The 72,089-nt window shown below is 32.9% G+C and overlaps 4 protein-coding genes across 5 annotated transcripts; 3 read left to right on the forward strand and 1 right to left on the reverse strand.

The window, feature by feature from the left end:
* Nucleotides 1–1,331: 1,331 nt before the first annotated feature.
* Nucleotides 1,332–5,425, forward strand: LOC115994364. Of its 2 annotated transcripts, none has more exons than XM_031118485.1 (2): nucleotides 1,332–4,534; nucleotides 4,635–5,425. In XM_031118485.1, the coding sequence occupies exons 1-2, from the start codon at nucleotides 1,987–1,989 to the stop codon at nucleotides 4,805–4,807; spliced, it is 2,721 nt and encodes a 906-aa protein (XP_030974345.1). In that variant the 5' UTR covers nucleotides 1,332–1,986; the 3' UTR covers nucleotides 4,808–5,425. The 2 variants fall into 2 exon arrangements, with proteins under 2 accessions (XP_030974345.1, XP_030974344.1); XM_031118484.1 differs by having other exon boundaries at nucleotides 1,333–4,971; nucleotides 5,100–5,425.
* A 1,105-nt stretch (nucleotides 5,426–6,530) lies between these two features.
* LOC115950954 (protease 2) lies at nucleotides 6,531–12,886 on the reverse strand. The gene is made up of 11 exons (XM_031068242.1): nucleotides 12,477–12,886; nucleotides 11,384–11,562; nucleotides 10,969–11,191; nucleotides 10,711–10,852; nucleotides 10,422–10,622; nucleotides 10,042–10,173; nucleotides 9,787–9,915; nucleotides 8,651–9,069; nucleotides 8,298–8,514; nucleotides 7,510–7,700; nucleotides 6,531–7,067 (listed from the first exon to the last, which is right to left on the reverse strand). Exons 1-11 carry the CDS (start codon nucleotides 12,809–12,811, stop codon nucleotides 6,890–6,892), a joined length of 2,346 nt encoding a protein of 781 aa, XP_030924102.1. The 5' UTR covers nucleotides 12,812–12,886; the 3' UTR covers nucleotides 6,531–6,889.
* Nucleotides 12,887–15,249: 2,363 nt separating this feature from the next.
* Nucleotides 15,250–19,213, forward strand: LOC115994411. Its single transcript, XM_031118550.1, has one exon. It carries the CDS (start codon nucleotides 15,878–15,880, stop codon nucleotides 18,707–18,709), a length of 2,832 nt encoding a protein of 943 aa, XP_030974410.1. The 5' UTR covers nucleotides 15,250–15,877; the 3' UTR covers nucleotides 18,710–19,213.
* A 13,217-nt stretch (nucleotides 19,214–32,430) lies between these two features.
* Nucleotides 32,431–39,021, forward strand: LOC115994073 (B3 domain-containing transcription factor VRN1-like). The gene is made up of 9 exons (XM_031118094.1): nucleotides 32,431–32,688; nucleotides 34,272–34,710; nucleotides 34,816–35,000; nucleotides 35,225–35,507; nucleotides 35,595–35,831; nucleotides 35,937–36,142; nucleotides 36,247–36,526; nucleotides 36,694–36,858; nucleotides 38,532–39,021. Exons 1-8 carry the CDS (start codon nucleotides 32,626–32,628, stop codon nucleotides 36,780–36,782), a joined length of 1,782 nt encoding a protein of 593 aa, XP_030973954.1. The 5' UTR covers nucleotides 32,431–32,625; the 3' UTR covers nucleotides 36,783–36,858; nucleotides 38,532–39,021.
* Nucleotides 39,022–72,089: the final 33,068 nt, after the last annotated feature.

The raw sequence follows: 72,089 nt of genomic DNA on the forward strand, positions 1-72,089 counted from the left end.
TAATATTGATCATTAATTAAATTAACTAGATTAAAATATGAAAATAAAAAATAATTTCAATCAGACAAGGTTTAGCCGTAAAATTGGTTATAGTTTAAGATTATAACCTTGCTTAATATCTTTTTATTAAAAGTGAATTTTGACAAATTTACTATTGGATTATATTTTCTACTTATATCATTTATACTTGCAAATTTTCTAGAAAATTAAAGATCAATAGTTATGTTATCAATAAATTATTTAAATTGCAAGTTTTTGTAATTTAAAATTAATCATAAAATATAAACTAATAGATCATATGATAAATAATATCCGATTTGACACAAAATTTGACATGTGTATTAAGAGTATAAAGAACATACAATTCAATGGTTAGATTTTCAAAATATGTAGTAATATTTATTCTATTGAGTAACGTTATTCCTTAAAGTTACAATCAATTTTGTATCTAAATTTTGTCCATTTCAATGTATCATCTTTTATCCCTTCTCAAATGTAAAAACTAATTATCAATTTTGTTACCAAACCAAGGTAACAACTTCATGGTACTTTTGGTTTCGCACTTTATCTCAAAAATTCAATTACTTTAGCTTTTATTTCGGCAACAATATCATATGGACCCTTAGTTTAATGAAATCAAGCAATAATAAAAAGGGGAAAAAAATGCAATAATGGATTAATGATCATAATGAAAAAATATATAAGTCATGTGATGGAATAAGCTCATATGAAATTTAAAAATTAAAACACTAAAAATACTAGTAAATTTACTACAAAGAACTTATAAAAATGTAAAAGTAAATGTGTGGGTGACACATTAATAACATAAAAAATAAAATTTTGAATTACATATATATATTTTTTATTTTGCTTATTTGACATAAAAATTCTTAATTTATCTTAAATGGCAATATTTGCATCAACTATAACATCATACGTCTCCAAAAAAAGAAAAAAAAACTATAACATCTATAAGAACTATGAAATCAAACTAAATTTTAATTAGTTTAATTAGTAAAATCTCTTATATCGAAAATTAATAATTAAAATAATTTTATAATATAAGTAATTATCATAGAACCGACGGTAGAAAAGTGAAAAACTATGCAATCAAGGATAGAGGAGCTCCTTCAAGAACTAGTATGTATGGTCGCCTAGTTGGACAGAAATCAGCTTTTATACAAAGCTAGCTGATTATTTGACTTTTAGGAACTACAGTGGGGCCCATCAGAGCTGCTAATATCAGCAATTTTAAAAAACAAAAAAACAAACAAAAGAAAAAAAGAAATTAAATATCAATTAGAAATGTGGTTGGTGGAAGTCAATGTCCTTTCTCACAGTTTGTTAAGGAAGGTTAGTCTGTAAGATTGGAGAGAGAGAGAGAGAGAGAGCGAGGGTCAAAGTGATAGACAGAGTGGGGTTATCATATCATATATTATCAATACCGGTATGTTTTGGATTTACTACTAACAAAGTAATTGTGCCTTTGATGCTGAGAGTTGTTTCTGCTTTGTTTGCTTTTAATTATATCTTTAACAAACAGTGTCACCGAGAGAGAGAGAGAGAGAGAGAGAGGGTTAGGTCTTTTGAGTTTGAGTTCTTTCATGTTTCCTGGGAGTATTTTGACTCTGCTTTCTCTCTATTCTGTGTTGATTTTTTGAGAAAGCCCTTTTCTTTAACATTGTTTTTTTTTCAGTGTCTTGTGGGGTTGTGAGCTTCCTAATGAAAGTTTGAGGATCTGGGTTCTAGGATTTGATCCCTTTTACTCTCGATCTTTTTTGGGTTTTCTTCAAATTTGTTGTTTTTGCTGTCTATATGTGTGATTTTCCCTGTTCCCAAACTAATTGAATAGCATTTTTGTTGTGGGGCTTTCACTAAAAAGGTCTTAATTTTGGGTTTGGATTCTAGTTTTTCATCATCACATTTACTTGGTGTCCAAAAATAGATCTGTGAATTTTTGGGTTTTCTTTGATCTGAATTGCTTTCATGCATATGTCCATATGGAAACCCATTTCCCACTGCGCTGCTCTGCTATTGGACAAGAAGAGCAGAAAAAAATATGGGTCTGATTCTGCTTCCGAAACCAAGAAGAACTCATCGGTTCTCAGGAAATTACAAGAGAACAAGCTCAGGGAAGCTCTTGAAGAAGCTTCTGAAGATGGGTCTCTCTTCAAATCCAAAGACATGGAGTCTGAGGCTAACCAAGAAGAGAGCTTGGGGAGGTCTCGTTCGCTTGCCAGGCTCCACGCCCAGCGTGAATTCCTCAGAGCCACTGCACTCGCCGCAGAGCGTACTTTTGAGTCTGAAGATGCCATTCCTGATCTCAATGAGTCTTTCTCAAAGTTTCTCACTATGTATCCCAAGTACAAGTCCTCAGAGAAGATTGATCTGCTGAGGTCAGAGGAGTACTCTCACTTGTCCCCAAAGGTATGCCTTGATTACTGTGGGTTTGGCTTGTTTTCTTATGTTCAAACTCTTCATTATTGGGAGTCTTCTACGTTTAGCTTGTCTGAAATTACTGCAAATTTGAGTAATCATGCGCTATATGGCGGTGCGGAGAGAGGGACTGTTGAGCATGATATAAAGACTAGGATTATGGATTATTTGAACATCCCTGAGCATGAGTATGGCCTTGTTTTTACTGTGAGTAGAGGGTCTGCTTATAAATTGTTGGCCGAGTCATACCCTTTTCATACGAACAAAAAATTGTTGACAATGTTTGATTACGAGAGTCAGTCTGTGAATTGGATGGCTCAGAGTGCTAGAGAAAAAGGAGCTAAAGTGTATAGTGCATGGTACAAATGGCCAACCTTGAAATTGTGCTCCACTGATTTGAGGAAGCAAATTTCTAGTAAGAAGAGGAGGAAGAAGGATTCTGCTGTGGGTCTTTTTGTGTTTCCTGTTCAGTCTAGAGTTACTGGGGCTAAGTATTCATACCAATGGATGGCACTAGCACAACAGAATAATTGGCATGTCTTACTTGATGCTGGGTCATTGGGTCCCAAAGACATGGATTCACTTGGGTTGTCCCTATTCCGACCGGATTTCATTATCACATCATTTTACAGGGTATTTGGATATGATCCAACTGGTTTTGGATGCCTTCTGATCAAGAAATCAGTGATGGCAAGCCTTCAAAGTCAATCTGGATGTACTGGGGCTGGAATGGTGAAGATTACCCCGGAATATCCTTTGTATCTGAGTGATTCTATGGACGGTTTGGAAAGATTGGCTGGAATAGAAGATGATGAAGTTGCTGGGAATGGTGAGAAAACATCTGAAACTCGCCAGGGAACACAGCTGCCTGCCTTTTCTGGTGCATATACATCTGCCCAGGTGAGGGATGTGTTTGAGACTGAGATGGATCATGATAACAGCTCTGACAGGGATGGGACAAGCACAATATTTGAAGAAACTGAGAGTATTTCAGTTGGGGAGGTGATGAAGAGCCCAGTTTTCAGTGAAGACGAGTCATCAGACAACTCGTACTGGATTGATTTGGGTCAGAGTCCATTGGGGTCTGACAATTCAAGCCAACTAAACAAACAGAAGGTGGCCTCTCCCTTACCACCTTTTTGGTTTACTGGCAGAAAGAACCACAAGCAGCTATCCCCAAAACTCTCCTCCAAGGTATATGGTAGCCCATTATATGACGACAAGGAGGTTAGCCTTGGGCCTCATGATGACCACCATGTGCTATCATTTGATGCTGCTGTCATGTCAGTTTCCCAGGAACTGGACCGTGTCAAGGAGATCCCTGAAGAACTATTTGCAGAGACAAACCCCACTGCTGGAAATTGTGGAAAGTGTTTTGATCGTGTTCATGTTCAGGAGATCCAAGAAGAACTTGCAAGTAGCAAACCCCTTTCTACTGGGTCTAAGTCCAAGTCTCTGGTGAATGGGGTGAATGGATCCCATGTCAACATATCAACTTCTGCCTGTCAGCATTGCAGCCAAGAGAATGGATCAACCTCTGAAATTTTCCCAGAGGTGAAAGAGAGTGCTATAAGAAGAGAAACTGAAGGTGAATTTAGGTTGTTGGGGAGAAGGGAAGGGAATAGGTATGCTGGTGGTAGATTTTTTGGTGTGGAAGAGAATGAACCATCAAGCAGGGAAAGGAGGGTATCCTTCAGCTTGGAAGACAATCGTAAAGAGCACCTCCAGACATTGGAGCCAGTAGAAATATCTGTAACCAGCCTGGATGATGAGGAGCAAAGCAGTGATGGTGAGTATGCTGAGGGTCAAGACTGGGACAGGAGGGAACCTGAGATAGTACCTCGACATCTTGATCACATTAATATGTTGGGTCTCAATAAAACCACCCTCAGACTGCGGTTTTTGATCAATTGGCTTGTGACCTCATTACTGCAACTAAGATTACCTGGTTCCAATGGGGATGACGGTCCAAATCTCGTCCACATCTATGGCCCAAAAATAAAATATGAAAGAGGTGCAGCTGTGGCTTTCAATTTGAGAGACAGAAACCGGGGGCCAATCAGTCCAGAAGTTGTTCAGAAGCTTGCTGAAAGAGAAGGTATCTCTCTTGGCATTGGCTTCCTCAGTCACATAAAGATTTTAGATAGCCCAAGACAACAACGTGGTGCTTTGAATTTTGAAGATACTACCCTGTGCAGGCCAAAGGAAAATGGCAGACATGATGGAGGAAAAAGCGGATTCATACGAGTTGAGGTTGTTACTGCTTCCCTTGGCTTTCTTACTAACTTTGAGGATGTTTACAAGTTGTGGGCTTTTGTGGCAAAGTTTCTTAATCCGGCATTCTTCAAAGAGGGTGGGCTTCCAACAGTAGAAGAAGGTTCTGAGACATGAGACAAAACATGACAATCTTGCTGTTCAAGTATGAGTTATAGTTGTGCTTTTGGCTTTGAAAATTCTTCAGAGGAATCTCCCTCAGTCACAGTGGAAAATTGAGAAGCTTCAGAAAGGAGGAAAATACCTCTGCAAGGATGGAAGGTATTTATTTCTGAATGGCCAGATACCTGAGCCCTTTGCTCTTTCTCAGGACACAATGCATCTGGGTGAATTTGTTAATTCATGTTTGTTATAGCTCCAAGTTTTCTTTTTCTTTTTTTCATGTTCAGGTTCTTGGCTTTAGAAATTGATATCTTCTCAGGAAGTCTTGGTGAGCTCAAAGCTGAAATTTCTGGACAGAATTTCACCATGACACTACATTCTGGTTCTGCTCTATACAAAATTAGATTTATTGCTTCTGTAAAGAATTAGCTTAGTGCCTACTGTGGACTGTGGTTTGTACTAGTACTCAATGGCATGTTTATTGTTGCCTCAGGAAAAAAAAGGGTTTAGGATCCCCCACAATGCATCACAGAAAGATGGTACAAAATTGAGTTCACATGAAATCATCACTTACAACACTTTTATTGTATTCCAATTACCTCTTTTTACCTTAGCAGTTACGAAAAAATTGAGAAAATTGTTGTTTATCTAATTAACATTGACAAAAATTTCTATTAGGATCAGTTGCTTGTCTAAATTGGATTTCATGTCAAAGGCATGATTAGTAAAGTGGGTATCCTTTTCTTGACATGAAAATAAGAAATTATGTTTCTAGCGAAAAAAACAAGAAAATGACAAAGTTTATCATATTACTGACGAAGTCCAATTCGACTTTTGTTTTGTTTTGTTTTGTTTTTATTTTTATTTGTCTTTTTTGAAGAAAAAAAAATATCAAAAAGAGAAGAAGGGAACAATTGGAATTGGATTAGATTTAGAGCAGGCCTACTCGACCACCGAGAAAGAGTAGTGATTTGATGTTAACAGGAAATAGATATTCTTTGCATAATGCGAAGAGCATTATCAAAATGGAAAAAGTAAAAGTAACCAAAGATTGGACTAATTTAAATGTATGGGATCTCTTTTGTCTTCGTAATTATCATAATTGGGCCATACCCATTGAGTTTTGTTCCCATGGAAATATTATGGCGAAAGTAGAATCATTCGATTTCTATTTTCTTTTGACCTGTGGATTCTGAGTTCTAGGGAAGCTTGAGAGGGTCCTTTCTCGTGAAGTTGGTGGGGTATGATAATCCAAAACCTGTTTTTTCCTATAAAAGAAATGGAAACAAGCAACCTAGTTGAACAAGCTTCAGTTTCAATATATTTTTCATCAGGGAAATCTTTTATACCATCTAAAAGATTGCATTAATGTAGGAGAAAAAAAAGGGGTGTTTGACAAAATCGTTCTCAGAGAGCATTTGTGGGGAAGTTATCTTCTAAAGTAGATTATAGTTATATACATGCTAGTTGGTGACAGTGATCCGTTGACAAACTCGAGATGAAATAAGATACAGTTGGCTACTAAACCAATGGATTTCAATTGTCAGCATTAATATCAGAAAACAAATACAATAATGGAAACATAAAAAATGGGATCAAGAAGTTTCTGTAATTTATAATGTCATTATCATAACATTAAAAGATAAGGACACCTTCAACTTCAAGATAAATTCTTTTGTATTATGTATAACCCAATAAGACACACGGAAACATACAGATAACAAACTTGTGATCTCAATTAAAAATTGTATAATCAAAAGTCTACATCATGCACCTATATTGAAAGCCCTTCCTGTCTTGATACAGTTTGTTCCTTTCTCTAAAATGAACCACCAAGTTAGGCCAGATCATCCACACCCCAAAATGGTGGGCTTCTAGACCATATGACATATAGAAACCAAGTGTGAATTGAATGTTGAATAAAGAATCCATACTCTTAGGTCCTGATTGGATCCCGGTTGCAACTCATGGACTTTCGATTTTAAAATTTTGATCCATGAAAAGATGCCTCTCCCCTATTGCTATCATTTGTCCGGGTGACATCAACAGATTTGGTGGAAGCAAATCCAAAGCAAATCTAAGATTCCATCGCCTTTATAAGAAATGCAGCCTCTAATGCCGATTCCTTGCACTGCAGATACCTGTTTTCCTCCACTATGTCTGTTGTTAAATTAAGCAATATTGGACGTCTTGAATCATAAATTGTACGTTCACGAACTCGTGCAACCCATTTTGCAGCTTCCCACACCCCAAATCTGAAACATGTAAAAAAAAAAAAAAGAAGTCAAAAGGCTCATTCTATCTGTTCTGTAGATCAGCTCAGCATGAAAAAAAATCTGGGACTTAAACAAGCACATTTGACTGATGAAAAATACATGCTAGTAGATCTCTTTCCTTTTTTTGTTTTTTGTTTTTTTTACCCTGGTGGAACAAGTATACGAATATCTGTCTATTCACACCCAGGAAAGAGTTATAATAGGAGCCAAAGAAGCCATAATATAGAGACTACTACTAAATATCCGGACTAAATACCCTGGTTGATATAGCTTACTTCACTGTTAACCATCATACTTCCCTCATCCATCAGCTGGCATATGGATATGGTTATCTACTAACTTTGGTTCTGAGCTTACTACACTTTCACAGGTTAATAAATATTGCAGAGGAAAACCTAAAACAAGATTTAAAAAATGTTACCGTGTATTGAAAGATGAGGTAACTAATACAGCTGGATAAAGAACATCCTTCTGAATATTATCGTAAGGAGAATACTTCTGTATAGCATGAAACTCATCAACATCCCCTGGGTACCCAAACTCTTCATAGTCAGCAGCCATAAGTGGTAAAATGGGGTAGAGAAGAGTGTTGCTTGGATCCAGAAATGGAACCTGAAACAGATACAGAAGTTGATAGTGACTTACAAAGAGGAATATAACAGATGAGTCAGCTCTACCATAAGTTTTATATACTCAATATAAAGAGGGTTAGGTTTGAGTTAAGTATAATGTAACTTTTTTTTTTTCAATGTTACACCACTTCATAATGTGTTTTTGACAATTCTACCATTGGATTACATAATCTCGTTATTCCTTACATGCTTACAAAATATCAAGATGATTAGAGATTATAGCTTTTTAAAAAAAAAAGGGTTTAATTTCAAGTTTTTTGTATTTAAAATATATACAAAACATTAGTTTAGGGATTATATAGTAAAATAACATCCAAAAATCACAAGTTTTTGGCATGCGTGTTGAGAACAAAAAGATTGTGTAATCCAACAACGGGATTTTCAATATATTAATCCAACGAAGATGTCTGTTGGACTTGGACTTTGGTTTTCGTGTAGTGAAAACATAACAAGTATTTATCACATAAGACTGTTCTATGCGAGAACAATGAACTCCATTTAATCCAAGCATGCAGACTAAAAGCTATGAAATAAGAACAAATGAGATTCAAAAGCAGGCAGACAGATCCATGCATACCTTCAAAATTGCAGCACGAAATAAATCTGGACAACAATTGATGGCTGAAGCGACCAAAAGTCCTCCAGCACTATGACCCCAACCAGCAAGCTTGTTTTCCTGCACAATCCCTTTCTCAATAAGGAATTTGGCACAGCAAAGATAATCCTTTATGGAATTATGCTTCTTAGCACGCCTGCCATCATGATGCCACTTTTTACCCCCACCACCACCACCCCTGGAATGAATCATCCAGACCATCATAGTTAAGCAATAGGCAGTGAAACAGCACTTTGTGAAAAGTATAAGTTTTTCCATGCAGCTCAGTTCACAGAATAGCCATAGAGAACTTTAGTTATTAATATGAAACAAACCTAACATCAGCATAAGCAACAACCCAACCACGATCAAGAAGGCTTTTCAACTCACTACGCCATCGTTTGTCAAGTAATTCACCGTAAGCTCCATGCCCATGAAGTAGCCCAGGGTTTTGATTCTCTTTCTTGTGTTTGCGTGAATAAACAATAGTCAAAGGAACCACAACCCCATCGCAAGAAGAGACATCATAGTGTTCACAAGCATAGAACTCAGAGAGGTCATTCCATGAGGTATCATCTTCAGCATTGATTTCATTCATGGAATTGGAATTTATGATATTTGAGCTTTTTTCAGCAATGCTTGCAGAAGAAGCTGTTCCATACAATATTCGTGTTCTTTCATGAAGAAGATTTTGCTGTTGAATGATATTCCACTTGCCACTTGAGAGGTCATAATCAACCACAGCATCAGGCATCTGTGAAAAATTCAAGAGCATGGGTTTAATTGGATTGGGGATGCACACAATCTCATAAAAACGTGAAAAATATTTTTAAAAAATGACACCTCGTCGTCGTTATCTTTTGATAGTAGGAACACTAAGCTAAAATGTGTACCAAATGATATGAATTCAGTAATTCAAATTGCAGAAGCATACATGCTATGCCTAAAGAACCTAACCTCACGGCCTCAGCTACTAAAAACTAAAAATTGAAATCAACCAGGGGAATTTTAAGCACCAGAAAATTAAATATAAAAATAAAGCACGTGAAACTGCAGCCAAAAAAGTTCAAAATCTCCACTCAATCATTTATAAAAACATTGATCTCCAACGCCTACCTTGAAAGCCAAAGGCCTAAGATAGAGTCTGGAGAGTAAAATCACTTTGTCTGGTATAAGAGATGTAATACATTAAGAAACAAATCTGTGACTCTGATATGCAAAACAGATGCACACAAAGACACATACATAAATACCCAAACACATCAGTCTCCTAATGACAACTGATGACAAGTAAATTGAACCTGAAAACACCATTTTCCTATTCACATCTTCTAAGTTCTAACTATGTTTACATTAGGGTTAAATAGAGAATTCTGGGCCATTGCCACCAAATACATTTGATATCACAATAATTCATAAAGTGGCATCCTCAATCAATCATCTGAAGAAAAGGACATATTTACTCACATACCACAGGTGATGAAATTGTAAAGCGCATGGTTGATGAATAGAAGTCATAATTTGGCCCAGGTGAAATTTGAGAAACATGACTTGGAAGAGGGAGGAAATATGGGTTAAGCTCTTTTGGATGAACTGCTCCCTGCCACAACAGTGAAAAATATTAGAATAAGAATTGTCAAGAGCATGAGATAAATATGGTCATGGTGAAAAGGTTGTTGTCAACACATGATGTGCACAAATGCCAGATTTATTTTCATGTGCCTACCTTCCCAACAGGCAATGGGAGAGTAACTGAACAAATTCTGAATTTTCTACCTTCCCTAGTAATAAGTACCAAGTGTTTATCACTGAAATCAACATCCTCAACAATCAAATCTTCGTCATCAATAAATACACTCTGCAGTAAAAAAAAAAACAGTGATTACTAAAAGAATAAGTTCGATCTTATCATTTATGAAAACCAGCTAAACAATATAGTACATTACTGAAAGAGTACTAACTGAGAGTAACAATCAAGACAGACAAAGAAAAATCATATGGACGTAAGGACATAACAATTGAATGCTAATGATCATACTTTAAAAAATCATCACAAGGAACAAGGGAGGCTTATAGAGCATTTAAAGGCATAGTTGACCCACTAACCTCCCATATTCTTGGACTGGAAGAAGCATCAACAGGACTACGAAGAAGATAATGATAATCAACTGATTGGCCCTCTTTGGTTGCATCTGTAAATAAATAAAGGTATCCTTGATGATGCTCAACTATACAGTGGGCTAGACCTTGACACTCCCAAACTAATGTCATGCCAGACAATGGATCAGCTGCATTTATCAGAAATACCTAAAACATGGTCACTATCATTATATCATCTCAATAAATTAATTTTAAAAGATCCTTAGTGTATAACAATGTGTTTTCCATAGATCACCTTTGAAGATGTAGTCGAGAATGTATTCACAGTCACAAATCGGAAATCCTTAGTATGTCTAATGTTAACATAAACATTTTCATCTGATTCTTCCAGAAGCAACACATCTTCATCAGTTGATCCGATCATGCTACAGTATATCCTGATGACAAGAGAAAAAAAAAATGCCAACTCCATTTTTTATAATTCCAACAGACAACAAACAAATTATAACAAAATGACATAAAAGAGAATTTCTATAATCCAACAGTCACACACCGGTATGGCCTCTTATTATTATCTGTAACAACATAGATCAATGCTTGCCCATCCTTGGCCCATGCCAAATTTGAAACACGTTCCGCCTGAGGTTTACTACATAACGAACCAGAATTCAAATTCCTTACAGACAACCTGAAGTAGTCATTATCCTTATCATACATAGTATACGCAAGAAACCGGTGATCTGGAGATACTTCTGATAACTCTTCATAAGCATAACCTGTAAATAATTGAGACTAAAATAAAATTAAAACTGTGTAATAAGTTCTTCATTTGGTTGGAACTTGGAAACTATTATAGGAAATGGAATTTAAAAATGCCATTCTATGCTAAAAAAGCATGTGCTAGTGAACTGAAAACTAGGCAAAGTGTCTTATAATGTTTTAGTTCCTTAACAAAAATGATTTTGCACCTCCAAATCTCTCGGCTTCCTGATTGTAATCAAGCAGCTTCTGCTCAATTCTCTTCCCGGACGTAAAATCAAATCCAGCTGAAGGATATTTATGAGAAATGAACTCCTCATTCAAGTTTGCTAATCTCCTACATAGTACTGCATACTGTTTTCCTTCTTCCACTCGTCGATAGTACAACCTGTGGCAACCAAAATCCACTTCAAAATAGTAAAAATAACAAAAAACAACACTAACATACTGTTGGCGTTATTTTCATTTTGGTCCTTTAAGTTTCAAGATTTTCATTTTGACACTTCATATATATATATTTTTGGAGAGAGTTTCAAATTATGACGTTTGTTCTTTATGATAACTCTTTATCATCAAACTAAGACACCAATCAGTTTTTAGTGTAGACGGAGATTGAATCTTAGATCTCTTATTTAACCATCAGAGACTTTACCAGTTGAGTTAACTGAAACCCACCACTTCATATTTGATTCTACAATTATATTGACTTTACAATCCATTTCTATTAGTAACCTCGTCCATTAAGTGAAGTCATCCACATAAGTTCATTTATGTTGCTATGTTCATTAAGGGTCCATTTGAGAACAACTTGTTTAGCTAAAATTGAAAACTTTTTATTGAAAGTACAGTAAATAAAGTTAACTGAATAATAAAATAAGTTGTCCAATATAAGCTATCCCAAGTATAAGTCAATACCTAAGACACATATAAGTCAATTTTGTTAGGGTCCATTTGTGATCGGCTTTTTTTGATAAAAATACTGTAGATAAAGATATAAATGAGTTGAAATAGTAATAGTAATAAAAAGTGCAAATAGCATAATAATTTGGCAAAAATAATTGAGCAAAAATAATCTTTGCCAAATGATACTAATAATATGACGGTTAAGTGCCACATAATTCCGTCTATTAAGACACATCATCCTTATAACACGAGGTGTCACCAGAATACTAACGGAAATGAAGACATATCAGCCAAGCAGAATTAAACATGAACGGTAAAAATGAAAATTTTGAAACGTAAATGGTAAAAATGAAAACTAACCCCAAAAGAAAGTAAAGAAACAGAAAAGACATGACATACCAAGGGCCCCAGCGGAGGGGAGGGGTGGAGAGGTCGAAGGCGAAGCGAGAGGCCATTTCGGATTGGAGTTTGGCTTGGAGGCGCTCTGTATCGGACATGACGGCCTCCGTGTACTTCTCTTCTTGCTCCATGTACACGTCCATGTGCCGCATCGCTACTTTGTCGCTCAGGTTCGACATCCAGCTGTACGGGTCTTCCCATGTCGAGTCGTGGAACGTGAAGCTCTGTGGTTTCCGTGGTGGCTTCGGGGGCGTCGGAGGGGCTGGTGGGGCTTGCGGCTTTTGGGGCTTGTAGTGAGCCCACCGGCGGAGGAGGCGGTGGCCGTGGTGCCGCATAGAGTTGGGTTGGGTGGAGTGAGTGGAGCTGAGGAGAGGGGTTTGGGAAAATGGCTTAAGGGTTTAACAGTCCATGAGAATCGACCAAAATATGGCCCATATAATTGCGAACTAGGGCCTGGCCCAGGCCCACCTCGTTTTTAATTTTTTTGTTTGTGTTGTTCTCTTGTAGGTAGACTGTCATAACATTTTATTTATTTTTTTTTTTTGGTGAGAGTAAAAACTAAAAACTGTCATACTCAATTGGTTAACACATTTTCCTAAATAGGAGGAAGGGACTAAGACTGAGATTGAGACTCACATGAGTATCTTGCTGGCTAGTTGTTGCATACACCTACTATGTAATACGCTTTAATTTTTTTTCATTTATATAGAGACATTTAAGTGGGTTTCAGTTAATTTAATTGATAAAGTTTCTGATGGTTAAATAAGAGATTCAGGGTTCAATTTCTGTCTACATTACCAATTGATGTCTTTGTTTGATAATAAAGAACTATGATTAAGAGCAAACACCATAAGTTGAAATTCTAAAAAATAAAAAATACAAAGACATTCAAGATTTAAATCTTTATATTTAATTATTAAATTATAAAAAACAGAATAGTGCTCATTAAATATTGATAATATGACAAAATTCAATCTTTTTATTACAAAATAAATAAATAGGATTTTAGAAACTTTAGTCTAACCGACCGTTACAAACATAACAAACTTGAGCTTGTTTAATGAGAAAATAAACTAAAATTTAATATGTATAATATTATTTAGTAATGAGTTCGAACTCGATTTGTGTTTGAATTAAAATTAAATGAACAAGCTTGACTTATAATACTAGGTTGGCTTCATTTATCACCCTAAATTTTCACTTGGCCAAAAGAGTAAAAGGCTATTTTTGTTGAAAGTGAGAGATCTACTAAAATTGTTATCCTACAATCAAGCCTTAAATGGGCATAGGGTCAAACTTGTTTCTTATCAACCCTATGTTGTTCATGAATAAATTTTATTTATTTGGGCGCGAAAGGCTTATCAAACCAGCCTGGAAACAAGGTTTTTAGCTCTAGTTTGTGGTCACCTTTTTTTTTTTTTTTTTTTTGAGAAGGTAGTTTGTGGTCACTTGTGATTGTGGGGTTTTTTTTCCCCGCACACTCGGCTCATTGTCCTCTTTGGGGAGCCAACTCGGCCACACATGTGTGACGAGTGGTACACCATTCCTTGCTCCAAGGGCTTATAAGGCATGCGTGGAGCGCTTTTCTAACCGATGTGGGACTAAGGGTGTTAAGCCTCAAAGAGATGAAAATCCCAAAGACCACACTCGGGGACGAGGACAAATCCTTGCGGACTTGGCTCCCCAAAGAGGACAATGAGCCGAGTGTGCGGGGAAAAAAACCCCCACAGTGATCTATAAATGTATGTTGAGGGAGGGATGTGGGACTTAGGACAAAGTATACTACTACGTATAATTTTTATATTTATTATAGAAAGTTGAGGAAATTTTTATCCTTTGGTTTTGTATAATTTCATTTTAAAAAATACTCCCAGTATCTTTTACTTTTTACATTCAAATCCATTCCTTTTTTAGCGGAAAACTAGTCCCTCAAAGAAGTGCATGATTTCCCATAAATCCTCCTCCTTCCAAAAGCTCTGCAATTTATCACTTATTTTAATGAGTCAAATAAAGTTGTTTAGCGAATCAAGCAACCATTTCAAAAGGAATTACGAAAAAAAGATCTGCTAATCCAACAAGAAGAAATTGCAATAATACAATAAAGGAAACATATTTAAATCAAACTTGTAGGATTAAAAAGAGAAAGCAATGAAAGATTCATGGAGGGGCTTTGGTTGGACCATCAACTAATATTATGCGGGTGTCTAGTTGGACAGAAAACAGCTTTTACACAAAAGCCAGCCAGCTGATTATTTGACTTTGAGCAGCTCCACTGGTCCCACCACATCACACCATAACAAGCAATTTCTAAATTTATTTGAAAAAAAACAAAAACAAAAACAAAGACAAAAGAAAAATTAAATAAAAATTAAGGGGCGTTTAGATAGTGTTTATTTTGTTAAAATTGAAAAATTATTGTTAAAAGTATTATACATAAAAATAAAAGTTAGTTGAAATAGTATAGTAAAACTTATAAATAGTGTCAAAAAGTACAGTAAAGCCTATAAATAGTAGTAAAAAATAAACTAAATGGTGAAATGATTTTAATTTTTTATTTCAATTCTCATGCACACTAAGTTTTAAATAATATATTTTTAATTTTTAAATAACATTACACATATTTTTACGTACTTATTTACCTATATATATTTTTTTAAATGAAAAGAAAAGAAAAGGAGAAAAAATTACTAAAACAAAGTAACCAAACGTACTAGAATCAATTACATACAAATTGGGTTTTTGTAGAAGTCAAATGTCCTTTCTCCCCATTTTTAAGCGAGCTTAATGTATAGGATTGGAGAGAAGGAGAGACTGAGAGAGAGTCAAAGTAAAGTAATATCCAGAGGCAGAGGCAGAGTGGGGTTGTCAGTAGCACTGGTATCTCTTGGATTTACTTCTAACTAATAAGAAAGTAATAAATGTGCATTTGATGTGGAAAGTTCGCTACTTTGTTTGCTTTTTAATTGCTCCTATATGTTTCAAGGGTTAGGTCTTTGAGCTCCTTCATTTCAGCTGCTTCGTTGGGAGTATTTTACACACACACAGAGGAAGGTTTCGTTTTCTGAGGAAACCCTTTTCCTTTTTAACATTGTTTTATTCAGTGGCTGTCTTGTGGGGTTGTGAGCTTCTAGTGAAATTTTTGGGATCTGGGTTCCAGGATTTGAGCCCTTTTAGTCTATCGATCTTTCTTGGGTTTTCTTCCAATTTGTTGTCTTTGTTGTCTATATGTGCGAATGTGACCCTTCTCTCATTGCATTTCTGTTGTGGGTTTTCACTTCTCAGCCCAAAATTGTCCACTGAGGTCCTAATTTGTGTTTGGACTCTCAAAATTTTCAAATTTACTTTTTGTCCAAAATTGGATCTTTGAGTTGTTTGGGGTTTCTTTGATCTGAATTGCTTTCATGCATCTGTCTGTATGGAAACCCATTACACACTGCGCCGCTCTTATTTTAGACAAGAAGAGCGGAAGAAGAAAAGATGGGTCTGAACATTCAGGTGTTGAAACCAAGAAGAAATCATCGATTCTCAGGAAATTGCAAGAGAACAAGCTTAGGGAAGCTCTTGAAGAAGCTTCTGAAGATGGGTCTCTCTTCAAATCCAAAGACATGGAGTCTGAGACCAACCAAGAGGAGAGCTTGGGGAGGTCTCGTTCGCTTGCCAGGCTCCACGCCCAGCGTGAATTCCTCAGAGCCACTGCACTCGCTGCAGAGCGTACTTTTGAGTCTGAAGAATCTATTCCTGACCTCAGTGAGTCTTTCTCAAAGTTCCTCACTATGTATCCCAAGTACCTGTCCTCGGAGAAGATCGATCAGCTAAGGTCAGAGGAGTACTCTCACTTGTCCCCAAAGGTATGCCTTGATTACTGTGGGTTTGGCTTGTTTTCTTATCTTCAATCTCTGCATTATTGGGAGTCTTCTACGTTTAGTTTATCTGAAATTACTGCAAATTTGAGCAATCATGCATTATATGGTGGTGCGGAGAGAGGGACTGTTGAGCATGATATAAAGGCTAGGATTATGGATTATTTGAACATTCCTGAGCATGAGTATGGCCTTGTTTTTACTGTGAGTAGAGGGTCTGCTTATAAATTGTTGGCTGAGTCATACCCTTTTCATACGAACAAAAAATTGTTGACAATGTTTGATTATGAGAGTCAGTCTGTGAATTGGATGGGTCAGAGTGCTAGAGAGAAAGGGGCTAAAGTGCATAGTGCATGGTTCAAATGGCCAACCTTGAAATTGTGCTCCACTGATTTGAGGAAGCAAATTTCTAGTAAGAAGAGGAGAAAGAAGGATTCTGCGGTGGGTCTTTTTGTGTTTCCAGTTCAGTCTAGAGTTACTGGGGCAAAGTATTCGTATCAATGGATGGCACTAGCACAACAGAATAATTGGCATGTCTTACTAGATGCTGGGTCATTGGGTCCCAAAGATATGGATTCACTTGGATTGTCCCTATTCCGACCGGATTTTATTATCACATCATTTTACAGGGTTTTTGGGTTTGACCCGACTGGTTTTGGATGCCTTCTGATCAAGAAATCAGTAATGGCAAGCCTTCAAAGTCAATCTGGGTGTACTGGGGTTGGAATGGTGAAGATTACCCCTGAATTTCCTCTGTATCTGAGTGATTCTATGGATGCTTTGGAAAGACTGGCTGGAATAGAAGATGATGAAGTTGTAGAGAATGGTGAGAAGACGTCTGAAACTCGCCAGGGAACACAGCTGCCTGCCTTTTCTGGTGCATATACATCTGCCCAGGTGAGGGATGTGTTTGAGGCTGAGATGGATCATGATAACAGCTCTGACAGAGATGGGACAAGCACAATATTTGAAGAAACCGAGAGTATTTCAGTTGGGGAGGTGATGAAGAGCCCAGTTTTCAGTGAAGATGAGTCATCAGACAACTCATACTGGATTGATTTGGGTCAGAGTCCCCTGAAGTCTGACAATGCAAGCCAACTAAACAAACAGAAAGTGGCCTCTCCCTTACCGCCTTTTTGGTTTAGAGGCTGGAAGAACCACAAGAGACAATCGCCAAAGCTTTCTTCCAAGATATATGGCAGCCCATTATATGATGACAAGGAGGTCAACCTTGGGCCTCATGATGATGGCCATATGCTATCATTTGATGCTGCTGTCATGTCAGTTTCCCAGGAACTAGACCATGTCAAGGAGATCCCTGAAGAAGAACAATTTGCAGAGACATACTCCACTTCACAAAATGGTGGAGAATGTTTTGATCGTGTTCATGTTCACGAGATCCAAGAAGAGCCTGCAACTAGCAAACCTGTTCCTACTGGGTCTATGTCCAAGTCTGTGGTGAATGGATCCCATGTCAACAGATCAACTTCTGCCTGTCTGCATCACAGCCAAGAGAATGGATCAGCCTCTGAAATTTGCCGGGAGGTGAAAGAGAGTGCCATAAGAAGGGAAACTGAAGGTGAATATAGATTGTTGGGGAGAAGGGAAGGGAATAGATATGCTGGTGATAGATTTTTGGGCTTGGAAGAGAGTGAACCGTCAAGCCGGGAAAGGAGGGTATCCTTCAGCATGGAAGACGATCATAAAGAGCGATTGGAGCCTAGAGAAATATCTATAAATAGTCTGGATGATGAAGAGCAAAGCAGTGATGGCGAGTATGCTGATGGCCAAGACTGGGACAGGAGGGAAACTGAGATAATATGCCGGCATCTTGATCACATTAATATGTTGGGTCTCAATAAAACCACTCTTAGGCTGCGGTTTTTGATCAATTGGCTTGTGACCTCATTACTGCAACTAAGATTTCCTAGTACAGAAGGGGATGATGCCACAAATCTCGTTCACATCTATGGCCCAAAAATTAAATATGAAAGAGGTGCAGCTGTGGCTTTTAATGTGAGAGACAGAAACCGGGGGCTAATCAGTCCAGAAGTTGTTCAGAAGCTGGCTGAAAGAGATGGTATCTCCCTTGGCATTGGCTTCCTTAGTCACATAAGGATTTTAGATAGCCCAAGACAACATCGTGGTGCTTTGAATTTTGAAGATACGACCCTGTCCAGGCCAATGGAAAATGGCCGACATGATGGTGGAAAAAGTGGGTTCATACGAGTTGAGGTTGTTACTGCTTCTCTCAGCTTTCTTACAAACTTTGAGGATGTTTACAAGCTGTGGGCTTTTGTGGCAAAGTTTCTTAATCCAGCATTCATTCGAGAGGGTGGGCTTCCAACAGTAGAAGAAGGTTCTGAGACATAGGTCATACTTGACAATCACTCTCTTCAAGTATGGATTTAGTTGCATGCTTTTGGTATTGAAAGTTCTTCAGAGGAATCTCCCTCAGTCACTGAAAGATTGTGAAGCCTAAGAAAGGTTGGAGAACCTCAGCAAGGATAGGAAGGAAGGTATTTATTTCTGAGTGGCCAGATACCTGAGCCTTTTGCTCTTTCTTAGCACACAATGCATGTGGGTGAATTTGTTTATTCATGTTTGTTATTGCTCGGAGTTATCTTCTTTCAAGTTCAGGTTCTTGTAGAGTTGGCTCTAGAAATTTACATCTTCTCAGGAAGTCTTGGTGAGCTCAGCTGAAATTTCTGGACACAGTTTCACCATCGTATAACTTTTTGCTTGTGCTCTATACAAAATTAGATTTCTTGCTTCTGTAAAGAATTAGCTTATTCTGCCTACTGCAGTTTATAATACTATCAATGTCATGCTTATTTTAGACTTCAAGAACTCCTACATGTAATCAGAGTGAAAGTTGCTACCATCCTCCATTTTGTAGTCCTTAACTACCAACCAGCCACAGAGCAAGGACCTTCATTCCTCACAGAACCTCTTTTTTTTTTTTTTTCCAAATTGACTTTGTTGAAAATTTCTGTCTGGATCAGTTGCTTGTCTTAATTGATTTCAGGTCAAAGGCATTATTAGTAAAGTAAATGTCGTTTTCTTGACTTGGAGTATGAAATTTTATGTTACTGATGAAGTTCAATTCGACTTGGATTAATCTTTTTCCTTTGTTGGAGCGTGTATATATATATATATATATATATTAAAAAAGAAAAAGAAAAAGGGTACAATTTGCTTTGACCAGGCATAGTCTACGGCTCTACCACCAAGAAAGATATATTTGATATAAACAGGAAGTAGATATTCTTTGCATAATTTGAAGGGCATGATCAAACTAGAAAAAGTAAAAGTAACCAAAAGAAAAGGAAAAAGAAAAAAAAGAAAAGAAAAAGAAAGTAAAAGTAACGAAAGATCGGCTAATTTAAATGTATGGGATCTCTTTTCTCGTTGTAATTATCATAATTGGGCCATACCCATTGAGGTTTTGTTCCCATGGAAATATAATGGTGAAGGTAGAATCATTCCGTTTCTCTTTCCTTTTGATATGTGGAATCAGTGTTCTAGGAAGCTTGAGAATCTCTTTTTTGTGTAGTTGGTAGGTGAAAGTTCAAATATGTGTATAAACACCCTTGAACGTTTAGACTCTCAAATTACAACTTAATCAATTCAAGCATTATGTCAAACAACTAGTGTGCGGAAAATTATCATAAGCTATAATATGAAATTGGAAAAACTATCTAAACCAAATTAAAATCACAATCTACAGTAGATAATAAAAGACAAAGATAAAAGGGAAGGAAGATGCAAACACAAAGACAACATGCGATGTGTTATCGAAGAGGAAACCGAAACTATCAGCGTAAAACCTCTCCGCCGTCCTCTAAGCGGTAAACAATCCACTAGAAAATATAGTTGGGATACATGGACAACAATAGACCCTCCAAGCCTAATCTACCTAGTGCACCTAAGCCCTCCAAGCTTCTTGCTCCAACGATGTTGCGCCGAACCTTTTTTTTTTTCTAACTTCTCGGATTCCGCTACTAGACCGTAGCATCAACCAATGAAGATTGGTTCCTTCCTAACTACTTCCCAGAAATCCAAACAGCCCTCTCACAGTGATGAATATGGTGAGAACAAGGTTTGGTAAAATGTCTCTCAAGGATTTGACAATGGAGAGGAAGAGAGTTGAGGAATTTGAAGAGACTCTAATGTATAGATTGTGGGTGAATCAATCTTATTTTTCTTTAGGGTTTCTCTCTCAAAATTCTCTTTGGAAGCTCTCTTACATTTGTGGGTAAAAGGGGTATTTATACTAGAGTGAGAGAGGAATGTGAAATGTCAGGTTTTACAAAACAGGGGTGGCTCGCGGCTTGACCTCGTGACTTGACTAAGTCGCGAGATCCAGTCGCGAGATAACCGTATGGCCAGTTGTCCTGTTTTGTCCTGTAGTGCTCCAGCTAGCATGACTGTTCACCTTCCGGCATGCTTGGCACGTGTGCTGCGTCTGGCGGCTTGCAACCGCGAGTCACCCGCGAGGCCAAGCTGCAAGTCTCTGTTTTCTTGCACACTCTTGAGCAAACTTCACTCTATCTCACTCACTACCCATACAACAAACCCACCTAAATACAGGGTTACTAAATGCTGAAATACAAGCAAATTTGGCACGGAATAAAACCAATAAAATGGTTGATTAAATTCAACCTTACAGTAGGGTATGGTCATTGCATTGCTTCATTACTAATTCTAGAACTTGTGAGAAATGACCATACAAACCCTGTTTTTCCTAAAAATCAAGCATAACAGGCCATCTCATACCTGTAACATGACCTAATTAGAGCATCTCCAATGGTATAGCTAAACCCAAAATTCTCTCTATGATAGAGAATGAAACCATAATTCATTACTCCTACAGTCTCTCTATATCTCAAAAAAATTTTTGCTCATGAATAGTAACTCATCAAGTTTGATGAGTTACTGTAGATTAGGAAAAGAATTTATCACAATAAAAAATTCCAAAGCTAACTTTTTTGTGCCAGCATGAATAAAGGAAGAATTAAAAAAATATTAAAGAAATAATGAAGAAATAATATTTTAATGGAATAGAGAAAATATAAAGAATATATTAGAAAGTGTATTTTATAAAGTGGGTAGATAAAAAGTAAAAGTCATTGTTCACTCACCAAATAGTACAAAAATTTGATGAAGTTGCTGGAGATGCTCTTAGAGATGGATGAGACAGGCTTGAGGGTCTCCATATAGAACATTATTCTTGGGGTGATAGATTTCAACAAAAATTTCAAGACAGAATCAAGACTATTATAAGATTAAGATATATACAATAATGGAAATATAATGGGATCAACATGCTTATGGAAGTCAATAGGTCATTATCATAAGATAAGATTAAAAGATAAGGACACTTCCCACTTCAAGATAGATTGTTTTGAATTTTCATTTATTACCTATATAGGCACTAGGAAACTTTACAGATAGCAAACTATGACCTCAAATTATTAATACCTCCGTTTCAGTTTGTTTGTCATCTATTTCATTTTGGGATGTCCCAAAATATTGTCCTATTTCTAAAAATAAAAATTATTAGTTTACTAATGTTCCTATTATACCCCTACTTTATTTTCAAAACTATTTGAAAAGAAAACTAACTAATATTTTAAAAAAATCAATTTAATTGGGACACCTTTTTAGTTGCCTCATTAAGAATAACTCTTTTTAAAAAAGCTGATAAATTTATTTAAGGGTAGTTTTGTAAACTTATATATTTTTATAAGGCAAATAAGATAATAAATGATGTTCTTTTAAAAAGTTTGACTTTTCAAACAGGATAAACAAATTGGGACGGAGGGAGTATTAATTTTTTTTTAAATCATCATTAAAGTCTACTTCGTGCACATACTATAGAAACTAGAAAGCCATTCATGTCTTTGATATCGTTGCTTGCTTTGTCCAAAACTAGCCACAACTTCACAACCCCACTCAATGATACCTGAGAACTACAAATATTTTTTATCTTTTTATTTCTCCAAATATTTCATCATGTTGTGGGTTTCAGTTAACTCAACTAATAAAATCTCTGATAGTTGAATAAAAGATTTGGGGTTCAATCCCCGCCTATACTAAAAACTGATTGATGTCTTGGTTGATGATAAAAAACATAATTATTAAAAGCGGATGTCATAGGTTGAAACTTTATCAAAAAAAAAAAAAAATCATTATATTATTTTTGGTTCAGTTTGCCTTTTGTTTGGATATAATGGTTGGATTTCTTTTTACATAATCTTGGAAATAAAGTGACTCGCTCTAACTAGCTTTTGTTTCCTAATTATTGCAAGATCTTGGAAGCTACATTTGGTGGCTACATGCTACAAAAGGTTAGGCTACTCAATTAGAGTAAGCTGTGTTTTTTGGGTGGAAAAGAGAGTAGGGTGGAAAACTTGCACCATAGATGGCAAAAGCATGATAGCTCTATTGGGGTCGAAATTTCAAGTACAAGACTTAGTACACATGAGTTAGACTCATGCAAAAGATTCAAAAGAAATCGACTCTTACCCTCCAAACCACACTTCCTCAAAAGAACTCTTGTGCTTTTGCTGTCTATGGCCCACAAGGAGTTGGGCTTAATTGAATCGGGAATGTAGAAACTGTGTCATGAAACGACCATAAACAATGGGGAATTTAAAAAAAAAGAAAACAAAAGACACCAAAACACATATAAAAAAACCTAAATTAGAGTTATAAGAAAGAACTAAAATCCACTGAGAGAGAGAGAGAGAGAGCTCATATTTCTTGTGTGAAAAAATATGGATTGAATAGGAGAAATGATATTGAATAAATTCAAAACAAGATGGGGAGAAGAAGAGTCCAAAATCCAAATATAAACAAGAGGAAATTTAGGATAAAAAAATTGAAACAGTAAAGTAGAGAAGGAGGAAGGGGAAAGGTTGGAGGAAATACAATAGTAGGAATGAACTAATATGGAGAATAAATTTTTATTTTACTTTTTATGATGGAAAGAAAATGATGATATGACTACTTATGTAGCTTAACAGAAACGTAATAACAATAAATATTATAATGTTTTAAAAATGATGAAACAAAAATGATGATTTGGTTGTTGATATGACTCAACAAAAATATATCAACAATTAATGTTATGTTTCAACTTTTAAATATTACAGAGATGAACCAAGTTAGGCCAGATTATCCACACCCCCAATAAAGTGGGCTGCTAGACCATATGAACATGAATAAAGAATACAGAATCCATTACTCTTGGGTAATGATTCTTGGTTAATTGCAATTGATAGATAGTTTCTATTTTAAAATTTGATTTATGAAAAGATACATATTCCCTATTGCTACTATTGTTTGGGATCAACAAATTTTGGTGGAAGGAAATCCAGGATTTCATCTCCATTATAAGAAATGCAACCTATAATGTCGAATCATTGCATTACAAATACCATTTTTCTTCCACCACATTAGTTGTTGTAGGAGTTGGCTCATAGTTTGTTATTGGGCCACTAAATTGGAGGCCTTATTAGCATAGTAGAGTGGAGTAGAGTGTAACGAGCGAAATGGAATGGAGTGAAACCTATTTGAGAAATTTGTATTGGGTATGATTATTATATATAAACACTGTTGTAATCCTATCTTCTCATATATTGGATTATTTAGCTGCTTGCTATTGTGGATGTATATACATTGCCGAACTACATAAATTATTTGTGTTGATTTTTCTTATGCATCTCTTCTTTATTCTTTGTGTTAACAGATTATTTCACACCAATTGTTAAATTAAGCAATATTGGACTTTTTCGTTTAGATCATAAATTGTATTTCACGAACTTATGCAACCCATTTTGCAGCTTCCCCACACCCCAAATCTGAAATATGTCAAAAAAACATATGTTGAATGCCCCATTCTATCTTCTCAATAGATAGGCACAAAGTTCCAACAATGTTACAATTGGGTAGAGACTAGAGAGGGAGAAGTTTAGAGGAAAATTTGTATTAGAGTATACATATAACTTTAGTATTGATTATTTTGTCTATCTTATAAGGACTCATCTCTTTGAAGTCCAACTAGGAGTCGATTTGAATTGAGGAGACCCACACATGGAATCATGCAGTTTCTTGAACAGAGGTGCGTGATCCTTGCCCCACCAACCCACAATTTCCAATTTTGGGCATAAATCCTGAAATTCTAGCATTCCATCAATGTCATTATGTCCATTACGCTATGCCTCCAATAAATGGAGGAAAACAACGAAAGGTGGCTAGAAATCACCTCTATATAAACATTACTACGCACAATTTAAGGTATGAAAGATAAACCTTGAAAGTTGAAATACTATTTTACTTAATAAAAATTGGGTTTTAGTGAGTTTTGATTTAAACATCTGAAAAACTTAATCAGGCACCACATCGGTGCCCTTTGATACAATGATCTTCTTTTGTAGGTCTTCCAAGCATCTATTTGAATGAGTGACCCACTAAAATTTTTGCATTATCGTACATTCATACCTAATTCTTCATCGATACTTTGAAATTTTTGCATCATCATGTCTAATTCTTCATGTATATTCTCACAAATAAGAGTGTAAGGACTCAATTTGTAATGAATCCAAACTGATATTAGGTTCGTAAATTAAAGGCCCAAACAATAAAATTTGTAGAGAGTGGGCTGAAAGGCTAGGTCTCGGTCACTGGACGGTGGTTAGTCATAGTGTTCATAATGGACGCACAGAGGTGAACTAAGTTTTTCCATGGACCTTGTCCATTGAGCTTGATGTTCTTATTATTCCTCTCTTCTTTTTGGGTACCATTCCTCCAGCCCCCTTTTGGCGCATAAGCACTTACATTATATAGCCCTTCTCAGTTGATCCTGACCTTCCATCTGTTGATCAGGCAGGTGACTACTCGAGTACCCGTCCCATCAGCCGCCTCCCTCCACTTTCTGTTAGTTGCAATAACCGAAACCACACTGTTCAGGAGTCTTTTCCATCAATGTGGCTTAGGCGTTTGATGGCGCATTCAATGCGGAGGTGACGTATTTTCCTTAAACCATTCCTACACCGCACCCCCGTGTAAGTCCCATTCCACTCGCCTTTCCTTCTAGGAGCACTTTGGAGGCTGCCTTTGATGACGTGCTGTTATTCCCTTTTAGTCCTCGAGATGCCGAGGATAGGGTCATCCTCGGCTGCATCTCTAGGCCATTTGGACTTTCGCTATTTGTCCTCGGCAACTACTCTTTTCGGCGCGGGCCTTGGACCCTAATAGTAAGTGGGCCGGTCCACAAAATCTCTGGCCCCACAATAGCCCCTCAAAATCCTGTTGTCCGGATCCTCAGACGGAGAGGAGGGTTTTGATGACATCAAGCCTCTGTCATAGCTTGTCAATCCTTGTCATCTATTAGTTCCAGAGACTCTTCGTCTGTCCGAGACACGTTTTTGGGGCCTTGGAAGGTGAAACGTGCCTTCATTAAATGCAGGCGGCGCTGTGCTTCCCACATTCAACGGCGCGATGGTGATCTAACGGTGGAGATTCCTTTACCTTAATGGGCGGGAAAATTCGTGCAGTTACTTTCGATGGGAGGTATAAATAATTTTTGGAACTGATTTGTCTCTTCACTTTTGCACTTAAGAGTTCTAGTGCATATATCCTGGGTTCAGTCAAACTTTCATCCAAATTCAAGTCTATCTCCAGCACAAAAAACCTGTCCGAGGAACCTTTCCTCTTTTCTGTAAGTTCTCTGCCTTCAATAACTCGTACTTTTTCTTTTCTGGGTTTATTTTTCTCTTGTTCCTCTCCTTTTCCCGTCACCCCCTAAGTTTGTTTAGTAGTTCCTAGAGATGGTTAAATTGAAAAAGTTGGTTGAGATCAAAGAGGCAATGGAAAATTTCATCGCGGACTATAGGATTCCCCCCAACGTAAGCTTGAGGCACTGCAAGGAGGGGGAGTGGCATTTTGAGAGAAGGACGGGCGAGGTGGTAATTTCCCTTCTCACCTTCGTAGAGGGGGGGTATGAGAATCCCCATGGGGCCGGTAATGAGGAGTTACCTTAGGCATTTCCGATTAGCTCCCACCCAGTGCGCTGCCAATATGTTTAGGATTTTGGGCTGTGTGGATGCCTTAAACGAAAAAATGGGGCTAAGACTAACCCATCATGACGTAAATTGGTGCTACAATCTCCAAAATTTGAGGGGCAAATCCTACTACATGAAGACGAGAGACGATAGGGTTCGGCTAATCCAATGCCTCCCCGAATCCAACAAAGGGTTGAACAAGGATTATCTTATTGTATCTGGGGAATAGCACGATAGCCTTCCTTGCCCAATGGTGGAGGGAGAACCAAGTGGGGCGTAGAGAGTAGGAAGGTGCCAATCCTTTGCGTCGTCTTAATTTAGTGTGGTTCGGTTGCTAACCATATACATGCTCCTTTTTTTTTTGCAGATACACACGCCTTTCACCGACATTTTCATCTGGTCAACCGGGTGGATTTGGAGACTGTTTTTCAAGCGGCTATTTTTGTAAATGACGAGGCTGGTCAAGTCAGAGCCGCTCACAAAATCTTAGGGTATGATTCCATCCAGAAGTCATTTGTCGACCCAAAGCACATGATTAGCGCTAACCATCCTCGGCTTCCGAAAATCACTGTAGTCGAGCACGGGTTTTTGATATCCGAAGGATCTCCTGTCCCGGAGGGCATCCCGTTGGTGGGCTCTTCCTCATCTCACCAAGCAGCGGAGGACGAAGGTGATTTAGGTTTGTCCGAAAAGGGATTTGGAGTATTTGATTAAGCTGACCCATCCGAGGATCCTTCTGGTGATTTGGGTGACCCTGACTTGTCCGAAGAGGAGCTGTTGTCAGCTGGAACATCCTCTCGAGCCGAGATAGGTCTTAAGAGAAAACCCCCGACCAGCTTATTCGACCTCATTGAGGGTCAGCCGGGGAAGGGTGCACAGGGAAAGTCGCAATCCAGTGTTCCAACTCCCCCACCCCAGCCTCAGCTTGTGCAGACTAGGTCTTCCTCTTCCAAGTCGCAGCCACAATATCCCCGCCAGAAACTTCCTGCTCCTCCTCAATTAGCTCTGCTTCCTGGGCCTGAGCCCACTGACCCAAAGAGAAAGAGGAGTCCCAAGGGTAAGGAACTAATGGATATCGGGAAATCCCAATCCTCTCAGGAAGGGGACGAAGCCCCGCGAGCTCGAAAACAGTTAAAGATCGGGCATCAAAGCCAGGGGAAAGGGATCGATGCCCAATTCGCGCCGAGTGCTTGGCTTCTCGCCCCAATGCTCCACAGGGAGCCATTGTTGGAAGACGCATCCATGAGGAACCTTGGAGATGGCGAAGGCGGTTATGTGGTCGACGCGTTAGGGAGGACCCTACTGCTTCCTACTGATATGGAAGAGTTGAAGAATATGAAGATGCAGGAGGTTTTCCTTAGTGCGAAGAGGTACTTGGGTATGGTAAGGCTCCTAAGACTTATAACTCTGTCGATTCTTACTCCTAGATTCTCGTTCATAATATTTTTGTTTCAATTGGCAGGCTATTCAGGCTACCTATAGGATGGAGGAAGAAGTTAAGGGGCAGAGTAAGACCGCCGAGCTTGAGCGCAATAAACGTATAGATGCTGCGCGGACCCTCAAAACTTTCGAGACTGACCTCACGAAGGCCAGGGAGGACTTAATAGAGGCTGCCAGAGCCAGGGATAGTGCCAAGGCAGGTTTGTCTGGTGCCCAAAAACAGGCCGTGGAACAGACGAAGCGTCTACTTGCTGTCGAGGAGCAATTGCAGATTGTTAAGGAGCAGATCAGTGATTTAAAGAAGAAACTGATCGAGGCAGACAATACTAAGGGCGTGGCGGAATTTGCCAGGGATGAAGCCGTGAGGGCCAAGGTGGAGGCTGAGTTTGCCAGGACTGAGGCCGAAACCGCTAGGGACAAGGCCGAGGAGGAGGGCTACGAGGCGGGGGTGGCTGAAACCCAAGCCCACCTTAAAACTCAAATCCTTGGTGTATGCAGGCTATACTGCTCCCAGGTTTGGAACGAGGCCCTCAAACGAGTTGGGGTGGAGGCTTCGTCCGATTTGTGGAAGACGGAGAGCATATTTTATCCTTTCGCCATTCGTGAGACCGCCTCCGCTAGCTCCGAGGCTGTGAGCGTTCCAAAGGAGGCTGAGGCTGCTCAGTCAGAAGCTGCTCAGATCGTCGTCATTCCTGGCGAGTCGACTGAGGGAGGAGAGCCTTATGATGCGACAGAAGCACCTGGAGGTCTGAATCTTGAGATGCCTCAAGAGGCTGCCGAGTCTACGGTCAGCGCTCAGATCTCTGGTGTCGAGGAGCCAACCATCTTTGTTCAGCCCCTTCAGGCCATTCCCTTTACTGATGTCCCCAAGAGCACCGAGACTGATCCTGCTTAGCCTTCCCAAGAAGGGGATGTCTCCTAGGGCCCCGAGGCTAATCCCTCTCGGCCTTCCCAGGATGTGGCCAAAACGAAATCGAAGAAGTAGAAACCCTGGCCAACTTTTGTATTTGTTTCTAGTTTAATTGTTAACTAGTTTCCCTTTTGTTTTGGGGACTTTAGAGTTTGCTTGCAGTTGAACTCTTTGACCACTTATATGAAATTCTTTTCTTCATTTTTCCTTTAAATTACATGTTAGTTTTCCTTGCCGATATTTACTATTGTTGCGAATCTCATGGTTTTTGATCTAGTTATCTTAACATGTATGGATAGTTGTGCACATGATATACTTGGGATCATATCTCAGAGTTTGAATTTGTACCTAAACATACTTCTGAGGGACTAAAGGCATCATCCAAGGTGCCGTGCATATTTTTGGGCCGTGTTTGGTACTTAGATTTTCTTGGAGTATCTAGTTTCCCCATAGGCTTGAGTCCGAGGACCATGCAAGACCTTGGTTCTATTCGAACTTAGATTCTCTTTAAGTAGTTGGTTTCCCCATAGGTTTGAGTCCGAGAACCATGCAATACCTTGGTTCTGTCCAAAACTTAGATTCTCTTTAAGTAGTTGGTTTCTCCATAAGTTTGAGTCCAAGAACCATGCAATACCTTGATTCTGTCCAAAACTTAGATTCTCTTTAAGTAGTTGGTTTCCCCATAGGCTTGAGTTTGAGGACCATGCAATACCTTGGTTCTGTCCAAAACTTAGATTCTCTTTAAGTAATTGGTTTCCCTATAGGCTTGAGTTCGAGGACCATGCAATACCTTGATTCTGTCCAAAACTTAGATTCTCTTTAAGTAGTTGGTTTCCCCATAGGTTTGAGTCCGAGGACCATGCAATACCTTGGTTTTGTCCAAAACTTAGATTCTCTTTAAGTAGTTGGTTTCCCTATAGGCTTGAATCCGAGAACCATGCAATACCTTGGTTCTGTCCAAAACTTAGATTCTCTTTAAGTAGTTGGTTTCCTCATAAGTTTGAGTCCGAAGACCATTAAATACCTTGGTTCTGTCCAAAACTTAGATTCTCTTTAAGTAGTTTCGAGGATTAGTCCCTCGACCAAAGGGTGGGGCGTTGACATGACGTTGGAAGCCCCAAGAATTGCCCGTGCCACTAGTGCTTCGAAACGTAGCCCCTAGTGGAACTTTATATTAGGACAACAATAACATGTTGCTGGAATTGACGGAGGGGCTTTCTCAGGCCCTTGTTTGACAGGAGCTCGATCCACCGCCTGTGCCAATGCACAAGCCTTTCCCACAAACGGCACCAATTGTAAGGACTCAATTTGTAACGAATCCAAACTGATATTGGGTTCGTACATTAAAGGCCCAAACAATAAAATTTGTAGAGAGTGGGCTGAAAGGCTAGGCCTCGGTCACCGGACGGTGGTTAGTCATGGTGTTCATAATGGACGCACAGAGGTGAACTAAGTTTTTCCATGGACCTTGTCCATTGAGCTTGATGTTCTTATTATTCCTCTTTTCTTTTTAGGTACCATTCCTCCGACCCCCTTTTGGCACATAAGCCCTTACATTATATAGCCCTTCTCAGTTGATCCTGACCTTCCATCTGTTGATCAGGCAGGTGACTACTCGAGTACCCGTCCCATCAGTCGCCTCCCTCCACTTTCTGTTAGTTGCAATAACCGAAACCACATTGTTCAGGAATCTTTTCCCATCAATGTGGCTTGGGCGTTTGATGGCGCATTCAATGCGGAGGTGACGTCTTTTCCTTGAATCATTCCCACACCGCATCCCCATGCGAGTCCCATTCCACTCGCCTTTCCTTTTGGGAGCACTTTGGAGGCTGCTTTTGATGACGTGCCATTATTCCCTTTTAGTTCTCGGGATGCCGAGGACAGGGTCATCCTCGGCTGCATCTCTAGGCCATTTGGACTTTCGCTACTTGTCCTCGGCAACTACTCTCCTCGGTACGAGCCTTGGGTCCTAATAGTAAGTGGGCCGGTCCACAAATTCTCTGGCCCCACAAAGAGGATTGACATATTTGGTTTAAAAATTTTAAAAACCTAATAGCGTAATTGCATTTAGGAAAAAAAAAAAAAAAAAAAAAAGGTATGCTTCAAAAAGATGCATATAACTTATTTGAAAAATGAATTCTTTTTTTAACGAATGCAGGCAATGGTTAAGATGCACTTAACGCTTTATTAAATAATATTTTTATATATTTTTCATAAAATAAACTGTACACATATATCCAAAAAAAAACATACATAAGTATAATGAATTTATGTATGTAAGTTAATGAATCATTATCATATGTATTTTAAAAGTGCATACTATAGCTCATAATTGAATATTTATTAATTTTTAACTAAAGGAACTCGCTCATAATTGAGTATTTATTAATTTTTAACTAAGGAAACTCGCTCATTAGTGGGACTTCTAAAAATAAGCCAACTTATAAACTTGAAAATTCGGGGTCCTAATAACAATATTCGGATGAACTTAGGCTTGAAGAGAAATCTTTTGCTTCAATTCAGTTCGGAACTTTTAGGGGCAGTTTTACTTTATTTTCGAATATGCATGTCATTGTCAGCATACCATGAAAGGAAAATGGGAAAGTGAAGAGGTGCCAATTTGGTAGATGAGAGTGATGATTGAGAGGGGAGTACAACTTCTAGTAGCTTAAGAACTACTTTGTCATGGCTTTCTCTGGTTGATGATATGTGTGTGTTATCCTTGATGTGTTCTGCTAATCTGATCATTGTATGTATCTTATGTTCAGCCTCACCTTTTACTTTTATAGAGATCCCTATGGACCTTGGACCCCTCTTTTTTACCCTTTAGTTTCTCTTTTGCTCCAGCAACCAAGCTCAGTGTGAATAAAGAAGAACCGCCTCTCCTTTTTCTTGCTCCTGTTTTCCCCGCTCTTCTTTCTTAAACTGTGCAAGCTTATCCTCTGGTTCCCTCGGTATTGGAGTCACTTTTGAGTCTTTTGACCTTCCTCTTCTGTCTCGTTTTGAAAGGAAGCAACCAATCTTGCTGCTGGAGTTTAGGTTTAAACAGAAGTAGATACTATATTGGGTTCCTTTCTTTTCTTTTGGGTAGACATGTGAGAGCACCAAGTGCGGTTGATTATGCTTAGCTATTATAGCTAGACTATCAAAGGGATTGGGCTGCTCTAATCATATTTTTATTGGATTAAATATGTTGGGCTCAGTTAACTGTCTTAGGCCCAGCCCAATTTGTCCTTTATTTATTGGACCTCAAATGTAACAAATGATAGTAGGAATAAGGTTTGGTCGATTAAATGCCTGTTAAAGGCACCGACACCATTTGGATAAAATATCTTATTTATTTTTATTGCAGCTAGGCATAACATTTTTGGTTCTGGTTATTTTTTTGTACTTTCTCTGTGGTTGAGTAAATCATTATATATCGATATTAATTCATCCAAACAAAGAAGTTGGGGTTGGTTGAAGTTTGCTACGCTGCTTTAAAACCAGAACCAGAGCAATAAAAATGCCTTCTGAAAAGTATCCAGCACATCCATTTGGACTGGTAAGTGGTATCTACCGTGGTTCAAGTCATATGAAATCCATGCGTGTACTTGAGGAAATAATCATATACTTAAAGGTCTGTATAGCTTGTTATAAATAAAAAAAGAAAAAAAGAAAAATGGTAGCTCATTCATTACAGTACTTGCGGTTCACCATCTGAATCAACAATCAGAGAGAACTATGAATGTATGATAAATTGCATATTTATAGAGCACAACCACCACCCAACCTCAACACAAGCAACTACTCGTATTTACTAAAGACTATACGTGACTTTCTGAAGTTCTCGTGGCTCAAGCGGTAGTGACACTGACAGTTCAGCAGTTATGTCAAATGCTCCACACTTCTTCAAGATAATTCTCAACCATTCTCTGCTAGATGGGAAGCTTGTAAGCATATCCATCTCTGTAACTCTGTGTTTGTGATTTAATAACTTGATGCTTTTATATATACTTTGTAAAATTAATCGGGTCAAACACAAGCCAAATGGATTATTTATTTTTTTTTTTGGTTTTGTATCGGGTCATTCCGGCCATACAAGGAAATGCATGGGATTTAGGCCAAAAAATTCATACCGGACCCAAAAAAAAATTTTATTGGGTTTCAGATCTAATAATCTCTCAATAACATACTAACTTGCTCTTGCTCGGGTTGCTGCTGTCGTCAACACAGTGCCGTTGTCGCCACCATTTTCGCCGATCTCCTCCTCAGCTTCTGCTGCTTCTTCTCAAACTCCACCACTTTTATTTTTTTTAATATAACTAATTAATGCTTCATTTTTTTGTTCACCCAGAGTGCGAAAGTGCTATTTTAGCACTCAACTGCATCAATGATGGTTAAAGTCAAATTTTTTAATATAAATTATAAAGTGCGAAGAACTTTAGACTATTTAGATTAAATTTAACTTTTAACACTTTATAATATATTATACATCAAATTTTCTATTTTTACATACAATCTATTAAAATAAAAATAATATAAACAACTCAACTATTTTTACATACAACCCATTAAAATAAAAATAATATAAACAACCCAACGCATTAATAAAAATCATTTAAAAAAAAAAGAGTGAGAGGTTGGGAGGAAGGAGACAATAAAAATCATTTTAAAAAAAGAGTTGTTACTTATAGCTAAAAATTATTTTAGATATAACATTTTTGATATAGCACGATTTTTATGATTTGAGGTGCTAAAATAGCTTTTCAGTGGTTTTACCACCTCTATTGTGATTGCTGCTAGAGCCTAGATGATAAACACAAAAAATATTATTTAAATAAAAGTTAAAGAGAGGAGGATTTTTTTTTTTGAGAAAAAAAGAGAGAGGGACTTGAGTGGTAAGAGAAAGAATAAAGGAATAAAGATATGTTGAAAATAAAATATACATTTGAACACCCTGATGCCAATTTTGAACTTCAAAATAGGATAACAGTGGCTGCCTATTTCCTTCTCCTAACTCCTAAGAACAAAATTAGTGCACCTTTTTGGAGGTGATGGCATGGCATATCTATTGGCCTTTTGCCCTTAAATATAAAATGGAGTATAACTTTATGATAGTAGAAAGGAATGAAGTTTTATTTATTTATTTATTTATTTTTTTTTTTGGGGTTGGGGGGGGGGTGGGGGGGAGTATTTATTTGCATTTTAATCGAATAAAGATAAAATGCAGGAAATATTTTGATTAGTGTAATGGAAAGACCGAAAGAACCATTCCCCCTAACACTCCAATTTAAAGTTCCAAATATGGTAATGGTGACTGGAAGTGGCCATTTCCTTCTCATTCCATTCTCCTGCTGATGGTTCTCCCAAGCAACCTATTAAGAAACAGAAGCAATGTTTTTTTTTGTTTAGTGATAACAGGGATTTTTAGAAAGACTTAAAAAAAAAGAAGAAGTTATAACAGGTTGTGTGCATTTAATACTAGCCTGGTAGATTTTATGTGCAAAGTTAATCAAAGATTCAATCTTTACAGAGGATCCCTACAAAGTTTTCAAGGAAATATGGACAAGGAATGTCAAACTTGGCATTTCTTAAGCTCCCGAGTGGTGCAGAATGGAAAGTAGAAATGACAGAACATGATGGTGAGGTTTGGTTAAAAAAAGGTTGGCAAGAATTTGCAAAGTATTATTCTGTGAAGCAAGGACACTTACTAGTCTTCAGATATGAAGGAAATTCCCACTTCCATGTACTCATATTTGATGCAAGTGCAACAGAAATAGAATATTCTCTTAATAGCTCTCATGTTGAGGAGAGCAAGCTTAATGAAGAATTTCAAGGTCCTAAGATGGAAGAAATTGAGTGTGATAGTGCCATTGAAATCCTAGGTTGGTTTCCACCATGCCCAAAAAGAAGGGATAAATCACCACTACCATGTCTTCGACCTCACAAGAAGATGAAAACTAATCCAACCGGTAAAATTGCTAGCACTTCTACTATGCAAATGCCTCATAATCAGGTATGGGTCAAAGAGCCTTGTTTATACTGTTCTCATAATCATGTTTAACTTAATTTTTCAGCAAAAGGTCTTAAGGGCATTTCTACCACTGAGCAATGCTCGAATTCTAAGGTTGTTAGAAGGATCCAGCCACTGAACAACAGCAAAATAGCTAGAGCTCTTCCGAGAGCAAGTGCCTTCAAACCTAGAGATCCATATTTCATGGTTGTCATGCAACCAACGTACTTGCATCCTAAATTGTGCTTGGTAAGCTTCCAATTTAACAGCTACTTCTTTTTTAGGACAATTTAATAGCTACTTGATCATCACAACTTCTACAAAGTTCACTTTGCATGACAAGATACATTAAAGAGAGGAAATTTGGCAGCAATGCATTCTTTCAGAGCTACTTTTCAGTTTCTGTCTTGATGGGAAAAGTAGTATTCCTTATAATCTTTTTCATCTTCTTCTTCATTAACTTTTTCCCCTAGAGTATACCAATCGACTTTGCGAGTAGATATTTGAATAAGAAGCATGGGGATGCCATCCTTTGCATTTCTGATGGGAGAAAATGGCCTGTTAAGTATACTTGCCAAATGTTTGCTACAAAACCAAAAATTTTCTTCAAATGTGGTTGGAGAACATTTGCAAAAGACAATAATCTGGAAGTAGGTGATGTTTGTGTCTTTGGACTGTCCGAGGGCACTAAAATGTCTTTCAAAGTGGTCATTTTCCGTGTCAGTGAAGAACATTGCCTCCCACTGCCAGTGCCAGGTGAGGAATCTGCTGAATTTTTCAAATTAGTTCTCCATTAATTTGCATGACTTCATATATTCAATTTCTTTTATGTTGTGTGATCAGCTCTTGACAATGGAGTTAATCAAGTTGAACCCAAGAGAACTCTTAAATATGAATTTGAGTATCCTAGCAACCATGAAATTGGCATGTCTAGCTCAGGTTACAAATCCACAACCAAATACCTTCGACATTCTCAAGGAAATTTCACAACTGAACCTCAAGGAACACAATCTATTGACAGGAAGATCAGTAAGTTAAAGAGAAACTTAAACTTATCTAGTTCCATGCGAAGGTTTGAAGGTATACATTAGGACTCATTTCTGCTTATGTTATTTGTTATTCAGGTCAAATTACTAAGCTTGGGTCAGGTTATTTACGTTCTTCTTGAATGTTGATCTCGGACAGGGGGGCTTAATTTTTCTGCTAAAGAAGAAGGTAGAGGCATGCCTGATTCTCCTAGGTGCCCTGAATCTCATGGTTTTAGGGAGACGCAAGGACTGACTTACATTGAAAAAGCTAGAGCACTTAAGAGAGCTTGTGCTTTCAAATCAGAAAATCCGTATTTTATGATTGTCCTGCAACCATCATACATTTATGGCAACAACAACTTGGTAAGCTTTCAATTCAAGGCATGCTGGAGAATCACAAGTTTAGTAACCTTCAATTTGAAAGAAATATGCATTAATTATCATTCTCTCCTCCTACCCCTCTTTAGGTTATACCTCTCGACTTTGCAAAGAAACATTTCAGTGAGAAGCATGAAGATGTCATCCTTCAAGCTTCAGGAAGTAAAATTTGGTCTGTCAAATACAATTTTAGAGAAGCCTATGGAAGACAAAAAGCAGAACTTTGTAGTGGTTGGAAGGCATTTGTCCGAGATAATAACTTGGAAGTAGGTGATGTTTGTGTATTTGAGTTTATAAAGGGCATTGAAATTTCACTGAAAGTTGTCATTTTCCGAGACGCTGAAGATGCAAATAGGCACCGGGATCCAGGTAAGAAATCTTTTCAATTATTAATTCAATAGCCCACTTAGCTTAAATGCATTTGTATTTGAGTCAATCTAATTGAGTCCAAGACAAACTCAAAATTGAAATTTACAATTGATCATACGAGCAATAATGAACAGAAAATACTCATTGTTTTAGTTGATCTAACACAGGCAAGTTCAAACAGTGGATACACAAGGAGAGCATCAATAAGCATGTTACTCAAAAGCCTTCATCTTCAAGGGCTCTTAAGAGTTGTTGAAGCTCCCCACAAATTCACCTCAGAGAATCCCTTCTTTGAAGTCATTATAAGGTCAAGTTTTATGGAGCGTGCATTGGTAAGGTTATGAACAACATATTCTTATACTAATTCGCATGAAACACTTCTATATTATGCTCAAAAAGAATATCAACTCCCTTTAGCGCAGGAGAACACCCATCAGATTAAAAGCTACAGGTTGATAAGAGTTTTCTTGCTTGAGTAGAGCCATCAATATTATTCAGATCTAGGTTAAATAGTTATAAATCATATCATGCACAGCAGTTGAAAAGTAAATAACACTACGATATGATATGATGACCTAGGAAAACCGATGAAACGAATCATTTCAAGGTAAAAACCTAGCGATGATTTGACCTAGCGATGATTTGACCTAGCAATCCTCAAGGTAAAGCAAATCTACTATAAGAGAATTAAAGTTTTTACAGTCAAATTTAACCCTAAATTTGTTGCTACCTCAAATAGTAACTTACTGATACAACCACGTGCAAGCTCCGAATCCACGGACTCCTTCTCTTCTTGGATTTACTGCAACACAAGTACCCACGCTTGTGACTTTGAGATCCCACTCAAAGGTTTCAGATCACCCTTAGTTGTTGATCTTTGTAGCAGTAACTAGGTTCTATCTTGCTTCGATAGACGCTTATGTAGTTAGAAGGTACAAAACCTCTCAAATCTCACAAAGAGTAACACATACGTCTTTCCAAAAGTCTGAAAAATATAGTTAGGGTTTTCCTTTTATATGTGGACAAGTTAAATTGAAACCCTAAACGATTTTGCGAGCTTGGGCCTGATTTAAAAATCTATAGAATTTCTTTTTTTGCGATTATCAATCGAGCTTGGCAGATTCTATCTCCTCTTTTCTGCAGTAAGCTCGAACTTGAAGCTTGAAACATACACCTTTGAGCATTGTCTAACACATAGACTAGACATGTTTTGTTCTCGGTTTGCCAACATATACAAAATATGATTCTAACCATTTAATCCTAAATCTTTAGTACCTAACACAGTAAATTCCAGAATCATAATTTATAAAACATAAGAATTGAAAATGCAACATCAACCATATATGTTATGATGCCCATCTACTAATCCTCTTTCAATATATAGATCATTAATCAATCAGGAAAAAGAAAATTACTATTGTTCAATGAATAATACTTTGTCTCACAGTCAAGAGTTTTGTAGCTTTGTTGCATTGCTTGGTCTCCTTTATGAGAACCAATGTTTGAATCCCCACTTTTTGCAACAATTGAATTATATACAAACATTGTCTCTCGACTGCTATACACACAAAAGTGCCCCCGGCTTTTCTGAAAAAACCCCTCCCCCTCTATTTTAGTGTTAATTTATTTATATAAAGAAAAAAAAATTTTGAGTAGATTTTTGGTAATGGGCTAATGGCCCCTTCATATATATATATATATTTTAATTTTTTATTATTAACAAACAGTATAAATATTCTTTAATGTATGGTTGTCTCCCCCTTTTTTATCTTCTTCTTTTAATATTAACTATTTTTCCATATATAACCATTGATTTTGGTATAGGTTTATAAAAACACATAAGTTAATTTCTTTATTAGATGTTCTTTTTCCCAAAACAAACTATTTTTGCATCTGCATTGAGAGAGTTAGCAATATAGGAATAAAAAGATACATTTAGCTGCCCCCTTAAGAAAAATTATATTTCTTGTTCTGTCATTAACTATTGACTATCTGTTTTGTACAGAAAATACCGTTTAGCTTTATCAAAAGAGGTAATATTACACATAAACAGAAAGTGATGCTTCAAGTTGGGGATAAATCATGGCCGGTGAAGTTGTTGATTTATCCACATTTGTTATCAAGTCAGTTGTCTGCTGGTTGGTTTGCATTTGCAAGAGATAATGGTCTGCAAATAGGAGATGTATGTGTCTTCGAGCTAATTAAGAGTGATAAAGTTGTGCTCAAAAGTTTTCATTTTTAGAGGCCTCAGTTAAACGGTTAGTGTTGTGATGTAATTGTCATTTTGGGAGCTTATTTATTTTGTGGTTTTTATGTTCCTCTTGTTCTGCTCTTTGATTAAGATAGAGATGATCTTTTTGTTGTATCTTAGGGCCTCTGGCCTCTCTTTGGACTTAAATCTATTAGAAGTACATTGTATTTTCGTAAATTACTTCTACCCAACAAAAAAAGTAGTGCAGTCTGCAGACTGCATAGACATTGGAACTATTGTGAAACGATGTGATTGTCCAAAGATTTTGGAATAATTGTCACTTGTATGAGTTGGGACTGAACAGGATTTCATCTTGTGATCAAAGTATGTATCCAAAAATTTTCACCATTCAAGAATAAAATATATAATAAGATCCAAACTTACTTAATATATGAAAATCTAAATTAGTATTTATGTAGTACAATGTAATGTAAACAAAAGAAAATATGCAAAGTATTCCTTTATTAAAATTTTAACTTAATCATCACCTATTAACATGGATCTCCAGTTTGATTTTTTTTTTAAAAAAATAAAAAAATCCCTTTAATAATTTTTAATACAAATTTTCTTTTAATTTACATTATCAAAGAGTTTCTTAGGAAATCATCTTATATTTTGTTGCGAATTCTAGTTTTGAAAATATTCATGGTTGCAAAGCTAAATACTGTAGTTGGTTTCTCATCATTCACAAATAAAATAACAATTCATATAAATTATCTCATCATAAGTTCAATATTCTTCTAACTAAAAATTATTTATTTTATTCAAGTAAAAAGTTTATAAAAAAAACCACACTTCAAAAAAGACTTCAAAATTACTTGGTTCAATCGCTCATCATTATGTTCTATAATATGTTAAATATTCTCTTACATGTTGTCAAGTAATTTTTATTTTTATTTTTGAATCAGTAAAATGCCCGTGCGATGCATGGATAATTTTGTAATATTTTATGTAAAACAGTTTTGGATAATGTTGTACATATATTATAAAGAAAAAATAAAATAAAATAGAGTAAAGAAACATATACATTTTGAAATATTGAAAATTAATTAAGTAGCTTCATCGCATATTTGTGACCTTCTTAAGGTAAGATTATTATTATTATTATTTTTAAATCACGAAACCAAAAATAAATGCAAAAGAGTAACGGGACCATGAAAATCAACTAATTTTTGTTATATTCATATATTTCATACTATGAAATGAAAGTATGCCAAACTCTTTGACCGTCTTCCGTTCATCGATTGTGCAACATTAAGACATGGTATGGGCAAGTGTGTATGCATGTGTCTTATAGATATTTAAAATTAAATCATGGTAGAATATGGCTTTACATTGCACACCAAATATTCTCTCTACTTATATATACAAAACAGAAAATATCCAACCAAATTACCCAAAACACGCATATCTACTATCATTATTCAATTGAAGTACCATCACACATCCTTGGCATGATGATCACTCCATATGTATAAGTGCTTGTGGTGTGTGAGAGGTAAGGACTGTGATTTAAGTCTCCAAGAGAGAATTTCACACACATATACAATTAGATTAGGTTAGAGTAGAATTTCTATTTTGTATTTTTTTTTTTAAAAAAAATTATTCAATTGAAGTAATGAGAAAAAACAACTTTGGAGGAATATTATAGAATAGAATAAAAGTTGATATAAAATTTATCTCTCTTTCTCCTTAATTTTAAAACAAAACACACATTTCAAACATCCACAATCAATCACATCATTTACAAAACCCACAAATCCACAATATCCGACCTTAACGTCAAAATCGTAATTGTCATTGTCACTCAATATAAAATGCAAGCCCTCCTTCCTTGGTTGTAGCCAACTCATACGAGTTAGAATTAGATGAGACGCAATGTTAGAGCTAGGTAGGTGTTGTAGAAATATTGAAGGTAAATGACATCATTTTTGGTCTATGTGTATTTGACATGGGATGTCATGAAGGGCTATAGTTATATATATATATATATATATATATATATATATTTAAAGGGGTAGAAGTTTGAAATGTGAAAATGGTGAATTAAAATGCAACAAGTTTTGTGGGTATGTGTGAAGGATAAAAAGTCTTGAAACACTGAACCAAAAGATACAAAAATATTTATTTTTTAATTAGAAAATTCTTGAAACATAAAACCAAATGAAACAAAAAGTCAATATTTAATTTGTTCTTATTTCTGGTGTGCCACTTGAGAATATTTCAATTCTCTCTACCTTTCACACTCTCAAATTGTCAAATCCTTAGAGGGGAGATTAAAACTTTACACACATAGATACCTTGGGTGTTCTTTCGTGTTGGGAACCACTGAAGCAATTCCTAAATCTTCAAGAGGATTTGGAGTGGCCAAATAGACTTGGTCATGCGGTTGGTGACTCAACTTGCGAAACCAGTGGTTAGCAATGAGAAAATACTGGAGTAATAAATTGTGAGCAAGAGTGAAAAGCTCGAATACATTGTTATTTACATAGTTTGGAGAGTTTGCAAGTGAGATGTATTGCAACTATCCTTATTAGTGAAATCAATTTGGTGCTATAGTCCTCGGAGAATATTTTGCCCAATTTCTCACTCCGTAATCACTTCATGGTGTTTGGGTGCTTCTAATTGTTTTGGGATTTGCTTTTGTATTTATGTATATATCAATTGGCTAATCATCATATTAACAATTGGGCTTAAATTTGTAATTAGCTTAAAATTGATATAAGCGATAATACGTATTGAGTTTACTTTTGTTATGAGACCTCCCTCATTTTTCTTTTTTTCCTTTTTTTTTTCTTGTGCTAATGTTAGCATCTAGGGCACTTAGGTTGCGTTTGGAATTGGCTTTAAAAACCAACTTTTTTTATTATTTAGCTTATTTTTACTACTATTCATGAATCCTATTGCACTTTTTGGTACTATTCATGGGCCTCATTGTACTATTTCAATTACCTTTTAGCTTTATTTGCAGTACTTTCAGTAAAATTTTTTCAGTTTTAGCTAAATAAGCTGTTCCTAAATGGACTCTTAGAGTACCTAAAAAACAAGATACCCTAAAGTGCTAGTCGAGATGTATATATTTCATTAGGCGATGTTCTGGGGGAAAAAATCATTGGCAATTAGAATAGGCTGGAGTGCTATATGAAAGGTTGTCTAAGAAGAAAAAAGATTGATCTTGGTCTTATAAAGTCTAATAATTAGAGCAATCAATTTTAGATGTATTGATGCGAATGTTCTTAAACATAATTTAAACATAATAGAGAATGTTTCATGGCCATGGAAAAGAATAAATAAATATATATATATATATATAAAACAACCACAAGTAGAATATATAGAGAAATTCATGAGATAATGAATGGCTATTTATTGCACAAACAAATAATTCAATGATCCATTAGCAAAAACAAAACTGTAAGGTTGAATTTAATTAACCATCTTATTGGTTTTATTCCGTGCCAAATTTGCTTGTAATTTAGCAATTAGTAACCCTGTGTTTAGGTGGGATTCATGTAAATGTAATGTGTGAGAGAGTGTGAAGAAATGCTCAAGACTATACAGTGAAGCAGGAACTCGCAGGTGGCTCGCGGCTTGCAAGTCGCCAGATGATGCACACGAGTGAAATATGCAGAGAAGTTGAACCATCATGCTAGCTGTAGCACTACAAGACAAAAAGTCCAGATTGGCCATTCAGTTAGCTCGCGGCTTAGACTCGTGACTCAGTCAAGTCGCGAGGCCAAGTCGCCAGTCCACTCTGTTATGGAAAAACTGATTCTTCGCATTCCTTTCTCACTCCAGTATAAATACCCCTTATACCCACGAAATATTGAGAGCTTTCTGAGAGAATTTTGAGAGAGAAACCCTAGAGAAAAACAAGATTGACTCATCCACAATCTTTACATAGTGACTCTTCAAATTTCTTAACTCTCACGCTCTCCATTATTACATCCTTGAGAGGTTCATTAGCCAAATCATTTTCTCACCATACCCATATTTGTGAGAAGGCTTTTTGGTGCTTGGGAAGTAGTTAGGAAGGGACCAATTGATATTGGTTGATGCTATGGGCTATAGCGGAATCCGGTAAGCTAGAGAAGACAAAGGTTTGGCGTAACCTCATTGGAGTAGGAGCTTGGAGGGCTTAGGTACACTGGGTAGATTAGGCTTAGAGGGTCTTCTGCTGTTCATGTATCCCAACTTGATTCTCTAGTGGATTATTGACCGCTTGGAGGGCAGCGGAGAGGTTTTACGCCAAGGACTTAGGTTTTCTCTTCGATAACACTTCGCTATGTTACCCTTGTATTTGCATCTCTCTTCCCTTAATCTTTGCCATTTAATTTCTACTGTGGATGTGATTTTATTTGGTTTAGATTGTTTATCAATTCTGTTTTAAGCTTATGTTCATATTTCGCACATACATTGTTTGATTATAAGCTTGAATTGGTAATTTTTATTTTGGGGGTCTAAACGTTCATAATGTTTTACACGCTATTTGAACATTCAAAAACAAAAACTTCAATCAAGAAAAGAAAATTACTACAAAGGTTTTACTCTAAGTAAAACCATTTAATTCTTCTAACTGAAGTACTATACATCTACTTCTTTATATTTTTTCAAAGAAAGGAGTTGGATTGATGTGAATGTTCTTAAACATAATAGAGAATGTTTCATGGCCATGGAAAAGAATAAATATATATAAGCAACCACAAGTAGAGTATATCGAGAAATGCATGAGATAATGAATGACTATTTATTGCACAAACAAATACTTCAATGATCCGTTAGCAAAAACAAAACAAAAACTTCAATCAAGAAAAGAAAATTACTACAAAAGTTTTACTCTTAGTAAAACCATTTAATTCTTCTAACTGAAGTACTGTACATCTACTTCTTTATATTTTTTCAAAGTAAGGAGTTGTATTTGATTTGGACCCCTCCTCTTGATGTACTCCTTTTGTTACTCATGAACATTTACTTCGCCCACACATGAAAACAGTTCGAAGCTTGAAAACACAATCAAGGAAAAAACAGGAGGAGGCAGTGTAACACCCCAAACCCATACCAAGGATTTAGATGCACGACCTGTCTTATAAATAATCAACAATAATATAATGGAACAGAGCATAATTAAATATCCACAAAAATACTTCAAACCATCAAAATCTTTCCTGTGAAATCCATAAAACAAAAAACTTTAACAATAAAGTCTCCAAATATAATCTCAAAAAGTTCCACAAATGCCAAACTCACTATCCTAAGAAAATATACTAAAACAATCCATCAACTAACATATCTGATGTGCATGAAATATATACAATAAAGTATTCACATATCTACATATTTAGCCTTACTTTTGTGTTCTTTTGTGATTGATTATATAATATCTTTGTGTTGTAGGTAACAAGGGCTTTACATGCAAAGTAGGGCTAGGCCAATTGAATCAAGCCAACTTACATCCAGCCAGGCATGAATTCAAGAAAAGACCAATCCAATTAAATTTAAATCCAATTGGAGCAAGAATCAAAGGAAATATGCACCAAATCCAAGTCCAATTCAGATTAGGATTCCAGACTGCACATTAGTTAGTATTTTTGACATAACTTTCGGCTCTGATGTCCAATCGAGATGATTCAAGTTGGGCTGGAACGTTAACTTAAAGGGTTACAACTTTGTAGTTTACCAAAAGTCCAAATTCTGACGTTAAATGGGCCAAAACCGTCGGTTAAGTGAAGCCTAAAAATCTGTGATTTTCTCCAAACAGGAATTCAACTTGTAATAGGATTCCTTAACCTTAAACTTTAGGGCAAAATTCAGGGAGGCTGAGGCTAGTGCTAGGGCTGAGGGCTGAATGCATAGAGAGTGCGGCTACTTCTTTGGTTCTCTTCCATGACAGTTAGTTTTATTTTATTTGTCTAGTTTAATGTTTAGTATTTTATTTTTGTGTTTTCTTTCAATTACCATGTGTAGCTAAATTTATAATTAGGGTTGAGGATGAAACCTTGTTAAGGATTAACAGTAATATTTATGTGATTTGATTTTTCCCACAATAGTTGTTCTTTATTGATTTAAATTGTTCTTGCTTCATATCAATTGACTAAGATGAGATTCTAGATATGAGTTCAATCATGTTTTTCTCATGATTTAGGATTTGTCTTAATTAATTGAATGCTTGGTTTATTAATTCTTGATTATGAAATTGGATATCGCTTGTGATTTGTCTATCAATGGATACAATTTATGATTTGATTTTTAGAATTGTATATATCTTGTGATTTGTTTGGCTACGGATACAATTGATGATTTGATTTTATACTTAAGAAGCGAAGAAGAACATGCTTTTGATTTTTAAAATAAGGGTTTAAATGATGATATTTTCCATGATAGCAAGATTGATTTCTAGATTATCATGTAGTGAGTTGGGAAAAATTAATGATCATAAATATATGCTGATATGACTTACAAGTTGGATTCCAAAACCTTAATTCCTTTCTCTTGATTGTTTACATCTTTTTATTGCTTTATATCTTTTGCTTAGTTTAACTATTTACTTAATTTTATTATTTGCTTAGTTTATTTAATTGCAAACAACCAATTTTTATTAAACTAGATTAGGATTAATTTGGTTAAGGTTTAATTAATTTTCCTACGTTTATTCAAGTCCCTGTGGGTTCGACCTCGTTCTTGTCCAACAATACTTCGGTACGGTTTGTACACTTGCAAGTACTTTAAAATTTCACAACAATATCTCCAAAAGAAGTCTTCAATCTATGTCTTCAATGATCTACCACCAAAAGATATTCCACTACTCTAATTTGAAAGGGCGGAAAAAGGGGGGGTGAGCTGGAAGCTCAATAAGAGACTACAAAACATGAGAATGTCTTTCAAAACAAAATAATAGTATCATTGACAAAATATAATCTTTACAAAACATTTACAAATAGCTTTAACAATAATATAATATATTCTATAAAACTGTCAGAAAGAAAACATTTACTATAACACTATAATCAGTAGTTTAATTGGCCAAAATACACTAAATAGGTAGAAACAATATATTATAGTAATAAACAAATTTTTCACTTACAAAGGTCAATAACAATAAAACAATAGTTTGATATGGAATACATTAAACATTAGTCAGACAAAGACATAAGTTGCTAAACACTCAGTGGGTGATTCCCATAGAGAAAAATAATACTAACCTTAAAGAGGCAACACTAGCTCCAAAGAGCAAATGATAACACTGGCTCCGAAGAGCAAATGATAACACTGCACTACACCACAATAACACTACATCGGTTGAAGACCAACACTTAATCCTGTGTTGGCAAAGGTTGAAGACTTTCTAGCTGACCATTTGAAAACATTCTTACTTTATTACAATATTATCAATACCAATCATATATCATATAACAAATGCTTTCTCAAAAATATCGTTTTGAGTCATTCTTAACATATACAATTTCAAAATAATATACAAGAAATAATAAAATTCAGGTATATATAAAGCATTGACAATAGTATAAGTTTTTGAAAACTTCACTTTTGAAATTATGCATATATAAATATATTTTTACCAAAAATATATATAAATATATACGTCCTGAGAGATGTCATGTTTTGAAGTTCACTTACATCTAGTTGCTAATACTCATAGTTTAAATCCAAAATCAAATGGGCTCTTTCACCACACCTAAAAGTAAAGGAGTAACACAATTATATAATTAATCCACCTTGACGTATACCATAAGGATGTAAGGGACACTTCCTAATAATTTAGTAGGTACAATCCTCCATAATATATTACTTCTCCTTACTACTATTGTGTCTTTGAGGCTAATAGAGATATTACCACACATAAAGATATCATCTAATGAGAATATGAATGCTGGCGGTTCACCAAGATTTTCATCAAATCCTAATAGGTTAATATCAATACAACCATTGTCTAGTTAAGTGTCAGATTTATATTTTCCTTAAGATTTCATCTAACACTTCAACCCCACCATGAAATACTGTATAAGATCCAAATATGTGCATGTATTGACTATTAGGAATTTAATCTAATATATATATATATATATATATATATATCAACCTTTGTTAGACCAAAGGTCTGCAAATCCAACAGGTAACCAATATGATACAGCCCTCAGTACATGCCAAACATGTATATAGAAACCCAAGAAAAGTTCAATGTACCATTCAATCGAATTAATTCTATGGGACATGGACCCATTATGATATACCCTAACAATCATCCACCTTAGCTGATTAAGTATGTTAGCTATCTATTTAACATGCCATAATAGACTGAATGATCAAGTTCAACATATAAAGAATTACCTCTACAGTTTTGTCCTCGTGAAGCTTAGCAATTAGGGAAATAGCAAGCTGTTCTCTCAAAAAAAAAGAAAAAAGAAAAATTCCTTTCACGTGACTGATTTAAAAAGATCTAGTATGTGTACCTCTAAAATAACACTCCAATTCAGTCTAGGAAGATCAATCCCAATCCAATTAGTACTCTTGAATAACACTCCTACTTGGGTTAGAGTTTAAGACCCGCTAAAACTTAAATCAAGGTTGTTTAGATAGGCTAGAACTCTAAAGAATTCTAATAACACTTAAACTCCTAATCCAAATAGGTTTTAATCTCTTATCCTTCTCCTTAACTGATAAGGAGACTAAAAGTTAAATATGGATAATCCACAAAAATAACTTTCACGTTACATCTTTTATTTATTTTCTTTATAGTGAGTTTGGCATTTGTGGAACTCTTTGAGATTGTATTTGGAGACTTTATTGTTAAAGTTTTTGTTTTATGGATTTCATAGTGTTAAATATTAGCAATATAATGTGTTATACCATGTTGTGAATGCTAGAGTGGATGCGGAAGGAGAAGCATAGAATAGGAACACTGAGAACACAAGGGTTACGTGGTTCAGCCTTGACGGCCTACATCCACGGAGGAATCCCTTAAGGGTTACATCTTTATTGTAAGAGTGTAGTACAATAACCTCCTGTGTTACAATGAATCCTAACATGAGTATATATAGGCGACTAAACCCTAGACTACTAATACAAGCAGGAATGGGCTTGGGCCTATTACATTGGACTAATATGTCTAATATATATCTCTAACACCCTCCCTCAAACTCAAGGCGGAAGCTCGATGAAGACTTGAGGTTAGATAAGCATGAGAAGATCACTTGGAGATGCCTTGAAGAATGCCTTTGAAGAAACCACAATGAAGAGTGTGCCAATTGTCCAATTTCGGAGCTTCAAATGAAGAAACGGAGGCCAAAATCGGAATCTACGCGAAAAACTGAGTAAGATAGGCCCTTTTGGAAATTTTGACTTTTGGTCAAAGGTCAACGCAAAAGTCAAAGTCAACTGGTCTAGAGTCAAAGTCAACGGTCAAAGTGCTCACGGGTCAGATCCGGGTGGTCCAGGTCGGGTCGGTCTGGGTCAACGGTCAGCAAGGTGACGTGGTGCTGACAAGACGACACTGCTGACGTGGAGTAATGACGTTATCATATGACGTCAGATGACATCATCAGCATTATCGGCGCGTGGCTGGAGCGTGAATGTTCACCGGCATGTAACTGGAAACCCAGGTGGCGCATGGTGGCGCGTGCAGAGTCGTATGACCACCATATTCTCAGGCCAAGTAGATCGGTGGACGAAAAGGCCGTCTTGGCGGCGCGTGTGACTGAGATCTAGCCTGGGAGACAAGAATCCGCGGCGGCGCGTGTGAGAGTTCCAGCAGCCATTGCCCATGCATGGTGGCACGTGCGGCTGCCTTTGGAGGTCGGGTTCCTGGGTTTTGGTCGGATATACCGTGGAGCACGTCTGTGGTGTTGGCTTCGTCAGGCGAGGCTTGGATTTGCGCAAATCTGATAGGGAGAGGCACAGATTGCATGGGCTTGAGGATCTGGACACAGCAGTGAGCCATGGCCGCTGCGAGATGCTGTGGAGTCTAGATCCAACAGATAAGCATGTGTGACTTCTGTTGGCGGTGTGCACGTGCGAATCTTCTTTGTTTGCTAGAGATATTTGTTTGATGCCAAGAACGAAGTTTGGCTCTGATACCATGTTAAATATTAGCAATATAATGTGTTATACTATGTTGTAAATGTTAGAGTGGATGCGGAAGGAGAAGCATAGAATAGAAATACTGAAAACACGAGGGTTACGTGGTTCAGCCTTGACAGCCTACATCCACGGAGGAATCCCTTAAGGGTTACATCTTTATTGTAAGAGTGTAGTACAATAACCTCCTGTGTTACAATGAACCCTAACATGAGTATATATAGGGGACTAAACCCTAGACTACTAATACAAGCAGGAATGGGCTTGGGCCTATTACATTGGGCTAATATGTCTAATATATATCTCTAACACATAGGAAAGATTTTGATGGTTTGAAGTATTTTTGTGGATATTTAATTACGCTCTATTCCATTATATTATTGTTGATTATTTATAAGACAATTTGTGCATCTAAATCCTTGGTATGGGTTTGGGGTGTTACAAAGATGGTATCAGAGCCATGCCCTAACTGAAAGTGTGGGCCCCACAAGTGAGGACGCATGTGCCCATAAGGGGGTGGATTGTAGTGATCCAAAAGGGGGTCTTGCATTTCATGGAATCCCGTATCGCCTAGGGAAGCACATAGGGATGTGCTTATAAGGAATGACCTCTCTTTAATGTGTAGAGGCCTTTTCCCCCACTGCTATGTACTTTAGGAGAGAACAAAAATCGTGAGGGGTATAAGTTTCAAAGCGGACAATATCTACATAGTTGGGGGGGTCGTTACAGGCAGTACCAAACTTATGCTTTGATTCCATCTTCCCCTTCTGATTATTCTCCATCAACCACTTCTTTGTTTTCTCAGCAACAATCTCTTTCTTGCTAAAGGTGTAGCTTCTGAGGTACCTCTGCCTCCTGGAAACATAGCTCTCATGGTAGACACAACTTTCAGAGTTTACCAAAGAAGAAAGACCCTTCTCTTTCTCTTTATTAATCATGCTTACTTTTCTTTTTAAGAACTCTGTGTCTGATTCAGGCCATTGGTAAAGCTTCACAAAGCTTGTTTTTATTTGGGTTTGGGCATCTAAACATCCTACGGCAATGCAGTTTGAGTTCATCATCCTCTTCTTCAACTTCTTCCTCCTTCAGTTCAATACTAATCTTATGCGCTAATGCCTTATTCAAAGAGGGTCTAGACTCTAGTCCGTGAGTTCCTTGGCTATTCTTGCTCTATTTATTGTGCATGGACGACAACACCAATTAGATTAGGTTTCGAATATCATATTCCTAGTTGAATAGAAAAGTTATACACACTAGGAGTTCGGTAAAAGAATTTCAGTTTTATGTTTTAGCTTCCTCGGGAAAAAAAAGTTTTATGTTTAGTTTGCAACTTTTACACGGAATAGTATTCGACCATTGGCGGAGAACTTTCCAAAAAAAAAAAAAAAAAACACATTTATACAATTATACTCTAAACGTCCCAAAAACAAACAAACAAAAAATTACCACCATTGTAATAATATTTATATTTTTGTATTGGTATTTGTATTTTGTACAACTACAAAATGATAACCAAGTTGTAATAGAATCTTTGTTGTTACACTCAATCTCTAGAGTTTGAAGTTTGAACCACATTTCTCCCTCCTCCATCATTTATCTATAAAATAAATAAATAAAAAAAATTAAACAACTTTAATGTTTAAACTGTTATAAAATTTCATTATAAATTTTTTATGTAACATTTTCATTTTGTATGGTACTTTACTTTCAAGAAATAAAGTATTGTGTATTTTTATTTTTATTTTTTGCATTTTTTTTCCTTTTGAAAATTTTATATTATTAAGTGGATTATAAATATTTAAGATAGTAATCAGTATTTAGAGTGTGGACTGAAGACTGAGTTTTCTTTATAATTATTATTTTTTTCTTTTTGTATAGTACTTTAATTTCAAGAAATCAAATACTGGGTAATTTTTTTTTTTTTACATTTTTTTTTTCGTTTGTAAATTTTATAATATTAAGTGGATTATAAATATTTAAGATAGTAATTAGTATTTAGAGTGTGGACTATGAAGTGATTTATCTTTATCTTTTTATTTTATTTTATTTTGTAAAGTACTTTATTTTCAATAAATCAAGGATTGGATAAATTTTTTTTTCACTTTTTTTTTTTTTTTGTAAATTTTATATTATTAAGTGTATTATAAATATTTAAGATAGTAATTAGTATTTAGAGTGTGGACTATGGAGTGATTTTTTTTTTTTCCTTTTTCTTTTTGTATGGTACTTCACTTTCAAGAAATCAAGTATTGGGTAAAAAAAATTTCACTTTTTTTTTTGTTGTAAATTTTATATTATTAAGTGGATTATAAATATTTAAGATAGTTATTAGTATTTAGTGTGTAGATTGTGGAATGATTTATTTTTTTCTTTTTCTTTTTCTTTTTCTTTTTGTATGGAACTTTACTTGCAAGAAATCAAGTACTGGATAATTTTTTTTTTCACTTTTTATTTTTGTAAATTTTATATTATTAAGTAGATTATAAATATTTAAGATAGTAATTACTATTTAGAGTGTGGACTATGGAGTGATTTTTTTTTTTTTCTATTTTGGTACTTTAATTTCAAGAAATAAGTATTGGGAAATTTTTCTTTCTTTGTAAATTTTATTATTAAGTGGATTATAAATATTTAAATAGTTATTAGTATTTAGTGTGGACTGTGGAATGATTTATCTTTATCTTTTTTTTTTTTTTTTCTTTTGTATGGTACTTTACTTTCAAGAAATCAAGTATTGAGTAAAAAAAAAAAAAAATTTCACTTTCTTTTTTCTTTTGTAAATTTTATATTACTAAGTGGATTATAAATATTTAAGATAGTAATTAGTATTTAGAGTGTGGATTGTGGAGTGATTTATCTTTAGCTTTTTTTTTCTTTTTCTTTTTGTATGGTACTTTACTTTTAAGAAATAAAGTATTGGGTGTAGATATCAAAATTTTATGATGTCTTGACAATCATCCGATTGTTTATGATAAAATATTTGTGATCAAATTAATCCCTAATTGATGATGTGGACAATTAGCGAATGAAATCAAGCCACGTGGCAACATCAAATGAAGAAAGTCATATGGCAACGTTAGAAGAAAAGACCTAGATGGAAAGTTCAGACCAAATTAAATTCATTATTAAATCTCAATAAATGTTGAGAGAAAATTCCAAATCAAATGCTATTAAATTGCCTATAAATAGTGGTTCTCATATGAGAAAAGGAGACAAAAACAAAGAGAGAAAAACCCTACTAACACTTAGCCAAAATAGAGAGTCATCTCTAAGTCCAAAGGAGCACCCTTGCTCCCTCAAAATCAAGCTCATTCCTACTTCTTCAAATCAAGGTAATTATGGATTTTCCTTCAATTTTGTTCGAGATCAAGCCAACGGCCCTCAACTTCAAATCAAATACATCAAATCACACATCCAACTTGGAGACATCAAGACACAATTCAAGATCAAGTTTCATACCCCTTCAGATCGTAAAGTTCTTTGGAGATCGAATCAAAAGAGTTTTATTGAATTCTTTCATTGTAAAGAGTTATACAAAGGATTGTACTCACATATATACAAATTAATATAAATTGATAATTTGTTACACTATTTCGTGATCGTGGGGTTTATCTTTCACGAAAATTATGTGTACACTGGGTTTTTTTTTAAATTTTAATTTTATATTATTAAGTGGATAATAAATACTGAAGATATTTATTAGTATTTAGAGTTTGGATTGTGGAGTGATTTATTTTTATCTTTTATTTTTATTTTTCTTTTTGTATGGTACTTTACTTTCTAGAAATCAAGTATTAGGTAATTTTTTTTTTTTTACTTTTTTTTTTCTTTTCAAAATTTTATATTATTAAGTGGATTATAAAAATTTAAGATAGTAATTAATATTTAAAATGTGGACTGTGAAGTGATTTATCTTTATTTTTTATTTTTTATTTTTTTGCATCGTACTTTACTTTCAAGAAATCAAGTATTAGGTAATTTTTTTTTTTTTTTTTTTTTTGTAAATTGATATTATTAAGTGCATTATAAATATTAAGATAGTAATTAGTATTTAGATTGGATGTATCTTTTTTTTTCTTTTTATATGGTAAATTACTTTCAAGAAATAAAGTATTTTGACTTTTTTTTTTTTTTTAAATTTTATATTATTAAGTGGATTATAAATATTTAAAATAGTATTAGTATTTAGAGTGGATTGTGGAACAATTTATCTTTATCTTTTTTTTTTTTTTTTTGTATGGTACTTTACTTTCAAGAAATCAAGTACTGGGTAAATTTTTTTTTCTTACGGGTTTTTTTTTCTTTTGTAAATTTTATATTATTAAGTGGATTATAAATATTTAAGATAGTAATTAGTATTTAGAGTGTGGACTGTGGAGTGATTTTTTTTTTCTTTTTCTATGGTACTCTACTTTCAAGAAATAAAGTACTGGGAATTTTTTTTTTTTGTTGTAAATTTTATATTATTAAGTGGATTATAAATATTTAAAATAGTTATTAGTATTTAGAGTGTGGACTGTGGAATGATTTATCTTTATCTTTTTTTTTTCTTTTGTATGGTACTTTACTTTCAAGAAATCAAGTGTTGAGTAAAAAAAAAAATTCACTTTTTTTTCTTTTGTAAATTTTATATTATTAAGTGGATTATAAATATTTAAGATAGTAATTAGTATTTAGAGTGTGGATTGTAGAGTGATTTATCTTTTTTTTTTCTTTTTCTTTTTGTATAGTACTTTACTTTTAAGAAATAAAGTACAGGGTGTAGACATCAAAATTTTATGATGTCTTGACAATCATCCGATTGTTTATGATAAAATATTTGTGATTAAATTAATCTCTAATTGATGATGTGGACAATCAACGAACTAAATCAAGCCACGTGGCAACATCAAATGAAGAAAGCCATATGGCAACATTAGAAGAAAAGGCCTAGATGGAAAGTTCAGACCAAATTAAATTCATAATTAAATCTCAATAAATGCTGAGAGAAAATTCCAAAACAAATGCTATTGAATTGCCTGTAAATAAAGGCTTCTCATATGAAAAAAGGAGACAAAAACAAAGAGAAAAAAACCCTACTAACACTCAGCTAAAATAGAGAATCATATCTAAGTCCAAAGGAGCACCCTTGCTCCCTCAAAATCAAGCTCATTCCTACTTCTTCAAATCAAAGTAATTAGGCATTTTCCTTCAATTTTTTTTGAGATCAAGCCCACGGCTCTTGACTTCAAATCAAATACATCAAATCACACATCCAACTTGGAGACATCAAGGCACAATTCAAGATCAAGTTTCATAGCCCTTCAGATCGTAAAGTTCTTTGGAGATCAAATTAAAAGAGTTTTATTGAATTCTTTCATTGTAAAAAGTCATATAAAGGATTGTACTCACATATATACAAATTAATATAAATTGATAATTTGTTACACTATTTCATGATTGTGTGATTTATCTTTCACGAAAATTATGTGTACACTGGGTTTTTTTTTTTTTTTTTTTTTGTTGTTGTTGTAAATTTTATATATTATTAAGTGGATAATAAATACTGAAGATAGTTATTAATATTTAGAGTTTGGATTGTAAAGTGATTTATCTTTATCTTTTATTTTTCTTTTTCTTTTTGTATGGTACTTTACTTTCTAGAAATCAAGTATTGGGTTTTTTTTTTTTCATTTTTTTTTCTTTTCAAAATTTTATATTATTAGTAATTAGTATTTAAAATGTGGACTGTGGAGTGATTTTTTTATTTTATTTTATTTTTTATTTTTTTTAATCTTTTTGCATCGTACTTTACTTTCAAGAAATCAAGTACTGGGTAAATTTTTTTTTCAATTTTTTTTCTTTTGTAAATTGAATATTATTAAGTGCATTATAAATATTAAGATTGTAATTAGTATTTGGAGCGTGGACTATGGAGTATTTTTTCTTTTCTTTTTATATGGTAATTTACTTTCAAAAAATAAAATACTGGAAATTTTTTTTTCTTTTGTAAATTTTATATTATTAAGTGGATTATAAATATTTAAGATAGTTATTAGCATTTAGAGCGTGGATTGTGGAATGATTTATCTTTATGTTTTTTTTTTGTATGGTACTTTACTTTCAAGAAATTAAGTACCTGGTAAATTTTTTTCTCACATTTTTTTTCTTTTGCAAATTTTATATTATTAAGTGGATTATAAATATTTAAGATCGTAATGAGTACTTAGAGTGTGGACTGTGAAGTGATTTTTTTTTTCTTTTTCTATTGTACTCTACTTTCAAGAAATAAAGTATTGGGAAATATATATATATATTTTTTTGTAAATTTTATATTATGAAATTGATTATTAATATTTAAGATTGTTATTAGTATTTAGAGTGTGGACTGTGGAATGATTTATATTTTTTCCTTTTGTATGGTACTTTATTTTCAAGAAATCAAGTACTAGGTAAATTTTTTTTCACTTTTTATTTTTGGTAAATTTTATATTTTTAAGTGGATTATAAATATTTAAGATAATTATTAATATTTAGAGTTTGGACTGTGAAGTGATTTATTTTTATCTTTTTTTTTTCTTTACTTTTTGTATGGTACTTTTCTTTCAAGAAATCAAGTACTGGGTAAATTTTTTTCACTTTTTTTTTTTCTTTCATAAATTTTATACTATTAAATGGATTATAAATAGTTAAGGTGGTAATTAGTTTTTAGAGTGTGGATCGTGGAGTGATTTATCTTTATTTTTTAGTTATTTTTTTTCTTTTTTTATGGTACTTTACTTTCAAGAAATCAAGTATTGGGTAATTTTTTTTCAATTGTTTTTTTTTTTTTTTTTTTTTTGTAAATCTTATATTATTAATTGGATTATAATATTTAAGATAGTAATGAGCTTTTAGAGTGTGGACGGAAAGTGATTTATCTTTTTTTTTTTTTTTTTTTCTTTTTGTATGGTACTTTACTTTTAATAAATCAAGTATTGTGTAAACTTTTTTCTCACTTTTATTTTTCTTTTGTAAATTTTATAGTGTTAAGTAGATTATAAATATTTAATATAGCAATTAGTATTTGGAGTGTGGACCGTGGAGTGATTTATCTCTTCCTTTTTTTTTTTTTTTTTTTTTTTTTTTTTTTTTTTTTTTTTTTTTTTTTCTGTATGGTACTTTATTTTCTAAAAATCAAGTATAGGGTAAATTATTATTATTTTTTTTGTAAATTTTATATTATTAAGTGGATTATAAATATTTAAGATAGTTATTAGTATTTAGAGTTTAGACTGTGGAGTGATTTATCTTTATTTTTTTAATTTTTTTTATAGTACTTTACTTTCAAGAAATCAAGTATTGAGTAATTTTTTTTTTCTTTTGTAAAATTTAAACTATTAAGTGAATTATAAATATTTAAGATAGTAATTAGCATTTAGAGTGTGAACTACGGAGTGATTTATCTTTATCTTTTTTTTTTTTTTTTATAATACTTTACTTTCAAGAAATCAAGTATGGGTAAATTTTTTTTTTTTTTTTTTTTTTTTGTAAATTTTATATTATTAGGTGGATTATAAATATATAAGACAGTAATTAGTATTTAGAATGTGGAATGTGAAATGATTTATCTTTATCTTTTTTTTTTTCTTTTTGTATGGTACTTTACTTTCAAGAAATCAAGTACTGAGCAATTTTTTTTTTTTGTAAAATTAATATTATTAAGTGGATTTTAAATATTTGAGTTAGTGATTAGTATTTAGAGTGTGGACGGTGCAGTGATTATCGTTTATTCTTTTTTATTCTTATTCTCTTTGTATGATACTTTACTTTCAATAAATATAGTACTAGTAAATTTTTTTCTCTTTTGTAAATTTTATATTATTAAATGGATTATAAATATTTATGATATTTATTAGTATTTAGAGTTGGATTGTGGAGTGATTTATCTTTTTTTTTTTTTTTTTTTTGTATGATATTTTACTTTTTCGAGAATCAAGTACTAAGTAAAAAAGATTTCACTTTTTTTTTTTTGGTAAATTTTGTATTATTAAGTGGATTATAAATATTTAAGATAGTTATTAGTTTTTAGAATGTCGATTGTGGAATGATTTATCTTTACCTTTTTTTTTTCTTTTTCTTTTTGTATGAAACTTTACTTGTAAGAAATCAAGTACTAAATAATTTTTTTTGCACTTTATTTTTTGTAAATTTTACATTATTAAGTGAATTATAAATATTTAAGATAGTAATTAGTATTTAGAGTGTGGACTATGGCATGATTTTTTTTCTTTTTTTCTGTTTGTATGGTACTTTAATTTCTAGAAATAAAGTATAGGGAATTTTTTTTCTTTTCTAAATTTTATATTATTAAGTAGATTATAAATTATATCATATTATATATATATAATAAAAGTTGAGCTTAGAGGCCGTAGTTGCGCCAAGTGGCTTCACAAAGTTGCAGAAATTTTTGTAAATTTTTTGATTTTTTTTATAAAAAAAAATCTTCCATAATTTCTAAATTGATAAAAATCTTCATCTAATCCTTATTTTTCAAGTGTAGTGTATTATAAAAAAAATAGCAACTTTCTTATTTTTTTAATTACTACACACTACACGTTTATATATATGAATAAAAAAACAAAGGTAATGCGGTGATTCTCAAATACCACTTCATCTAATTTATCTAATCTCATTTTTTAATACACTACACCACGTTTATATATATAAAACGTAATGTGGTGATTCTCAAATACCACTTTCAAAAACTAAATAGATAATCCTAAGCCAAATAAAAAATAAAAAAGAATTTGATCACAATTGGAATACAGAATATTAATCCGCATCAAATACCACTTTTTAACTATTATGTATTCCTGAAACGGGATCTCTCTCATTCTGTTTATCAGAAAAATAGTCTCTTAAAAAGTCTCTCTTTCTCTCTCGCAAAAGAAAAAGAAGATTCAAACTTGACTCTGAATCACAGCAGAAGATTACTCAATACTGAAAGCGTATTTTCAAGACTCGCTTAGCGATCATGTTTTATTATTATACTCTACTTTTGCATGCTTTTTTCCATGTTATATTTGGTTGAGGGGATTGTTGCCATACCACATATTTAGGAGAGGTTGTTCATCATTTTTAATATAGGTAACTTAGGTTCAAATTGAAATAATCTACCACACGTCCACACTCTCCACTATCATTAAATATCAACATTAAGTATATACGTCATTGTTTACTATATCTTGATATTATGTCAGTATTTTTTTTTTTCTTTTTAATGACTTCTTTACCATCTCGAAACTATATTTGTTTTCATTTTAGAATGGTTTGATATTCTGTAATAGCTCCCAAATATAATATTAGATTTTAGGTATATATTAATATTAATATATATTAGGTATATATTAATATTAGATTAATCAAAAAAAATTATATAGTAAGCATAAAATAAAAACTGCTTCATCTAAGATTTTAGGTAAATTAATATTAGATTAATCAAGACTCTAATTCATTCTTATCATAAAGTAAGTGCATCTCTAAAAAAAATGAAATAAAAAACTGCAGATTAATATTAGAATAATCAGGACTTTAGTTCATTGTTATCATAAAGTAAGTGTATTTCTTAAAAAAAAAAAAAAATACTGCTTCCCATAAGTTTTTTTTTTTTTTGTTTTTAATTTTAAATTTAAAAAAAAAAAAAAAAAATCTAATAACAATCTAGCTAATAACGTTAACTATTTTTTTGGGATAAAGTATTTAAAAAAAAAACTAATATGTAATTAACCTAAACTTCTTGATTAGGTAACTTCAAGAAGTTTAGAGTATTTGATTTTTACTTGGACTCATTTTCTAGGTTGAGTATGTATATATATACACACCGTTAGTTGGTGTAGTTTTTCATTCTCCAACTAATTGTATAGTTTTTTATTATTATTTAGGCTTCCATATATCTACCTTCAATCATGTAGGTATGTATTTTTTACTCTAATTTTTTATCATAATCAATTAAATACGTTTTATGTATTTGTTGCCTTTTGTTTAAGCTAATTTCCTTATGTTTTTCTTTTTTTTGAAGGGGTAATCTCCTTATGTTTGATCTAATTCATATGTTAATGGTTTGATCCAATTTAATTATTTTGTTGTCCAATATATATGTAAGTTGTCATAGTAAATTCCAATTATAGACTATTAAATTTACATACAATTTTTCAATCCATATGGTACTTAGTTTTTTTAACTTTGTTTATTTATTTATTTATTTATTTATTTTTTTAGGTTTTTCAAAAAAGATTTCAAGCATCCTAAGAAAGGTTTGTAATCTAGATGTAGAACTTTGCAATTTTTTTTAATTAGAACAAAGGTTTTATTTCTCAAATAGTTCTATCGTTAAAAAGTAGCCAATTTTATGTTACTTTGTCTAAAGATTTTAATTATTAACATTATTGTTAACAATACTGCAAATCACTTATATTGTAGATTCATTAGGTATAAAATTCATATGCGAATAGTTTGATACATGTAACTACAAATGATATTTTAGCACAATTGGTATGTTAGAAGATAATTTTGTATTAAGGTGCTATCATTTTATGTTTGATGGTTGTTATACCAATGCAATTTATTCCTTTCGTTACAATAATTACTTATTTGGTTATAATAATAATATATTTTCTACAAGTTTTAACATAAAACCGTGCAACGCACGGGTCTTCAACTAGTATTTAAGATAGTTATAGTATTTAGAGTGTGGACTATGGATTGATTTATCTTTATCTTCTTTTTTTATTTATTTTTTATGATACTTTACTTTCAAGAAATCAAGTATTGGGTAAATTTTTTTTCCACTTTTTTTTTCTTTTGTAAATTTTATATTATTAAGTGGATTATAAATATTTAAGATAGTAATTAGTATTTAGAGTGTAGACTGTGGAGTGATTTATCTTTATCTTTTTCTTTTTGTATAATACTTTACTTTCAAGAAATCAAATACTGGGAAATTTTATTTTCACTTTTTTTTTTCTATTGTAAATTTTATTTTGTTAAGTGGATTATCAATATTTGTGGTAGTAATTAGTTTTTAGAGGTGGATCGTGGAGTGATTTATCTTTATTTTTTTGTTTTCTTTTTCTTTTTGTACACTACTTTACTTTCAAGAAATCAAAAATTGGGTAAATTTTTTTTTTTTCACTTTTTTTTTTTGTTGTTGTAAATTTTATATTATTAAGTGGGTTATAAATATTTAAGATAGTAATTTGATTCTAGAGTGTGGACCGTGGAGCAATTTATTTTTTTTTTTTTTTCTTTTTGTATAGTACTTTACTTTTAAGAAATCAAGTACTGGGTAAACTTTTCTCTTACTTTTTTTTTTCTTTTGTAAATTTTATATTATTAAGTAGATTATAAATATTTAAGTTAGTAATTAGTATTTGGAGTGTGAACCGTGGAGTAATTTATCTTTATCCTTATCTTTTCCTTTTTCTTTTTGTATGGTACTTTACTTTCCAGAGATCAAGTACAAGGTAAATTTTTTTTTCTCTTGTAAATTTTATATTATTAAGTGGATTATAAATATTTAAGATAGTAATTAGTATTAAGAGTGTTGACTGTTGAGTGATTTATCTTTTTCTTTTTCTTTTTGTATGGTACTTTACTTTAAAAAAATAAAGTAATGGGTGTAGACATCAAAATTTTATGATGTCTTCACAATCATTCGATTGTTCATTATAAAATATTTGTGATCAAATTAATCCCCAATTGATGATGTGGACAATTAGCGAATGAAATCAAGACACATGGCAACATCAAATGAAGAAAGCCATATTGCAACATTAGAAGAAAAGACCTAGAGGAAAGTTTAGACCAAATTAAATTCATAATTAAATCTCAATAAATGCTGAGAGAAAATTCCAAATAAAATGTTATTGAGTTGCCTGTAAATAGAGGCTTCTCATATAAGAAAAGGAGACAAAAACAAAGAGAGAAAAACCCTACTGACACTCAGCTAAAATAGAGAGTCATCTCTAAATCCAAAAGAGCACCTTTGCTCCATCAAAATCAAACTCATTCCTACTTCTTCAAATCAAAGTAATTAGGGATTTTCCTTCAATTTTGTTTGAGATCAAGCCAATGGCCCTCGACTTCAAATCAAATACATCCAATATCACATCCAACTTGGAGACATCAAGGCACAATTCAAGATCAAGTTTCATAACCCTTCAAATCATAAAGTTCTTTGGAGATTGAATCAGAAGAGTTTTATTATATTCTTTCATTGTAAAGAGTCATATAGAGGATTGTACTCACATATATACAAATCAATATAAATTGATAATTTGTTACACTATTTCGTGATCATGTGATTTATCTTTCACGAAAATTATGTGTACATTGGTTTTTTTTTTGTAAATTTTATATTATTAAGTGGATAATAAATACTGAAGATAGTTATTAGTATTTAGAGTTTCGATTTTGGAGTGATTTATCTCTATCTTTGTTTTTTGTATGGTACTTTACTTTCTAGAAATCAAGTATTGGGTAATTTTTTTTTTTCATTTCTAAATTTTATATTAGTAAGCGGATTATAAATATTTAAGATAGTAATTAGTATTTAGAATGTGGACTTTGAAGTAATTTATCTTTCTCTCTTTTTTTTTTTTTCCTTTTTGTATGGTACTTTACTTTCCAGAAATCAAGTACTAAAGTACAAGATAAATTATTATTTTGTTTTTCTTTTGTAAATTTATATATTATTAAGTGGACTATAAATATTAAGATACTTATTAATATCTAGAGTGTGGACTGTGGAATGATTTATCTTTATTTTTTTCTTTTTCTTTTTGTATGGTACTTTATTTTTGAGAAATCAAGTACTGGGTAAAAAAAATTTCATTTTTTTTTTTTTGTAAATTTTATATTATTAAGTGGATTATAAATATTTAAGATTGTTATTAATATTTAGAGTGTGGATTGTGGAATGATTTATCTTTTTCTCTTTTTTTTTTTCTTGTTCTTTTTGTATGGAACTTTACTTGCAAGAAATCAAGTACTGGATAATTTTTTTTTTCACTTTTTTTTTGGTAAATTTTATATTATTAAGTGGATTATAAATAGAGTGTGGACTATGGTGTGATTTATTTTTTCTTTTTCTGTTTGTATGGTACTTTAATTTCAAGAAATAAAGTCCTGGGAATTTTTTTTTCTTTTGTAAATTTTATATTCTTAAGTGGATTATAAATATTTAAGATAGTTATATTATTTAGAGTGTGGATTATGGATTGATTTATCTTTATCTTCTTCTTTTTTTTCTTTTGTATTGTACTTTACTTTCAAGAAATCAAGTATTGGGACAATTTTTATTTTTTCACTTTTTTTTTCTTCTGTAAATTTTATATTATTAAGTGGATTATAAATATTTAAGATAGTAATTAGTATTTAGAGTGTGGACTGTGAAATGATTTATCTTTATCTTTTTATCTTTTTTTTTTTATCTTTTTCTTTTTGCATGGCATTTTACTTTCAAGAAATTAATTATTGGGAATTTTTTTTTACTTTTTTTTTCTTTTGTAAATTTTATATTATTAAGTAGATTATAAATATTTATGGTAGTAGTTATTTTTTAGAATTTGGTTCGTGTAGTGATTTATCTTTATCTTTTTGTATGGTACTTTACTTTCAAGAAATCAAAAATTGGATAAATTTTTTTTTTCACTTTTTTTTTTTTGTAAATTTATATTATTAAGTGGATTATAAATATTTAAGATAGTAATTAGTTTTTAGTGTGTGGACCGTGGAGCGATTTATCCTTTTTTTTTTTTGTATGGTACTTTACTTTCAATAAATCAAGTATTGGGTAAACTTTTTTCTTACTTTTTTTTTTTTAATAAATTTTATATTATTAAGTAGATTATAAATATTTAAAATAGTGATTAGTATTTGGAGTGTGAACCATGGGGTGCTTTATCTTTATCTTTATCTTTTTGTATGGTACTTTACTTTCTAGAAATTAAGTACAAGGTAATTTTTTTTGTAAATTTTATATTATTAAGTGGATTATAAATATTTAAGATAGTAATTAGTATTTAGAGTGTAGACTGTCGAGTAATTTATCTTTATCTTTTTATTTTTCTTTTTGTATGGCTCTTTGCTTTTAAGAAATAAAGTACTAGGTGTAGACATCAAAATTTTATGATGTCCTCACAATCATCCAATTGTTTATGATAAAATATTTGTGATCAAATTAATCCCTAATTGATGATGTGGACAATTAGTGAATGAAATCAAGCCACGTGGCAACATCAAATGAAGAAAGCCATATGGCAACGTTAGAAGAAAAGACCAAGATGGAAAGTTTAGACCAAATTAAATTCATAATTAAATCTCAATAAATGCTGAGAGAAAATTCCAAATCAAATGCTATTGAATTGCCTATAAATAGAGGCTTCTCATATGAGAAAAGGAGACAAAAACAAAGAGAGAAAAACCTTACTGACACTTAGCCAAAATAGAGAGTCATCTCAAAGTCCAAAGGAGCACCCTTGCTCTCTCAAAATCAAGATCATTCCTACTTCTTCAAATCAAAGTAATTAGGGATTTTCCTTCAATTTTTTTCAAGATCAAGCCAACAGCCCTCGACTTCAAATCAAATACATCCAATCACACATCCAACTTGGAGACATCAAGGCACAATTCAAGATCAAGTTTCATAGCCCTTCAGATTGTAAAGTTCTTTGGAGATCGAATCAGAAGAGTTTTATTGTATTCTTTCTTTGTAAAGAGTCATACAGAGGATTGTACTCACATATATACAAATCAATATAAATTGATAATTTGTTACACTATTTTGTGATCGTGTGATTTATCTTTCACGAAAATTATGTGTACACTGGGTTTTTTTTCTTTTGTAGATTTTATATTATTAAGTGGATAATAAATACTGAATATAGTTATTAGTATTTAGAGTTTGGATTGTGGAATGATTTATCTTTATCTTTTCTTTTTCTTTTTGTATGGTACTTTACTTTCTAGAAATCAAGTATTGGGTAATTTTTTTTTCACTTTTTTTTTTCTTTTCTAAATTTTATATTATTAAGTGGATTATAAATATTTAAGATAGTAATTAGTATTTAGAATGTGGACTGTGGAGTGATTTATCTTTATCTTTTTTTTTTTTGGTATGGTACTTTACTTTCAAGAAATTAAGTATTGGGTAAATTTTTTTTTTACTTTTTTTTTCTTTTGTAAATTGAATATTATTAAGTAGATTATAAATATTAAAATAGTAATTAGTATTTAGAGTGTAGGCTGTGGAGTGATTTTTTTTTCTTTTGTATGGTACTTTACTTTAAAGAAATAAATTACTGGGAACATTTTTTTTCTGTTGTAAATTTTATATTATTAAGTGGATTATAAATATTTAAGATAATTATTAGTATTTAGAGAGTAGACTGTGGAATGATTTATCTTTATCCTTTTTTTTTTTGTATTGTACTTTACTTTCAAGGAATCAAGTACTGGGTAATTTTTTTTTTCTTGTCTAAATTTTATATTATTAAGTGGATTATAAATATTTAAGATAGTAATTAGTATTTAAGGTGTGAACTGTGGTGTGATTTTTCTTTATTTTTTCTTTCTTTTTGTATGGTACTTTACTTTCAAGAAATAAAGTATTGGGAAATATTTTTTTTTTTGGTAAATTTTATATTATTAAGTAGATTATAAATATTTAAGATTGTAATTAGAATTTAGAGTGTAGAGTATGAAATGATTTATCTTTGTCCTTTTGTATGGTACTTTACTTTCAAGAAATCATGTACTAGGCAATTTTTTTTCACTTTTTTTTTTCTTTGGTAAATTTTATTATTATTAAGTGGATTATAAATATTAAAGATAATTATTAGTATTTAGAGTATGGATTGTGGAGTGATTTGTCTTTATCTTTTTTTTTTTCTTTTTGTACGGTACTTTACTTTCAAGAAATTAAGTACTGGGTAATTTTCTTTTCACTTTTTTTTTTTTCGTTTGTAAATTTTATATTATTAAGTGGATTATAAATATTTAAAGTAGTAATTAATTTTTAGAGTTTGGACCGTGAAGTGATTTATCTTTATCTTTTTGTTTTCTTTTTCTTTCTGCATGGTACTTTACTTTCAAGAAATTAGGTATTGGGTAAATTTTTTTTTTCACTTTTTTTTCTTTTTTAAATTTTATATCGTTAAGTGGATTATAAATATTTAAGATAGTAATTATTTTTTAGAGTGTGGATCGTGAAGTGATTTTATCCTTTTTTTTTTTTTTTTTTTTTCTCTTGTACTTTTTGTAATTTTAATTTTTGTTAGAATTATATTTGATGTGGACCAAGAGTGATTTATCTTTTTTTTTTTTTTTTTTTTTGTATAGTACTTTATTTTCCAGAAATCAAGTATAGAGTAAATTATTTTTTTTCTCATTTTTTTTCTTTTTTAAATTTTACATTATTAAGTGGATTATAAATATTTAAGATAGTAATTATTATTTTGAGTGTGGACTGTGGAGTGATTTATCTTTATCTTTTTTTTTTTTTTTTTTTTTTTCATTTGTATGGTACTTTGCTTTCAAAAATAAAGTATTGGTTAATTTTTTTTTTATTTTTAAATTTTATATTATTAAGTGGATAATAGATATTATTTGTATTTAGAGTGTGTGGAGTGATGTATCTTTTTTTTTTCTTTTTTTTTTTTTTTTTTTTTAGTACTTTACTTTCAAGAAATCAAGTATTGGGTAATTTTTTTTTTCACTTTTTTTTTCTTTTGTAAATTTTATATTATTAAGTGGATTATAAATATTTTAGATAGTAATTAGTATTTAGAATGTGGAATGTGGAGTGATTTATTTTTATTTTTTTCTTTTTGTGTGGTACTTTACTTTTTAGAAATCAAGTACTGGGTGAACTTTTTTTTTTCACTTATTTTTTTCTTTTGTAAATTTTATATTATTAGGTTGATTATAAATATTTAAGATAACAATTATTATTTAGAGTGTGGACACTACGAAAAAATTTTATTTTTAGCAGCGGTTGTAACCACTACTAAAACTATTAAAAACTGCTGCTATAAGTCAGATAAGTCTATACCATCAGTTTTCTAAACTCCTGCTACAACTTGAATAACCGCCATTAAGTTCCCATCACTATAGGTTACTATAGGTTATAGCAGCGATTTTAGGAATCACTGGTATAGAAAACATCTTTGACTTGCTGCTAGAGAATTAAAAACTGCTAGTACACACAACATTACCTTTTGGAATTAATTATTGATACCAACGGCTATGTAATTGCTGCTATAGATTCTTTAGTAATAGTTCTATGAGCTGCTACTAGAGAATTAAAAACTACTAGTACACACGGTCCTTCCTTTTGGAATTAATTATTTGTACCAACTGTTATGTAACTACTGCTATTGATTTTTTAGCAGCAATTCATAGAATTGTTGCTAGAGAATTAAAAAACCGCTAGTACATAGAGCCTTCCTTTTGGAATTAATTATTTATACCAGTGGTTATGTAACTACTGCTATAGATTCTTTAGTAGCAGTTCTATAAACCGCTACCAACAAAATTAAAAATGTTGGTATTCCTTTCCCTTATTTCTAGCATGAATTATTTTTAACAGCGATTTTGTGAATTACTACTAGATATTCTTTAACAACAATTTTATACAACACTTCTATAAAATAAAATAAAAACCACTAGTTCTCCCATTTGTACACTTTGTTATAATAAATTAGTTATTGCAGCAAAAAACAACCGCTCCTATAGGTTCCATGTAGGAGCAGTTATAAAAACCATTGCCAAAGGTATAAACATTATTGAATATAGCAAAAATATATTTTTAATTAAATTTTTCCCTGAAAATTAGTATTATAACATGTTTGGAATGTTATTAAAATCCACAATTTCAAAACTCAAAGTAATAAAATAATTGTATCTTATAGATTATTTAAAATTAAACCATGGTAGAATATGGTTTTACATTACGCACCAAATATTCTCTCTACTTATATACCCAAAACAAAAACTATCCAACCAAATTATCTAAACCTAAATCATATTTAAGCCCCTAATTTTAAAAAGAAAAAAGAAAAAAAAATTACATGTAGGGGTTTTGGCGTCTTGATAGTAGTGGGAGGCTTGTATAACAGAGGTGGTGACCCCTTAGATTCCTCTTTCTCTCTCTTTCAATTGTTTTGTCAACCTTAGGTCTTTTATTTTGGTAATATATAGTGAAACAATGCGTTTTATTTAACAATTCATAACATTTTTGTATCTCTCTATTTCTCTTCAGGGCCTTATTTGGTTAGTTATTACTATTAGTCCTTAATTATTATTATTTTTTTCTTTTTTTTAAAAATACTAAAACGGTGGGTATGCTAAAAGATATAAAGAATAGAGAAATGTATGGTGTAAGCTTAGTCAGTTAATGAAATATTCTCTCTACTTATATACCTAAAACAAAAACTATCCAACCAAATTACCTAAACCTAAATCATATTTAAGCCCGTAATTTAAAAAGAAAAAAGAAAAGAAAAATTGCCCGTAGGGGTTTCGGCTTCTTGATAATGGTGAGAGGCCAGTATAACGAAAGTGGTGACCCCTCAGATTCCTCTTTCTCTCTCTTTCAAATGTTTTGTTAGTCTCAGGTCTTTTATTAATCTGATTTGTTATTACTATTTGTCCTTACTTATTTTGTTTTGTTTTTTGTTTTAAAAATAAAGTAGTGGGTATGCTAATAGATATGAAGAATAGAGAAAAGTGTGGTGTAAGCTTAAGCAATTAATGAGATATTAATGAGATAGCAGTAAAATAAGTTAATGAGAACTTTTGGGTAATAGTAAAAAAAATTTAATGAAAGAGGTAAAAAAAAGCTAAATGCAAAATTAGAGCGTCACTTGACAGGACCTCATGCACTCCTGCATGAGGTCTAAAATACTAAAGCAGTGGATACACTAAAAGACATGAAGAATAGAAAAAGGTGTGGTGTAAGCTTAGGCAATTAATAAGATATTAATGAGATAACAGTAAAATAAGTTAATGTGAATTTTTGGATAACTGTAAAAAAAAACTTAATGAAAGAGGTAAAAAATGGTAAATGCAAAATTAGAGCGCCACTTGGCAGTACCTCATGCACTCCTGCATGAGGTCTCTGCTTATTTATATATATATATATATATATATATATATATATATATATTTATATTGATTTCAAATAAATCATTTAGCTGGCGTCAGAGTAACACAATAGTACCAAAATCCTAAAGTTCCAAACTTTTAAGTTCCAAATAACCAATAGCCAAAGTGTGCCAAATAAATGACAAATTAAAAAAAGGAACAATAGTTGAATATTAAGAACAAATTACTTGATAAATAACTTGATATCAATAATATTTCAATTTTTTTTTAATTTATAAATATGATAAAATTTTAACTTATGACATCTGCTCTATGATAATTGATTTTTATCATTATGCTAAGATATTCATTCATTCATTAGATACATTTTCTTTTGTGATCCATTTCATGTCAACTCAATTGGTTTTTGGTATAGCTGGAGTTTGAACCCCTAAATTTTTTATCCAATTATAAGAGACTTAACAAATACTTTGGATTTTTTAAGTAAACTAGTTATAGGCCCATGCGTTGCACGGTTTTATGAAAAAATTTATAACATAAATTTATAAAATAAATATATAAATAATTATATATTTTAATAGATTCAATAAATAATTATCTCACTAAAATAAGGGGTAAGATTTCTTCCTAAAACTAAATTAAATTGATTTCCAAATTGAATTTTAAATTGATAATTATTTAAAAAAATACTAAAAAAATTGATAAATCTAAAATTAATATAATCTTGATAATATTATAAATTAAAATTAAAGTTGATAATTCAAGAATACACATGTAGAACATCTTGATAATTTGATGTAACATAAAAATCAAATAAGAAAATTGTTAAAATTAATCTATTAATTCTAACCATATTTAATCATTAATTCTAAGACCCTAACCCTAAGCATATAAATTAGATCAAAGCTAAGAAAATTAGTTTAAACAAAAGGCAACCAATACACAAAACCTAATCAATTTAATAAAAACAAAATACAAAAACAAAAGAGGAACTTTTAGAAACTTGACAATGTTTTGCACGGTTTTATGAAAAAACTTATAAAATATATGTATAAATAATTATATATTTTAATAATTATTATAACAAAATAAGTACTAATTTGTTAGTGACTTGAAGTATTGTTAAAAATAATATCAATGATTAAAAAATGTTAGAAGTATTTTTTTCCTTTGGAAAATCTTTAAATACTTATTTGTACATTATGTTTTTAGAGTATCCTTGTTCTTCTTTGTCGTTGTTCTTTATTAAAATCTTTAGACATAGTATTATAAAAATTGGCCACTTTTAAGAGATAGAACTATTCAAAGAATAATAACCTTTAATTTGTTCTAATCATAGAACCTATCATAATTTTTGCTTCCTGTATGTTGCACGATTTTATACATAAATTCATATAATACAAAATTTATTTGAGAAACAAAAAGAAAATGAATAGTTTGAATTGTAAGAGAGACACTACGTGTAAATGAAAAAAAAAAATTGCAGAGCTCTACATATAGATTACACACCTTTCTTAGGATGCTTGGAATCTTTTATGATAAACTTGGAAAACAAAATCAAGAAAAAAATTAAACCGAGTTAGAAAAAAAAAAAATTGAACCATATAGATTGTAAAATTGCATGAGTCTATGACCATTTAATATCAGGCTTTAAAATAAATTTTTTTCTGTAAAGAGCTATCATTTCCACTTTGATTTTACTACTTTAGTCAAATAAGTTCCATAATCGCAAGGAAAAAAAAAACCTAATTTAGATAATGATGGTCCAAAATTTTGCAATTTAAAACCAAAATTATAAAAAGATTAATGAAGAATTTGTTGGGAATAGAAAATTATACTAATAATTAGCAAAAAAATATTAATTAATGTTGCAAACGGATACATAATTCTATGCGCACTTTACATAAATAAATGCTAATATTCAAAATAAAAATAAAAATAAAAAGTAAAAAGGAAACAACATGAATAAATCATACTTGGCAAAATTTATTTCATTTTGTTTGATAAATTATATAAAATAAATCCTATTAACTTAGTTTTAGTGTATTTAAATGATCTAGAAAAATAATGAATCATATACTTTTGAGCCTAATCACATCTAGCAAAATAATAAAGCATTCAAAATATTGAAAGGCAATTTAAGTTCATCTATGCTTGCATGAGATACGTACCTATTCATAGTAGCAATGAAAGCCTCATCTCTGAGATGAAGAATCAATGTAATGCTAATAAAATAAAATAAAAATAAAAAATAAAAGAGAAAGAGAATAAAATATTTTGATAATATAATTAAATTTAATAACAAATAAACTGAAAAAAGAATTAATTCAAAAAATTAATGGAGATATTCTGATTTGTAACTTGATATTCTGATAAAATAATATTAATTTAATACTAACAATAATAATTAATAAAATTTAAGTTGCAATTTGAGGAAAATAGAATTTTAGAATATAAAATAGATTAACATTGATTGAGTTTAACAATCAATTAGTAAAAGGAACTAATTGAAAAAAGTAAATTAGTAAAGGGATTTTTTCAAGTGATAGTCCAATAGGGAAAAAAAAAATCAAAGCCCAAAAAAAAAAAACACACACACACGCACACACAAAAGAATTCAAAATTTTGAGAATTAAAAAAAAAATCATAAACTTACTTGAAAGGAATCAAGAACTTGAATGGGTGTCCCATGTTTTCCTTCTTTATAATAAACTTCCTTTGACATAAGATCCATGCATGCAACTTCTGGAAAAAAAGAAAAAGAAAAAGAAAGTAAGATTAATTTATTAGATCAAAACTATTAAATACAAATACATATGCTTAAGTTGTTAATTAAAAATTTTCAATTCTGATAATAATTAAAATTGAAAACATAAAGAACCACAATACACACAAACATATGAAAAAGCCCTAGATTGAACAAATAAAATAAAATCCATAAAATAATTTAAAACATGATTAAGTAAAAGGTTCAGTTGTAAATAATAAACAATATAAAATTCTTAACAATAAAAAAAGGTTGTTGAGTTAAGAAAAGGGGGACTTGAACACTCCCTTTTGAGGCAATGAACATGAACGGAATGTAATTCGTGATGTGATGGGCTAAAGAAAGAGCTTTGCTTCCTTACCTACCACTGAAGGTGTGTAATGGAAAAGGCTTCTCAGTATTATGAACAATCTGAGAGCATTAAAAAATAAATAAATAAAAATAAGAACAATTTGAGAACGATTCTAAAAAAAAAGAGAGCAATATGAGATTGAGAATTTTTTTTTTAATCACCATATGGGAAGAGAGAGCCATAGTATTAATAAAGAATCTGTATGTATAATGTTATGGTTAATCGTAGTTTTTAGATGGAATGATTAACATTGACAATCTGTTGTGATAGAAATTGCCAAGTAATAGATATCAATACTTCAAATGAAGCTAACATGATATAAACAAATAAAGATTCCTATATGAGTAAACTATTAATTAAAAGTTAATAGTAAAATTAAAATATAAGTTAAAACTATTAATTTTATTTAATGATAATCAATTTAGAAATTCTAGGAGAAGAATATAAGGACAAATATATATATATATATATATATTTTTTTTTTTTTTTTAAATAGACTTTTAATTAGAGTAGAATTAAAATTTTGAAAATTTAGATGAGAAATATAATCTAAATTAAATTTTTGTATGTTAAATATTATCCCTTAATTTAAGAAATATATCCTAACAAATAAAAAAATAATGTTACTGTGAGTACACAACTCGCCATTAAGCAGTTTTTGTCCGCTTTGGGGAGCCAGTCCCTCACGGTTTTGTCCTCGGCCCCGAGTGTGGTCTTTTGGGATTTTCACCTTCTTTTGAGGCTTGACACCCTTAGTCCCCCATCGGTTGGAGAACCCTCCCACTCATGGTTTATAAGCTTCTGGAGCAACCATGAGTGTACCACTACTACACTTTTTAATGTGAGTACACAACTCGTCATTAAGCAGTTTTTGTCCGCTTTGGGGAGCCAGTCCCTCGCGGTTTTGTCCTCGGCCCCGAGTGTGGTCTTTTGGGATTTTCACATTCTTTGAGGCTTGACACCCTTAGTCCCACATCGG

The sequence above is a fragment of the Quercus lobata genome, chromosome 6 (genome assembly GCF_001633185.2).
Source record: "Quercus lobata isolate SW786 chromosome 6, ValleyOak3.0 Primary Assembly, whole genome shotgun sequence".
Classification (NCBI taxonomy): Eukaryota; Viridiplantae; Streptophyta; class Magnoliopsida; order Fagales; family Fagaceae; genus Quercus; species Quercus lobata.

Excerpts from the sequence above, each read along its gene's own strand:
- LOC115994364 (XM_031118484.1), top strand. The coding sequence starts at position 1,987 with ATGCATATGTCCATATGGAAACCCATTTCCCACTGCGCTGCTCTGCTA.
- LOC115950954 (XM_031068242.1), bottom strand. The coding sequence starts at position 12,811 with ATGCGGCACCACGGCCACCGCCTCCTCCGCCGGTGGGCTCACTACAAG. Across the intron at positions 10,853-10,968 it reads AATAATAAGAGGCCATACCG|GATATACTGTAGCATGATCG; the intron begins GTGTGTGACTGT and ends TCTTGTCATCAG. Across the intron at positions 10,174-10,421 it reads CCAGTCCAAGAATATGGGAG|AGTGTATTTATTGATGACGA; the intron begins GTTAGTGGGTCA and ends TTTTTACTGCAG.
- LOC115994411 (XM_031118550.1), top strand. The coding sequence starts at position 15,878 with ATGCATCTGTCTGTATGGAAACCCATTACACACTGCGCCGCTCTTATT.
- LOC115994073 (XM_031118094.1), top strand. The coding sequence starts at position 32,626 with ATGTCAAATGCTCCACACTTCTTCAAGATAATTCTCAACCATTCTCTG. Across the intron at positions 36,143-36,246 it reads TTTATGGCAACAACAACTTG|GTTATACCTCTCGACTTTGC; the intron begins GTAAGCTTTCAA and ends ACCCCTCTTTAG. Across the intron at positions 36,527-36,693 it reads AAATAGGCACCGGGATCCAG|GCAAGTTCAAACAGTGGATA; the intron begins GTAAGAAATCTT and ends GATCTAACACAG.